Genomic DNA, 72,089 nt, shown 5'->3' on the forward strand with positions numbered 1-72,089 from the left:
TCTGTCTGGTTGAGACTTTGGCTGTTGCGACCTACGCAGGGTAATAGGTTGAGCATTTGCATTGTCGGTTTGACTCTGACCAATGTCAACAGCTGCTTCTAAAGCACTTTGATTGTCAGTTTTGTCATGCTGACTTTGTTGCTCTACCTCTTGAACTTTGTCAAGTTCGATTTTCCTCCCACTTGTCATTTTGGAAAGGTGTTCCTTCTCCAAAAAGACACCATCACGAGCAACAAACACTTTGTTCTCGGATTTATTGTAGAAGTAATATCCCTTGGTTTCTGTTAGGTAGGCCACAAAGAAACACTTGTCTGATTTTGGGTGAAGTTTATCAGAAATTAATCTCTTGACATATGCTTCGCAACCCTAAATCTTAAGAAAGGACAACCTCGAAGGTTTCTTCGTCCATAATTCGTATGGAGTCTTTTCGATAGCTTTTGACGGAGCACGGTTCAGTGTTAGTGTCGCAGTTAGAAGTGCGTGTCCCCAGAAAGAGGTAGGAAGTTCACTAAGACCCATCATTGATCGAACCATGTCTAACAAGGTTCGATTCCTCCATTCGGATACTCCGTTCTATTATGGAGTTCCGGGAGGTGTCAACTCTGAAATAATACCATTTTCTTTCAAGTGATCGTCGAATTCATGGCTCAAATACTCGCCACCTCGATCCGATCGAAGTGCTTTTATTTTCTTGCCAAGTTGATTTTCAACTTCACTCTGAAATTCTTTGAATTTCTCAAAAGATTCAGATTTATTCGACATAAGGTAGACATAACCATATCTACTATAGTCATTAGTCCACATACATCTGTATGTATTAGACCCATTAAGTCACTTGCCCTTTCTCCCAACTTGGAGAATGGTTGCTTTATCATCTTGCCTAATAGACATCCTTCGAAATTTTCAAAAGACTCCAAGTCGAATGAGTCAAGAACACCTTCTTGAAAAAGTTTCTTAATGCGTTTGACGTTAATGTGGCCAAGACGACAATACCACAAGTAGGTTTGATTCGACTAGATGGTCTTAGCCCTTTTGGTGGTATCATTAATGTTATAAACTTGTTTGTCTAGAGAAAGCACATAAAGACCATTTTCTGAATATGCCTTACCATTTAATACATTATCGAAATAAAATGAACAACTATTGTTCGTAATTCAAAATTCAAAACCTTTGGCGTCAAACGCCGAAATTGAAATAATGTTTTTGGTAACTCTAGGAATATGATAGCAATTTTCAAGTTCTAAAACAAGCCCAGAGGGAAAAGACAAACAGAGAGTTCCAACGGATACGGCAAACATCCTTGCTCCATTGCCGACCCGAAGCTCAACCTCTCCCTTCTCTAGCCTCCTATTTATCCTTAGTCCCTGAGCATTGGAACAAAGGTGTGAGCCACATCCGGTATCTAATACCCATGATGTTTTTCTAGCGAAGTTTAAGTCTATAGCAAAAATACCTGATGAAGAAACAACGGTGTCGTTCTTTATATCTTCCTTGAATTTGAGGCAATCGCGCTTCCAATGTCCCTTCTTCTTGTAATAGAAACATTCGGAATCGGATTTAGAAGAGGCTACTGATAAGTGGCATTTATACCACTATTCGGGATCCTTTTTCCTACCATTTCCCTCAATTTAACGCTTGTTTAGCCCTATTTTGCCGCGCTTCTCCGTATATTGCACAACAATGCTCTTTCCCTCGTACTTCCCCTCTACTTTACCTTTTTGTACTGTTTTTGGGTGTTTTCCTGTGTTTTGCAGGTAAACCAATCTATACGTGAAGTAGAAGAAAGTTCGGGATAGTTTCGAGAGCCGGTTTCATGAGCAAATCAAGTGAGGAGCTTCTAATCAGGCTGCGCGCCTAGGAGAGCCCTCTCTCCTGCTCTGCGCGGGCGTGCAACCCAAGGGAGAGGGCGCGCATTCAAGGCCAAATCAAGATGTATACCTCGTAGATGCCTCGTGCCCTGTAGAAGGCGCGCTCATCATCCTGCGCGGGCGCGATGATTCCTGGAGAGGGCGCGCAGATTAGCTTTAACTCTTGAAGATACAAGGCAACTTTATGTAGATGCCAAGCGCGCTCAGTAGAGGGCGCACAGTACACTTTGCGGGCGCGCAGATCTTAGTAGAGGGCGCGCACAATGAAGTTCGCGGGCGCGCAGACCTTAGTAGAGGGCGCGCACATCATCCTGCGCGGGCGCGCAAAGAGCTGTAGCGGGCGCTCACGATGTCAGCCCAACCCGTTTCTTATTTCCCCACTTAAAAGCTGATTTGAAAGGGAATGAAGGCAGCTCTTCCATTTAGGGCAAAATGCTTAGAACATTTCTCTAGAGAGAATAGCCTCCATTAATGCTTGTATAAGTTTCTAGAGAGAGAAAGTTCAGATTATTAGTTTTTTATCATCCAAACTTTAGTCTTTAATATAGATTAGTGCTTTGATCATCCTTGTAATCAATATTGGAGCATTCTATTGGATTTTTGGTGGTTCACCAATGAAGGTTCAAAAACCCACTTTCTTATTTCAATACAAAGTTGAAGCTTTGTAAGCTCTTTCTATCTTAATCTCTTTTATTTTGGTTTATTTACATATTTCAAGTATTATTGATAGTTATGTTTATGATTTTGATTATGGCCAATATTTTGGGTATTGTTGATATGAGTAGTTTCTCTCTCCTAGGCTAGACTTTTAGCTAGGGGAAGGGGAATGGATGACTTGGTTGCTATTTGAATAAATACTTGATTTTTGGGATTTAAACCCTTGTTGTATGAACTTGTGCTTATTGTTATATGGTTGATGTTGTGCACCATTGACTATATTATTACATGTCCTAATTGATGCGCAGGAGTGATCCTGTTAGGATATATCATAGTTTATACATTGCTTAATCAATTGCATGGGAATGAGTTGTGTTAAGTAGGATCTTTGATCCCTTGTTTGTGAATCCTTGATTATCTATGTGTTTAGCTCTTAATCTCCAAGTTTGACGTTCCCCGATCCCCCTAGCGTTTTTAATCTCATAGTTTCCAATACTTGTTAGTCTTTGTTATTTGTTAGAGTAATTTTGTTAGCCTTAGTTTATTTATTGCCTTGTTTTCCACCTCTCTTATTCATATACACCCCTTTTTAATCCTCTACTGTTAGCGCTTAGCTTTGCAATCTCCCGTTTCTCCGTGGATCTCGACCCTTGCTTGCCTCTATACTCATTTAGGTAAACTAGGATTAATTTGATAGGAAGGTGTATTGACGACGACATTTCATTCCTCATCAGCTACCTTCTTGTCCTTGCCACTCTTAGTAGCACTTGACTTAGGCGGAAAGTTCTTCTTTTTCCCTTTAAAGCTTCTCGTCTTGCCCGAGCGCTTAAATGGCTTGCCCTTTCTCACCATGAGCATGTCATGCTTTCCCTCATCTTTGAGGGTTTTCTCGGCCTACTTCAACATACCATGATGCTCGGTGAGAGTTTTCTTCATGCTATGCATATTACAGTTCATCTTGAACTGATCATTGCCTTTGTGCAGCGAGTGGAGAATGATGTCAATTGCCATCTCGGTCGAATACACAGCATCAAGCCTTTCCATGTTCTCAAATAATCCAATCATTTTAAGAACATGCGGGCTGACTGCCTCTCCTTTCTTGAGCTTGCTCCCAAGGATCTGAATGTGGGTTTCTAACCTTTCAGTTCGGGCCTACACTTGAAACATATTCTGAAGTTCAAAAATGATCTCAAAAGTCGTCTCCTTTTCAAAGAAAGTCTTTTGAAGGTTTGGAGACATAGTGGCCAACATGATGCACTTGACATCCCGATTGGCACTTTTCCATCGGTTAAGGGCAGCCTAGGTGACCTCCTCATTGGGAGTGTCGAGAATTTCCTCATCAAGGACGTATTCCTTTTGTTCTTTCTTGAGAACAATACGCAAATTCCTTTGCCAATCAAGAAAATTTGGCCCACTTAACTTCTCCTTATCGAGAATTGAGCGTAATGAAAATTGGTTGTTTGAGTTACCTGCAGACATGTTTCTACAATTGAAAGAATTTGAAATGAAAAACCATTCATAAACCAATAAGTTTGAAATTTAAAGCGTTCATGCAAATTTTCAATCTTATTGAGCATTTTATCCACGCATTAACATTAGTTCCTTTTAGGCAAGAATAAAATGATTCCAAGATCTTAAAAATCAAAAAGTGATTAAGCATGCTTTGGCTTGTCTTAACACTTAATATTTTAGGGTAAGCAATCCAATTGCTAATAGCTCCAAGCTACTCTTGATTTGATAAAACGTCGCATATAATGCTTCCTTGACATTTTATCTCCATTGCCACGACATCTAAGGACTCCTTACCGATATCCTTGAGCTTAACCAAGACAACTTGTATACCTAGTATACCTTACGTTCCTAGGGAAGTAGTGATCCCTCGCTTTGGTGTAGCCCATCACATACGTGCATTAGTTCGGTAAGTGTTGTTCTTGGAATGGCATATTTTAGCTCAATATTTTAGGGACCTAGGGTTTCTATGTTGGTTGATTTAAGTGAACACAATTTATCATTGCAACATTTGAAATCATAAACATGCACCTAACATATCATTCACATATATAAGAACAATTATATATAGAAAACATGAAATAAGATGCATTTGGCAACTACCATGACCCCTTGAAATCTTCAAGAGTCTTCATCTTGGCTCGTCTCCATAGAAACGCCATTTTGAGACGTCTTCGCCAAAATAAAATTACTAGCTACTACGACTAGGATTAATCTAAATATTAAGGTACAAAAATACGCAACGTTAAGCAGACCGTATTTAGATTAACAAAATTACATCACGGATCGCAATCCGTATTTACTATCCTAACCGGGCCCCACTAGTTGCCATTTTCATGAAACCTATGAAATAATATATCTTCCATTCATCCATTCACTATATGTAAATGACCCGTACATTTTACAACGAAAAACAAGTAACAATGCATAACGCGCGCGAACTAGTAACTAACTTAGATGGATAATCCAATTAACGCGCGTAATTAAAACTAGTCAAAGTTGTTTAACATTTTATGTGATTAAGACGCAATTATTTGATGCAATTAACGAAGCTCCTTCTAAATTCCACATATAACTTAATTAATCCAATTAATTAAGCCGATTAACCCAAATTTTGTCAAAATCAAAATTTTGCAAAAACTGATAGCCCAATTCAAGAAAGAAATCGACCAACCCAAAAAAATGGGATGCGCACCATGGCTACCTAGAAGCACTTAGGAGATGCGGCTGTCTGTGGTAGATGCTGGCATGCATGCCCATCAACGCATGCCATACTTGCTGGCACCAGCAGCTTGCTGCGCATGCTATGCATGCTAGCGCTGGCAAGCGAGAGGCTGGCTTGCTGGGGCTTGCTGCCTCGCTGCCCAGCAGCACGCACAAGCATGGCCTGCAGCCATCCGCCACGCACCACACACACAGCATCACACACATGAGCCCAGCCAAACAGCAGCAACATCAATTTTAGGTGGAGCACCCTTGTGCGCACCTAAGGCATCCATATGTCGGCTGCGAGAGCAGCCCGGCTAGCCTTGGTGGCGCTTGTGTGTTTTGCCTCTATTTGCGTGCTTTTTCTCGGGATTTAATCCCGTTATACATGTGACATAAAATTAATTCTAAATTTGTTTTAGAATCAATTTAGGCCAAAAATGAAATTAAAACAAGTCCAACTTAATTAAATTCAATTTTTAATGGTGCACAAGCCTAAATTATTCAAGAACCATTCTTAAAACAATTTAGGTCTTTCTTTATGCTACAAAAAATTGATGGGCTACACTCATAATTAATTTAATCAAAATTAATGATGAGATTTGAAAAAATTAAAGGGGTTGGAAAATTAAACCCTTTCATCCAATGAAAAATTTTCAACAATAACTTGTGTAAAATTGAAAAATTACATCTTCCAATATGAAGATTAATCAAAATTCAATCACAAGTTTTTGAACTTTAAGGACTTTAATCAACACAAAAATAATTAAATCCAAAAATTAGTTCAACATGGAATTTAGCAATCAAAGTTCCAACCAAATAAACAATTAAAGATTGGATCTTTAAAACTTTAGGGGCTTCAAAATTGCAAGTTCACCATAAACATTCACACTTGAAGCAATTTATTTGCAATAATGTGAATAATTCAAGTTTATGTGAAAAGTGAACACACCAAATTAACCACCAATTATGACTTCATAAACATGATTAATGAGGTTTATGATTGTAGTAGATTAGGGATGCAACTATACATTTAATCTACCTTCAACATGCAATAATTAATCAAGGTTAAAGATTTAAAAAATTTCGTTAAAGAACGAAAAAACCCTCGAAAAACATATTTCTGGGTGGATTTTGGCTTCTAGACAACCCTAAAAGTGTCAGAAACGATTTAAAACATCGATTCCACCCCAAAATCACTATTTTTGAGTCAAAATCTGGGTTCGTCAGCCAAATTAGTAAAAAATACGAGATTAAAATTAATTAAAACGAGCTTCTAATCCAATTAAAAAGCATAACCAAAAATTTAAATCCATTTTAAATCACCTTAATTAATTATTAGTCACAATAATTAAAGTGAGCGCAGCTTCGATACCGCTATTGGGTTTCGTAGAGTCCGACTCTACGCGGAAGAAGAAATCCACCCAAGACCTGTCACACTAATTAAAGCGACTAAGCATGCAATCACAAATTAAACAACAATTAAGAGAGAGAAAGAAAAGACATTCTTACCCTTGGCGCGTGCTTCGCACGAATCCCGAGCTCTTACTTCAAAACTCAAACCTCGCAAATGTGAAGGTCACCGACGGCTCGTACCCACAAACCCGACCGGTCCAAGTCCCGAAGGTTAGTCGGGACCCGACCAATAAAAACTAGAGTTTTACGAACTTCATGTTTTCTCACTTTTCTAAGAAGATGCCTTTTTAGTTCCACTCAAGTGTTCTTCCCAAATCCCAAAACCTTGGTATTTATAGGGAAATGAACCTTGAATTCCCATTCTCAATCAATGTGGGAGATTTGCAATTTTCCCATTTTATTTTAATTAAAATAAAAATAAAATTGCAATTCAATCAATAAGTTACAAGTGGCACAAGGAGGATGAGAGATTAGGTGAGGACCATTTCCAAGGGGAGGACCATAGCCTTGCTCCCCAAGGCAAAGCTTACACCCTTGATCCCCACAAGCAAACCGGCTCTCCCCATCCAAGTGGCTGGCTGGCGGCCTGCCTTGGCTGCCAAGGATGCCAGCTGGCGCCTAGCACCAAGGCTAGGCAGCCTGTAAAGCCAGCTAGCACACACGCACACAGCCCGCAGCCAGCACAGCCAGCCAGCAGGCACTGCTTCGCTACTGCTTGGTGCGTTGTGCTGGGCGCTGCTATGTGAGGCACATGCACAATGCATACAGCCAACATGCATGCGCACCCAGCCAGCACAAGGCTAGCTAGCACGCAATGCCTCGCTGCTGCTTGGTGCGTGGTGTTGTGCCATGCTGCTGCTATCAGCGCCTAGCATGCTAGCAAGGCCTGGCCTTGCGATGCTTGCTGGGCTAGCTGTGCGCCAGCGCCTAGCATGCTAGCAAGGCCTAGCCTTGCGATGCTTGCTGGGCTAGCTATGCGCCAGCGCCTAGTATGCTAGCAAGGCCTAGCCTTGCGATGCTTGCTGGGCTAGCTGTGCGCTAGCGCCTAGCATGCTAGCAAGGCCTAGCCTTGCGATGGCTGGGCGCATGGCATGCTAGCACACACGCTAGCTAGCATGCATGGGCCTATCACGCCTAGCATGTTAGGCTTGCGACTAGCATTGCGATGCACATGCTAGCTCGAGATAGCCTAGTCCTTGCATGGCTAGGCCAATGCGAGGCTACGACCTAACTCGAACTTGTAACTTGATTGATTTCACGACTGGCGACGCTAGGTCTCGACACTCTAAGCTCGATATCTAACGTCTTTGTTCATAAACTCTGACGACTCATCAAATATTTTGGACTGATTCGTCGTCTCGGATCGGTTGTTAAATTGGGTTTGACCCGAAGGGTTCAGTCAAGATTAAGCTGTAATATTAATTGTACATTAATATTAGTGATCGGAAGCGGCCTCCACCTAGGCATTCCGATCACTTGACCTTACTGAAGAATCATCTTTCTAATAATTCTGAACCCTCTATCGGAATAATACACTTGTTAGAAGGACATCATTCCTTTCAGAAGGCGCTTGAAAATCTACAACGACTGTAAAAGCAGGCGGTCTATAAAGGCATGCGATCTGGTGCAGTCGGTAGTAGTTCTCTCTCAGAAAAAAGACAAAGTTCTCTCTGGAAATTTTTGGAAATGTCCAAACAAATGATTTGGATATCTATTTAGGGGGGTGAATTCCAAAAAAAAAAAAAAAAAAAAAAAAAGGTAAAATTGTTAGCCAGTCAGAGCGTGACACCTGTCACAGGCGCCACGTGGCAAGCCACGTCACCCCTATGAGGGGCAAATGATTAGGGGATTTCTCTCGCCACGTGGACCAATGAAACCCTGCCATGTGTCATCCACGTGGACCAACCAGAGCCCACTACGTGTCACTTCGTGAGAGGTCCAAGGCCACGACACGTGGTAGGTAGATTGCCAACTGGGAAAATGGCCTTTAAGAGCCCAAATACCTAGGCAAGCCCAGTCAGTCCTAGGTTTTTGAAAACTTAGTACTAGGCCCGCATTTCAAAGACCCTATAAAAGGGAGATGTTCCCTCTAAGGAACCTCATTCAGAAACCATTAACACACGCGTACATTACTTGCTGAGCATTAACTCCAGATTTAATTGCGCTACTTGAGAGCTAAGGCTCGGATATTGAGACTGTCTCAGGCAGTCGGATGATCACTCCCCTTCCGAGAGGAGCCTGATCCCCTTTGCTTTCTGCACTTTTTACATCCGAACACGTTCTAACTTGATCGTCGGAGGCGGAACTCCCTCCCCCAGGAGTCTCCGTTGTTTTGCAGGTACAGGCGTCCAGAGGTCAGTCTTGGTGTTGTAACTCTCCCGCAGGACATCCAAAAAACCCCAAAACAAGGACAGGGTGAAGCTCGGGATGGGAAGGCGCCATGGGAAGGGGTATCTTCTCTTTTTATTCCTTAATAAGCATATTATTAACTTCATCCCAAAATAGAAAAAGACATTTCTTTTCTAGTTCGTCCTACAATAACATATATTAACATTTTAAATTTACCCATACAACACACTTTTTAACACACTATCTGAGTAAGTGATTAAAAAAAGATAAATAGATGGCTTAAGCTAAAATTGAAACCATAACAACTTAATACTTACTTAATATAATATCTTTCTGATGAATGTGTTAAAATGTTTGTGTTAAAAATAAATAAAAACAGAGAGGGTATCATATAGTAAATATTCTAAAGAAAGTATCTTAAAATTGTGAATACATAAAAATTTCTATCAAGGAAGGAAAGTTACAGTATATAAATTCCTTGTGAACGACCCAAAATCAAATTTAACCTATTAATTAGGAGTCTATTTCTGCTTAAGCCACCATCAGCAACGCAATGCATTTTCTTTTCAACCTTGATTATTTTCCACAGGTTAGCGAGAGGTGTCGGAGAGAATGGTCGATGTTCCAAGATAGCATCGCAAATGCTGAACAAGCCTATTTCGAGTCGTTGGGATTTATTGTCAATAACACAGCTCGCTATCCTACCCAAATGTAGATCTGAAATCTCTTTGTTTCTAGCAATAAACAAGTCACTAGAACTGGTATGGTTGGTTGAAGTACGAACATTCGTTGACGGTCTCCCTAGAGGCTAGAGGTGTTCTAAGAGGCTAATGAATTTGCATTGCATTGCGTGGAACTCTTTTGTATAATCCTTTAACAATTAACATTGCTTAGTTGCTTTGAGTAGAGCCCTGCTTATATAACAGCTACTTGTACGTAGTATAATAGATTAAGAGTACTAAGGGGTCGTTTGGTTTACACAGGTAAACGGAATGGAATGAACAAAGGAAATGGAAAAGAATGGAATGAAATTACCTTAAATTTTCTATGTTGTTGGTTTTAAAAACAAAGGGAAACACTGCACCAATCCAACCACCACACCACCACCACATAACTACCTAATTGCTTCACTTCCCACCATTTCCAGCCACCACCCAGCCACCCCACCACTCGACGCACCTCCCTCACCACTCGCCACCCTTCGCCGCACCTCCCCCGCCCCTCGCCACCGCTCCCCGTGTCCGCATAGCTCTCCCCTCCCCTGAAAAAACCTCCCCCAACCCCGCATAGAAACAATTCCTTCTCCCCGTAAAACCGTCCGTCGGCTCTCCCACCACCCTCGAAACCCCGTGTAAACCCAGACGCTTCTTATTCTTCTTCCTCTCCCACCACCACCACCACCACCACCACCGTCTTCCGTAAACCCTCATCAACCCTAAAATACACTCCCAATTTCAAATCTCCACCCAAACCTGTTTTGGTGGTGGGCGAGGGTGAGGCGAGGGGTTTCAGTGGTGGGAAAGGGTAAGGCGAGGGTTTTCGGTGGTGGGCGAGGGTGAGGCGAGGGGTTTGGTGGGGTGGCTAGCTGTTCTGGTGGTGGGGAGGGTGGTGGTATGGTGGTGTGGTGGTATCTAGGGAATGGAATGGAAATACCTTGGGGGGGTGGGGAATCAACTTGGAATGATTTTGGGGAATGGAGAGGGTAAAGGGAATGGGAAAAAAGACCTAACAAACAACAACAAAGGGAATGATTCCTGTTGATTCCCATTCCCTTTGAGGAAGACCCCCAACCAAACGGCTCCTAAATTAATTCTATTTTCTATGGTATACGTAGGTTTAGGTTGTCTATTCAGTTTTCATCTCGAATTTGGGCCCTCCATCAATCCGAAATGACATTCAGTTTCGACATACAGAGTATTAATTCTTAATACCTATACCCCGTCAAGCCTTATCCCCACACTACCCCATTTAGTCATTTACCCCCACTAACTGCATTAACTAGCAAATTAATTTCCACCTACCCCACAAATATATACGTTAAAAAAAAGAAAAAAAAAAAAGCGAAAATAAAAATTCGAAAATCATTTTCTCTCCCTTCAACCCTCCTCATCATTTTCTCAGGATTTTCTCTCTCATCAAAATCTTCATTCTCAAACATTTTCACGCTAACACAGTACAAATTGCTATAAGATACTCCAAATGTCCAGCATTCTCAAGGAAATTTTTCTAATGCAACAACAATCTGTGAAACAGTAAGTATTTTGTTCATTTTTGGAACAATAAAAACTGTGTAAATCCTAATTTTTCTATTTGTTGCTAATTATAGTATTACTATCATTTGTACTTATTTTTCTAGAATTGAGAAGAGTATTTCGGAGAAAAGAATTTTAGAGAGCAAAAAACAAGAATCTGACAATACGTAAGTGTTTATTATGTTAGAGTATGGGATAGCTGGAATTGAAAAATCAATTCTCAATTTAAAATTACGTATTTGTGAATTAAGTTGTTATTTGATGAATTTTGGCTAGTTAATTTAATCTATCGTAAATATTCATTTTAGATTAACTTTTTGTTCATTTGTAGAAGGATTAATGTGCAAATTATAGTACTAATTTTGAAGATACAATATCATTTTCCATTATGGAATTGAAGCATCAATTATCAATTAATATTACTTATTTCATTAATTAAAACTGTAATTTGGCGAGTAAATTTAAACTATTGTAAATGAACATTTCAAATAGAAGTCATGCTCGTTTGTAGAGAAAATATCATTTAAATAATAATTTCAAAATCATGACAAATCATCAATTTAATTTATGGAATTTAAACATCAATTATCAATTAATATTATTATTTTGCTAATTAAAATGTTCTCGAGATAGAATGGTTGCATATAAGCAAAAAGTCAACAAATTTTACAACAGAAGAGTCCATGCAAGAGTTCTCAAAATTGGGGATCTTGTTCTTCGGAATGCTGCTGTTGTGCAAAAAGGTCGCATTCATGAGAAACTCTCAGCCACTTGGGAGGGATCCTATGAAATATATGATGAGTTCCAGCTAGGAACATACCGACTTCGACAGTTGGATGGAATTGAGCTAAAAAACCACTGGAATGCCGATGTACTTAAGAAGTATATGTGTAAAGCCTATTATTTATAAATGTGTATTTTTTTTTTAAATAAAAAATTACAATACAATAAACACTTAAACAGTCGTGCATCGCACGGGTTTAATATAGTTTTTATTTATATATAGAAAATTTTAAAAATATATAACTTGAAAATATATTAATTTGAACAAAAAACTCCTTGTTATAAAAATGAACATCTAATGATACAAAAATGAACATATAATGATACAGAAATGAACATGTTATAAAAATTTACAGGAAATTCATAATTGAAAAGGGAAGGGAGTGGGGCACTCGTGGAGGATTGAGAGGGGGGGGGGGTGCAGGTAATGTTCCTTACCATGGGGTGTAGGTAAAAATTTATATCGGAGTATTGAATGAATATAATCCTGATACCAACATGATTCGATCAAATCAAATCCCAAGTGGAAAAAAATATGTTATAATCGGTCGAAATTTGGCCTACAACCTCGATATATGACAATCAGCCAGGACACCAATCTTGTCCTTGTTTCGTCCAGAAAGCTGTTACTAATAAAATTGTAATTTTTGCTTAAAATGCAAATTTGCGTATATATTATGTGCATGAGTTTGTCACAACATAGTGGTGAAGGTAGGAAAGATTTTACATTGCTACTTTCACCGTTAACAGAGAATCAAACAAGCATTGAAAATAAAATTGATGCAAAATACAGGCTTCCAAATGTGCCTAAGGGCAGGACATCTGATATATAAATGTTTGTTTCAATGTACTCGATCTAATATTTATGTACTAATCTAATATCCCAAATTAACAATGTAATGTGGCACGGATTTACTATTGGTTGCATTTTTACAAAAAATAGTATTCTTTCCAAAAGTATAATCTAAAAAAGAAAAACAAAAAAGCTGCTCCAAAAGTATAATCAGAACATGGATTTGTGCAGCTAGAGGTACCGTTTTGTAATTTGCTCCTCTAGTTCTTGAAATTCATAGGCATCATCAGCAGTGTATTCCCCTGCATCAATGAAAGAGTTTACAAAACCAAGGCCATTAGTTCAGAGCATCAAGAATCATACATTAAAATACGATCTCAGATTCAAAACGCAGTACAAAGTGCAACATCCAGAATGAAAGTAAATATTTAAGGTGCATTATTTATTAATATGCCCCATGTCCAAACTAATAATATATAAGAAAAAAATTGAGAGACTTTACCAATTGAGTCTCTCCGCAGGGCAGTTAAATGAGCACAGCTGCAACACCAAAAAAAAATGTGTGAAAAATTAAACGACAAATGTCATCAAAGTAAATCAGATGTGCAGAAACATTCATTGGGAGGTGCAGAAGAAATAAGAGTGCTGCAGTTCACAGGCACATAACCGAAGATACTATGACTTTGTCGTTGAGAGGCTTGATACTAGTAAATCAACCATAATATTGCTATTTCTCTGATATGTAGTAATTAAGGAGTAATTAAAGTATTAAATATTTTAACTCTAGTTTTATCGATTTTATCCTCAATATATCTCTAAAATTATTTCTAGTGTTTTTTAAGTGTTTTCAATCTTAATTATCTGGCGAAGAAAACCCCTTTTTCCAGATTTTTTTTCTCTAGCTGCAACTCTTCTAGCTCCCCCAGCACCTCCAGTCAATCACCTGCCATAGCTGGGATTAATTCAATTAGATAGTAAATGGATATCACTAAATGTTCTGGATCAACTATCTTGTAAGTTTTTGTATCTTCTTTTTGCATTCCTATATCCTCAATTCTTTTATTTGTTTCCAATTATAATCAGCCTAGTAACGCAGCTACAATATTGACTAGTGTTATACCAAGGCTAAAAAAACAAGCATAAATATTACAGATTATTCTAGGAGGTAATAATTAACTTAATGTTACAAAATAAAATATAGCAAATGTGCACATGCACACACACTCTCTACCTTCAATAGACCTAACCTTGCCACACACACACAGTGATTTAATGCCTCCATTCCTTTTGAGTGGTTACACTTTTTACATTCGTTCATTCCTTTTTGTTGGTTACACTTTCTATATTCATTCATTTCCTTTTGTTGATTACACTTCTTTTTTTCCTGTATTGGAAAAAGTTTTCTTAACACGAAGCCACTTAAAACAATGTGTCTTTATCTCCTACTTTTTCTTACACAATCATGTACCCCACTTCTTATACTCTCTCCTACTCTCCTTGGTCTCTACAGCTACAGTTAGTGTAGCTACAAAAAAAAAAAAAAAAACAGAGGTAGTGCTAGGATGTTTATCTGTCTACAACTTAAGAAGAAAAATAATGTCAAATTAAAAGGAATTACACAATAATTTAAATACCATTACTGTATAAACATACATTACCTTACTTTTGCAATCAAGGGGTAAATAAATATATAAAAGAGAGTAGCCTAGGAAGAAGATATGTTAAAGCATCATGATAAAAGCAAAGTACCAAGCCATTCTAATAGAACGGAGCTTTACAAGATTACAACAAATATAAATTACCTTCCAAGAGCCTTCCCCAAGTCTGCGCAGAGGGATCGAATGTATGTGCCTTTTGAACAGGTAACTCGAAATATCAAATTTTGCCTGCAAACATATTGATAATGTAAATATGTGGATAGACTCCTTGCTAGCATCTTTTAGCTAACCCTAGAATTGGTCAAATTAATATTAACCCCGTTTTTGAAAGTTCGGAACACTTTGACTTTTGTTACCATTTACAACTCCACTTTGACTACCAATCACCATTTGGATTTATATGTAAGAAAATTATATATACATGCAAGTTCTTGTTAGATAGTTAGATTCGTCTCGGAACACTGGCTATTTATAATTTTACAAATACATAATTAGAGATATTGTTGGTCAAACTTTTACAATGGCAGCTGTGAATATGTAATGTGTAAAGAACTTTTAGAAATAGAGGTGGTAATAAATTGTCAAAGTTATGTAGATCCCAAAACAAAGAACAATGGCAAGGGCACATGGTACTAGATTTTGGATATCATATGCATAATATTTTGCTGTAACTACATTTTTTTCGCCTAATTTAGTGGTATTGATCATGTTATGAATCTTATGATTGGCATGTGTCCTAGTAATATTTTACAAATTATTCAAAATATAGGATTCTCATTAAAGGTAAACAGAAGTGAATTGGATATGGGCCCTCAATTTAGGACAAAATTAAGGCAAGATTAGTGATGGCAACCTAAAGCAATTGTAAGAGATTACGGATCACACCCAAGGTCACTCTTGCCCTAGTGCAAACATACGAACACCAGTATGCCAAAGATTTATAGAGTTGTGTGAGTCAAGTTAGAGTTCCTCCGACCATTTCTCTCCGTAAATTTTTCTTTCTCAATAACTTTATTAATTTAACTTCTATTTACATTTAACTTAACTCAGAAGGAATTTTTGAAGTATACTTCGTCAAATAATTTTATTTAAGGACCTTGTGGCCAAAATTGTAGTTTCAGGGTTTAGCTCATCTCTAGGGTTTTCAACTTTGCTTAAACTTTTGAAAATTTCTTTAGCCGACATTTTGATAATTAAAATGGTTTAAATGGGTAAAAGACAAACATATACAGATCTATAAGTTGTTGTATTACTTAACATGCCCAAGACATTCATTGCGTACTAAATATACTTCACCGATATTCATAACGTACTAAATATACTTCATTCACCAAATTCTATTTCCAATACCATGAAAACTCATCCAAGTAGTGAAACCCCTGCTCATATACAGCCAAATACTAAATGAAACTAAGCATATTAAGGTGCAAGGTGCAACAAGTAAATGTCTTAAGCATTAGATGACAGACATGTAATCAGATGGGAATAAATAAGACACATGGAAAAATGGAGGTGCTGAGATACATATATGCATCAAAACAATAGCCATCAAGTGCACCTCCAGCATGCAAAGAGATAGGCAACCTATTAACAAAGAGATAGGCAAGTATCAGAATTCTTAAGTTCTAACTGACCTGTCTTCTAGGCTGCGCTCAATGTCAAACTGAAATATTGAAATTCGTCGAGGCGAAAGTTCAATGCTTTCTCCTCTCCTGGCTTTCTCATACATTTTTTCACCACCAACCTATACATTGGAATACATCAAACAATATCAGCAATAAAAATTCACCAGCAACAATTATAATACAATGTTCTTAAACAAAGTCCTAAGATAGTAAAGGAGGCATACATGTGCATTTCATAATTCATATACAACAAACCACAAACAATTCAAGAAATAAACTTAATCAAAACTCAATTTAAATGACAGGCAAAATGTTAAATTGCTTTATAGGATCCGGTGAAAATTATACTTAATGTGAGAAGGTGAGAAAGATCTAGATACAATAAGTATATACTGCAAGTACATTGACTATAAACAGTAGGTACAGTGGTACACCATAGATACAATTAATATACTTATATACACAATAATAATTACGAGTACAGACAAGCAATGCATTAGAATGATTAGACTAACAGCAACCTGTGCACAGTATATCAAGAGTTCTTAGTACATAGTATGGGTAGACCATAGATTAAGCAGATAAATTAAAGGGTCGTTTGGTAGGGGGCTTTAGGAAAGAGCAAGGGAATGAACACTTTTGATTCCCCTGTTGTTTGTGGGATCATTTTTTCCATTCCCTTTAACCTCTTGTTTACCCCACTTTCCCTTACCATGATTCTCTCCCCCACCCCACCTCTCCACCCAACCCAACAAGTGGTTCATCCAAGGGATTAATTTGTTTACTTTCACCTACTTTCATCACTAGTCAACCACCAATATTACCCAATCATCCATGCCAACCACCTGCACCCAACCCAAACCATCCTACCACTAACAGACCCACTCCTCACCTCAACAAATGCCCGAAAAACTCTCCCTCCACCCGCAATTCTCCAGCCACCCATTAAAAACCTTGCACTCACTGAAAACTGCCCAAAAACCTTTGCTCCATTCTCCCAAAATGCACCAACCTTTAAATCTGCCCAAAATATACCTAAGTTTGTATTTTTTTCTCCCATATTAAACCAAGCAGGTAAGTTGAACTATACCAGGTTGTAATCCACGTGTCATTTCTTCATTGGTTAAATTTTTTTTTAAAAAAATTCTAATAATTTAAATAAATTATTTATTTTCATTTTTAAAATTTTAACTTGATAGTAAAAAAAAAAAAAAAAAAAAATCCTCCCTTTCCCCACCACTGCCAGCCCCTCCTCCCCACCGCCACCCCCTTCCCCGCCGCCGTACGGTACCCAACCCATTTTCCCGGCGCCGGCAACCACCACCTCTCTCTCTCTCCCACCCAAGACACCCCAGCCTTCCTCTTTCCCCATTCCCCAAAAAACCTCCATCATCCACCATAGGAGAACAACTTCAACTCCGCGGCACCATGTGTGCTCACACCGACATGGTCACCGCCATCGCAACCCCTTTCTCTTTCCCCCACCCACGGCAGCCCAACCCTCCCCTCTCCCCAACTCTCGCGAACCCTCGTTCACCCACTTTTCAGTAAAGGCTTTTGTTTGAAGGATGACTTTCTTTATCCATGGTGTTCTTCAATACATTGGCTTTGTTTGATTTCATATTACAAAAAGGTGAAAATCTAAGCTTTTGGCAAATGTTATTACTTGTTTAGTTTGAAAAAATATACAAGTTTGTTTTCTAGTGGGCTAAAGTGGGTGAGTTGTAGGCTTTCAGTATAGTATTTCCAGGGTAAATCCAGAAGCAATGATTCCCAAAAATTGTCTTTCTTATAATCAAACATAATGAATATTATCTTTTGCAAATTCATTCATTGGGGTTGCTGGTCTCGGGTTAGGGGTTTCATAGGGAGCGGGGTGTGGTCAGAAAATGCAGTGGAAAGGGAGGGGATGATCGAATGGGTGGTGAAGGGGGAGGGGGAGTGGTGGCCGGAAAGGAAGGAGGAAGGGTAGCCGGAAGTTGGTATGAATGGAGGTGAGGAGGGGGCGGCAGTTGTTTCGGGGTTTTTTTAGTGTCATGCGGGAGAGTTACAATTCCAAGTCTAACCTCGGGAACGGAGACTCCGGTGGGTGGGAGTTCCGCCTCCGACGATCAAGTTTGAACGTGTTTGAGGAGTAAAGTGCGGAAAGTAAAAGGTCTCTCTTGGATTCCAAGAGAGTATCTGCAATGTGTAATTGCCCAGTTCGAGTTCGAGGTGTTTATCTGATTGTGAGTTAATGCGAATTAAATGTTCCTGAACGATGTTCCTCAAAGGGAACATCTCCCTTTTATAGGGTGTCGGAAAACGTGCCTAGCACTAGGTTTCAGAAACCTAGGGCTGACTGGGCTTTGCCTAGGAAATTGGGTCGTAGGAGGCCATTTTCCTGATGGGCTATATGTCTGCCACATGTCGTGGCCTGATTGATCCACCTTGGACCTCTCACGAGGTGACATGTGGCGGACTCTGGTTGGTCCACGTGGATAACACGTGACAGGACTTGAGTGGTCCACGTGGCGGGGGAAAATCCCCTAATCAACAGTGGGTGGTGATAGGTCTGATTTTTTTTTTCATTTTTTTAATTTTGTTAATTAAAAAAGATAATTAAAGAAAAAAAAATGACTTGTTGTTCAGGTCATTCACTTGGGTTTACTAAGAAAGAAAAAATACAAACTTAGATTTATTTTGGGCAGATTTAAAGGTTGGAACATTTTGGAGAATGGAGCAAAGGTTGGTTTGTTCTTGTTCAATTTTCCAAACTAAAAAGAATCACTCTTTGCTATCAGTTAATTCCATATGCATGAACAACTATACACAGTATTTTCATTTCTTCTTTTGTTATCACTCTCACAAAACCCAACCCTCCTATTGCCTTCAGACAACACACCAAATTACATTTCACAGGGTAATATGATCACACCTCCCTATCCCCCAACTATAAGTATTCCCTCATCAGCCTATAGAAGTTGGCGTAATAGCTGACACCAATACTGTTGGTCTAGTTCAGTGGTTTTTACAGCCTCACCGGAACCACTAGAGAGAGAAGTTGCGTGAAAGAAAACTTGTCTGCTTGTCGTAGATCTGTCCAAGAGACCTTTTCTTGAAGGGGGAAGGGGGGATGAAATTTCAAAGTTATGATGGGGGACGGCAATAGAGTTGTCTTGCCGTCATAGAATAAAAATGCGGTATCGGTCGCGATAGCGGAAACAGTCGCAGTGTTGCGGTAACGGAAATGATGCGTTCATCGCGGACCGGAGCGCGGCCGTCGCGGCAAAAAAAAAATTTTTACATCTTATGGAGCATTATTTATTTTTAAAAATGTATATTTATTTACTCAATAATTTTCTATGAATATATAAAATAAGAATCTAATATCTTTCATATGAGTACAATAGTGTAATAATAATAATTATATAAAGAATTCAAAATCACTTATATTAGCGAATGAAGATTTTAATTTGTGAGAAAACTAAAGTATCATTATAACATACTCCTATCACGTGAGTTGTACAGTTTCTTTCCGAAGAAAAAGAGAGAATATGTGGAGTCAACCAGTCAAAAGAAAATCTATAAATATTACTAAAGTAACAACCGCTAACATCATCGCTTTTTTCAAATTGTACACGTGTCAGCTTTTCCTTCATTTCTTTCCCGCCTAAACTTTTTTTTTCCCTTTCATATTTTTTTTAAAAAAATCTAAATACTAATTGCAAAGTAGTTTAATACACTACATTAAACTTTTTAGTTTTCATTATTTTTTCTTTTAAAAACCTTTTAAAAATCTTAAGGAAAACAAATATCAACTTTTTATAAATGTCAATATGTGATTACTCTATCCAATTACAAAGTTCGCTAAATTTTATCGTAGACGTGAATTTTCTTTTGTTTATATTATTTTAATTTTTGTAGTTTGGTTTATGTTAATAATATCGTATGTAATACAAAGATTTTTCATAATTTGACAATATGTCTTTAAAGTTTACACAATTGTAAATTCTTTCATTATATCCGTGCATCGCATGGGAGTTAATCTAGTAAACAAATAAAAGAAACACCAAATATTTGCTAGCTTTCTCCCACTACCATCAATTTTCACCTACCCCCACTCACTCATTCTCATCTGCCTTCCCCTTTCTACCTTTCAATTTCGATAGTGTAGTTGCAGCAAGCTACAACAAAGGTGTTTTAGATGAAAAATCCACAAACTTGCGAATTCAAGTAATTTCAAGGGCGTTATAGACGTGTATCGTCCGATACGGCCGAGAATGCGGCGATTTATAAAAGCCCTTTACAAAACGGGAAATATCGTAACGGTGCCTTCGAAATCCGTTACAACTAGGCCGATTCGCGACGTAACGGCCGAGTTTTTATTCTATGCTTGCCGTACTCAAGATATCCTCAAAGAACAATGACGTCATATCCATCAAAGTAATCCATGACCATTTTTGGCAAGATGTTCCGGTTACGTATTTTTGGTGTATCCGACTTATACCCATCCCCGGTAGGCCAATACTTTCTATGTTTTACAACCTCCACCTTCGGAGACCTTCACCATTTGCAGAAATTTGTAAAAAAAAATGCACAAAGTCTAATACTTTAGAATGCTCTTTTGACGGTTCAACTGAATATTTTGGCTAAATGAAGGGTTCTTACAGAATAGAGATATAGAACTATGTCAACAATTGTTTCCAATGTTTGTAGCTTCATCATGCACTCTTGATATCTTACCTACAATTTCAAGGTAAATTTAAAGATATAGAATAACTAGACTTACTTTGATTGCAGAAAACATAGGAGGAACTTGCCAAATTTCACCGGTAAAGGATGCAACAGCCTTTCTTATGTCATCATCCTTGATATTTTCCCATGGTTCCCGTTGAATTACCTGGGAAAAAAACATGTTACAGTCTAATGGGATAGCAGCTACAAATTTAGATGAAAATAAATATCTACAATGCGTATATAAATTTTATTTCCATCATGCAATAGATCGCAATGCACAAATATATATGATACTATCAATTAAAAAATCAGGTACTCTTCTAATGATACAAATTGCAAATGAGCAATAACATCACCCATAAATACTGCATTAGGAGCCTTCTTATTACAATAACGCAAACAAACATAGGCTTAAGAAACTAACCAGCTATGTGAACAAAAAGCTTGAGAAGTACACTTTTCTGTCTTATACAATATGAAAGACTATCACAGTCCTAAGACACAATTGAAGCTACAAACTCAGGACTCATATACATTTCATCTATAAAAACACAAAAAGTACACGTCATTTTTACTTTTTACTCCCATTTTTCTTGGAAAATATATGACAAGGATTGATCATTAATGATTGTTCATTTTACATTCTTTCTCCTATTTATCTCTTTTTCACTAAAGTTACTTTTGTCCTTCCCTTTCCTCTCTCATTTTTATCATCTTTCTCCACTCCTTCTAGATTACACATCATGCGTTGCACAGACTAGAAGAGTGGTTTGAATAAATTATTAATAAGTGATAGCAACAATAAAGACTCAGGCAGTCATCTTACTAGTTTAGAATGATCAAAGTGATATTGCATACATTTAGCATTATCAAGACTCATCATTAGGTGCAATTTATACTGAATCACAGTGGTGATGGTAATTTTGAAATTTTCTCTCAATTAGTTGAATTGGTTATAGCCTTATACTTCCTCCGTTATCCTTAGTTCTATTCATTCTGTTTTCATTCGTTTTTCTAAGTTTTACTCATTTCAACTTTATTCCTTTTTATGACAACCTTTTATTCATTTTTTATCATAACAACCCCACGTTGTGGGGCCCAATTATATTTAATAAAACCCTACTCTCTATATCTCTCCTCTTTAAAGCAAAAGTTCCCACATGCATGTTCCCTCTTTTCCATTTTCTTGGGTTTGCATAGCTACACTAACTGAGAACTCGATAAAATGGAGGGAGTATTGATAAGGCTGCAACTATCTGGGCAATCATCAAATCTTGCATAAGGTGATTCACACAGGTGAAGGTTGTTGTTGTTGTTGATGTTGTAGTAACAGCACGGAATTTATAAATATCAGTCACTCTTTCTATAAAGAATTGCCTCTATACACTAGGGGGGGAAAAAAGAAATAAATTTCTCAAATAATGCCTAGCAAGCGTATCGAGGTGAGTAGTAATATAGATAGGTTAGGTAAGTCCAAAACTGGTGAATAAAGCCACAAATCAACAACCCCAATTCTCAGTGGCACTCATTTTGGGGTAGGAAGTAATAGTGATACTCAGCTTGTTTTTCTTTTTTCCTTTTTATTTTTCCTTTTGTGGTTTTAGTTGAATAAAAAAAAAACTATAACCAATTAAGTGAAATAGTGTAGCTAAAAGAATTGTGTTTCAAGAAACACAGTCGGTACCAAGGAGCATCAGACAGACCGGTGAATCTGCATCCCAAGTGGAAGTTGCCTCCCCCAGACGGAAAACTCCACTGTAGCCCTTAACCATACCCTGATACCTGCAGCAATAGTATTAAATTCAGGAATCTGATGTCTATGATAGGATGTAGCTCAGATGACCAAAAAAGGACTGTAGAAAAGTCATTTTTATGCTTGAAAACTAACTTGTCAGCCAATTTAGTAGCTTTCCCAACACAAACAATCAACAGGCCAGTAGCCATAGGGTCTAGTGTACCGGCATGTCCTACCTGTATCACAATAATTATTTGAGGATAATACATCGCAAAGGAAAGAAGCAATCGAAGTAGCATGAAATATAGAAAACAAGCAGCATACCTTTTTTACTTTAGTCAGACGACGCAGCTTGCCACAGACTGTGAATGAGGTCCAACCTGTACAGTACAGGAGTCAATTTAGCTTACAGATTCATGGCCCATATGATCATCAATTTTGTTGGTTAATCAGCAAGCCAGCATTTATTTGGCCACATCACCACATTTTACATATTAAACTTACCACAGGCATGATATTGGGCCATGACAGCCACAAAATCCACAATGCCAGCATAATTTGTTCTGCGGCAGTTAATAAACCCATCCATTTCAAACCCAGCCTGAGTTATATAACTAATTATAATCTCAAGGTCATGCTTTTGTAAGCAAATACATAGGCTAATATTAACTACCACTATTTCAAAAGGTTCTCAATTTCTCACAGATCGTGTAACAACCTTTTGTGGCATCTTATCACAAAGTCCATAGACAACAGTGTGAACGACTAGAATTTGTATTTCAATAAGAAGTAATGCATAGTGCAGTAGTTATAGTACTTCTGTAAAAGCCATATAAATAAGCATATCCCAGCAGAATACTACTGCCATAGAAGCATGGTTATTAAAAAAAACCTTACTGACCCATAATTAACAAGAATCATTGAATATTTCATAATGACTACACAACTTCGCACTACTAAGGGTCAGTTGGTTAGAGCTTTCCTCCCAATTTCAAGAGATCCTGAATCGATTTTCATATTATGGCAATTTCTTTGGGGGGGGGGGGGGGTTCATCCAGTGTACAAAAGCATCGAGGGTAGAGCGCTTTTTTGCTCTATGCAAGGCACATTCAAAGAGGCACACCAATAGCGCATGAGGCGCACTTCAGTACATTTTTTTATAGTTGCTTATATTGTACGCATCACTTCAAGGAGGCAAACCGAAGCGTGCCCAAGGCAAACCTAGGCGCAGCACGCCTTGAGCTATTTTATACATTGATTTCATCCACAAACGCAAAGTTTATGACTAGCTGATATTGCTCATCATCATTCAGCTATTGCATTAATATTCTTGTTGCTAGTCATACATATATAACAAACCTTGCTTTTAGTTTGAAGATTAAATCTAAACTTTGCTTCATTCAAGAATGATCTCAATTAGAAAATTACCCTAATAGGAAAACAAGCTTTGCTCTTCTAGGAACTAGGCATTCTCGTGGTTCGCAAGAAGAAAGCTTGACTCATCCTTTGTCGTGTTTAGAAAGAGATGATGATGATGATGAGTTTTCCCCCTACCTTTCAATCGATACAAATTTGATAGAGCTGGGCAAGTGACGTAGGGAGATTAGTTGCTCGGTTCGACGAAGAAGTTCAACGTTGAAGAGCTTGTTAAGGTAATGATTTCTACTAGTCGGATTGTTAATAAAAATATATTTTCAGAAATGGAAACGGGCCAACGAGTGCAACACACCGCTTCGCCGCGATCGACAGGCTTTTTAAGCCATTGCTGTCATCTGATTAGTCAAAGCAGTAAGGGCCTTGGTAAAAGCCAAGCTTTGGTTGCTGGTCGAAAAAGCCTGTCGAATAGGGTTCCTAGACTGGCAGATTGATGTTGATAGGTTTTTCGAAGTGATAGAAGTTCCCGAATGCAAGCAAGTTAAGATGGTGGCGCTTAGGTTGAAAAGCACCGCTGCTGTTTGGTGGGATAAACTAGTTGTACAGAGGCAAAGACAAAGGAAGGGGCCAGTTAAGACTTGGCGAAGGATGAAGCAATTGATGTTGGAGCGGTTTTTGCCAGAAGATTATGAGCAAATTTTGTGCAAGATGTATATTGAGTGTGTTCAAGGAAAACGAACTGTGACAGAATACACTATGGAGTTTTTGCGTTATTCCGAACGCAATGACTTGGGAGAGTCCGAAAATCAGAAAGTAGCTCGGTACATTAGTGGCTTGGAGAGTTCCTTGCAGGATAAGATGGGATTGCAGACCGTGTGGACTGTTGCAGAGGCATCCAGTTTGGCTTTGAAGGCCGAATTAATGGAGAAGTCCCCTAGAAACTTCTCGTCCTTCAGAAGGTACTCACCCCAATGACACCGTAGCAGCTGATAATGAAAAGAGTGCAGCAACTAAAGACAACCCTAGCAATAAGGGTAGTTCTAGCAGTGCACAGCAGGGTAAAGCAACAGTTCAGAAGCAGAGCAATCCCTATGCCAAACCTAGCGGTGATACATGTTATCGCTGTAATGGCAAAGGTCACAGATCGAATGTTTGTCCAACCCGGAGAGTAGCTGCTGTGTTAGAGGGGGATGGAGAAAAGGAGGATGATGAGTATGCTGATGTTGAATTTGCGGAGGAGGAATCTGGTGAGAGAGTTAATTTTGTGCTGCAAAGGGTTCTGTTAACTTCAAAAGATGAAGGGCAGCACAAAAATTTATTCAAGACACACTCAGTCCAGAATACAGTGTGTAATCTGATTGTGGATAACGGGAGCACGGAGAATCTCGTGTCATAGAAGTTATTAGACTACCTGAAATTGCCCACCGAACCTCATGATAAGCCGTACACCCTCGGTTGGGTTAGCAAGGTTCTCAAGTTCAAGTGATATTGACTTGCAGAGTTCCGATTTCCATTGGGAAGCACTACCAGGAATATATGATATGGATGTTTGTCATATTTTGCTTGGTAGACCTTGGCAATTTGATATTGATGTTACTTATCAGGGTCAGGATAATGTGATGATGTTTACGAGGGGAACACATAAGATTGCTATGGCTCCTGTCCTGCATTTTGAACATAAACCAGTAGGGGGAAGGAAATCAAACTTCTTAGTGATGACTTATAAGGACAAAGAACTTGATGAAGCTATAAAAGAAACGGATTATTTTGTTCCATAGTAATTAAAGGGTTATTGAGTGTTGGGAAGGAAGAGTCATCTATTCCTGTAGAAGTGTTGGAAATCCTTGAGGGGTTCACAGACCTGATTGCTGATGAGTTACCGAATGAATTGCCTCCCATGCGAGATATACAACATCAGATTGATTTGATTCCTGGTTGTAGCCTACCTAACCTCCCTACTACCGTATGAGTCCTAAGGAGAATGAGATTTTAAGGGAGCAGATTGAAGACTTGCTTAAAAAAGGGTTCATTCGAGAGAGTATGAGCCCATGTGCCATTCCGGTCCTCCTAGTCCCTAAGAAAGGAAATTAGTGGCGGATGTGTGTTGACAGCAGAGCCATCAATAAAATAACTATCAAGTATCGTTTTCCAATTCCTCGATTAGAAGACATGCTTGATGAGTTGTCGGGTTCTAAGGTGTTTTCGAAAATAGATCTGCATAGTGGGTACTATCAGAATCAGACCGGGAGATGAGTGGAAGACAACTTTCAAGATTAAGGATGGCCTGTATCAGTGGTTAGTGATGCCTTTCGGATTGTCAAATGCTCCTAGTACCTTTATGAGGTTGATGAATCAGGTTCTCCGCCCTTTTACTGGATCTTTTGTTGTGGTTTATTTTGACGATATTTTGATTTATAGCAAAACTCTGAAAGAACACCTCGAGCATGTGAAACGAGTGTTGCAAGTATTACAGGAGAACCAAATCTGAAAAAATGAACATTCTGTACCAACAAATTGCTCTTCTTAGGTTTTGTCGTTGGTGAAGATGGAATTCAGGTGGATGAAGAGAAGGTGACCGCAATCCGAGATTGGCCCACACAAACGTCGGTGACTGAAGTTCGTAGTTTTCATGGGCTGGCCACTTTTTACAGGAGGTTCATCAGAGATTTCAGCACCATTACTGCACCCATCACCGAGTGTTTAAAGAAAGGGAAGTTTAAGTGGGGAGTTGAGCAAGAACGAAGTTTTGCATTGATTAAAGAGAAGTTGTGTTGTTGCTCCGGTATTAGCCCTTCCTGATTTTGATAAGGTGTTCCAAGTGGAGTGTGATGCCAGTGGGGTAGGAATTGGGGCTGTTCTATCCCAAGAGCAGAGGCTCGTAGCTTACTTCAGTGAGAAGTTGAGTGATGCTCGACAGAAACGGAGCACTTATGACCAAGAATTTTATGCTGTATTTCGAGCTCTGCGACAGTGGGAATTTGGTTCAAAGAGAATTCATTCTCTTCACTGACCATCAAGCTTTATAGTTTCTTCACAGTCGGAAGGTGATAAATAAAATGCACGCACAGTGGGTGAGTTTTCTGCAGAAATTCCCTTTCATTATACAGCATAAGTCTGGTGTTTCGAACAAGGTGGCTGACGCATTAAGTAGGAGAGCTTCCCTGCTCATTACCTTAGCACAGGAAATTGTGGGTTTTGAGTACTTGAAGGAGTTGTATGAGGAGGATGCTGACTTCAAGGAATTATGGATCAAGTGCTGTAAAGGGCAGCCTAGTGCAGACTTCCATATCTGAGATGGTTATCTTTTCAAGGGTGACTGGCTGTGCGTTCCTTGTTCTTCCTTAAGGGAGAAGTTGATTAGAGATCTTCATGGTGGTGGACTCGGCGGTCATTTGGGCAGAGATAAAACAATTGCAGGCTTGGAGGAGAGGTACATCTGGCCTCACTTAAGAAGAGATGCTGGTGCAATAGTCCATCGATGTCGTGCTTGTCAAGTATCAAAAGGTCAGTCCCAAAACACTGGTCTTTATATGCCACTACCTATTCCTGATGATATTTGGCAAGATTTAGCAATGGATTTGTGTTGGGGTTACCTCGTACTCAACGAGGCGTGGATTCTGTTTTTGTGGTGGTTGATCGTTTCTCCAAGATGACACACTTTATTGCTTGTAAGAAGACTGCTGATGCATCAAATGTAGCAAAATTATTTTTCAGAGAGGTAGTACGCCTTCATGGAGTTCCTACTTCTATCACCTCGGATAGGGACACCAAGTTTCTCAGCCATTTTTGGATCACTCTTTGGAGATTATTTGGGACAGCACTGAATAGGAGCTCTACTGCTCATCCACAGACAAACGGCCAGAAGTGACTAACAGGACCCTAGGGAATATGATTCGTAGTGTTTGTGGAGAGAAACTGAAGCAATGGGACTTGGCATTACCTCAGGTGGAATTTGCATATAATAGTGCTGTACATTCGGCTACAGGGAAGTCACCTTTTTCCTTGGTTTACACTTCTGTTCCTAGGCATGTGGTTGATCTGATTAAGTTGCCTAAAGCCTCTGGAGTTAGCCAAGCAGCAGGAAAAATGGATGAGGAGATCATTGCTGTCAAAGAAACTGTCAAGGCTAAGCTACAGGCCACTGGTCAGAAAAATAAGGATGCTGCTGATAAACGCAGGAGATCCAAGGTTTTCAATGTGGGAGATGAAGTAATGGTGTTTCTGCTTAAGGAGAGGTTCCCAGTAGGCACTTACAGTAAGCTGAAGCCACGAAAATATGGTCCATTCAGGGTGACGAGGAAGATCAATGACAATGCATATGTGGTAGCTCTTCCGGATGATATGAACATATCCAACACTTTCAATGTGGCTCACATTTATGAGTACCACGCCGATGAGAGTCTTTATGAAGATAAGAACTCGGGGTCGAGTTCTTTGGAGGTGGAGGAGACTGGCGTAAGGAGATTAGCTGCTCAGTTCGACGAAGAAGTTCAACGTCGAAGAGGTTGATTTTCAGTTTTTAAGGGTAATGATTTCTACTAGTCGGGCTCCCGGAGTCAGATTGTTTAATAAAATATATTTTTGGAAATGAAAACGGGCCAACAAGTCCAACACACCGCTACGCCGTGACCGACAGGCTTTTTAAGCCATCCGAGTTCGTTTAAGGCCCGAAAATAGCGTTTAAACATTTTCCGAATTTTAATTTTGCTTTATTTTCGTATTAGGGCTTTGTTTAGACTATTTAAACGCTTTAGCCGTCTTTAATATTCAGTTTTTGACATTTTAATAATATTCTCAAGAGTTTTACTCTTTTCAGTGGATTCCGGAGTTTTTTTTTTACAAATTTATCGCTTGTAAATCTGTTTGATCGTGTAAGGAATTGAGCTTGCTTTTCCTCCTATCTTTCCGACTGCATCAGTAAGGTAATATTAATAGTTATCTTCGGAAAGAAGCAAAATAGGTTATTGGATACTTAGCAAAAGATGGTTATTCTCTAACTTTCTTGATAGTGACACTTGAATGACCCCTAAAAGGACCTTGTGTCAATCAACAAGATTTTAGTAGGAAAATTGAATTAAGCTCAACCACTCCACAAGTATCTTATAATATCATAATCCATAGGAACACAACTGCCAATCCTTCGACCTTTTCAATATCCGGCATCAACCAAACATATGACTGTCCTCCATAAGAACAAGAAGAACAATAACATACTTTTATGTAATTGTCTTTCCCCTTGAAATGTTAGGACTCTTGGGAGTTCCTTCCATCTCCTCTCGGATCTCTTATATTGCTATCCTCACCTTCTAAATTCATGAGAGACTTCCACATCCATCCCCTAGCCAGCTCATCAACCCACTCGTGCCTTGCAAACAGTTCAACCACTCGTTCATTCTACGAACAACAGACAAGTTCGGGACAGGGCAGGCCATGCCCTTTTCCCATTTATTGATTTTTTGCCTGCTTTCCTTGCTTATTGTGTTCATCAATAGGAGGCTAAAACAGCTACGGCTGTAAACAAAATTGTCCCTATTCAAAAGATTTTATACAATTTCCTTTATAGCTCACATTAAACAAACAAACTTCTTGTGTCTTAGAATGGTATAGATGTGCAAGAGTTGACACATGGAATTTCTCCCCTCTTCAGTCCTCAAAGTTGACATAAGATTTTTCCACTGCCACCAAGATATGCATCAATGGTCTCCCCACATGGTTCAGAAAGCAGGTTTTTATATTCATTGGGGCACTTTATTTCCATCTATTTTCAAAGCTAGTTAGTTCAACAAGTGAGTTGTTACAAAATCCTAACTATATTAATTCTATGACAAACAGTCCTTTTGTTTAGTAGACCAAAACCCTCAATGGGAGGACTTTCACTTCATCCTGAATTGACAATTCGCTTACCAGGAATGAACTACTTGAACCAAGCAAGTATTCAATGCCTATTTGCTTAGCCACAGATTTCATGAATCAGCTCCACTCTACTAAGACTCTAAGAGTGTATCTCTTCTCTTGAATTTAATTATCTGAATTAATAAACCCTCAACTCACCTTACATGAACTTATCAACTGATTGCCTGTGAAGTTTCATTTTGAGCTTATCTGATGAGTTTATTATAGTTGTGAATTGAACTCCTGGTAATATTTGAACAAAATGGAAAACTAGATTAAAAATAAATAAAAAATATATATGTAATAAAAAATATATATATAATAAAAATAATAAAAAATAAAAAAAACCAAATTTGAAAGACATTTGATAAGAGCTTTATTTGACTCCTGGATCATTTAAAGATCCTAAACTACAGCTCCTACAGCAAGAAACTTTAGAAAAGCACTTTCCCTTGTTAAAAAGCCAATACATGTGTTATGCAATCAATAGACTCATAGATTATTATAGAAAGCTAAATTAGGATTCAAGAAGCCCAAGAATTTGTGAAGCATTATTGCTTGGGCACTAAGCAATGCAAGTGTAACAGCTGCTCACAGCATAATCTTTCAAGTGGCCTGTCAAATCTGCCTTCTGTGCTCAATTGCAATCCATGCACATGATTTTGCATATTTTTTTTTTAACTAATGCTAACAAGTTATTCTCACATATTTTTATTTTCATAACATTCCAAGTAAACAGTATTAAACAAACATTGTTGTCAAAATTTGGATTTGAGTTGTATATTGTATAAGAAAATTTAACAAGAATAATCCAACTTTTACCTCATTCTCCCAAAATAATCCAACCTTTCAATTAACCCTGTATAATCCTAAGTTTAGTATTTGTTTTCTCCTAATGAACCTATTTGACTGGTTACCTGAACCCTGAACTTCAGGTTACTTTTTAATTAATTTTTTTTTTTTCTTATTTCGTTTTATTTTTTTTAATTTTTTACAAGCTTCTCTTTCTTTTTCTTTACCCAGCCATCAACAATGCTCTTGCTCCACCCAATTCTCCTTCACCCACCATCAACTCCATTTCCCTTCCACAACACAACATAAACAACAGCAATTACACCCCTCCCTCACCTAATCGCACCGCAGCAGCGCATAACCTGCCGACCACCCACCTACGGACCACCAATCCAAAGCACCACAATACACCCTCATCTCCACATCAGCACCGACCATTTGTATGGAATTAGTGATTTTGGATGGCTTGGTTTATTTCATCTGAATCTAATTAATGGGCACGATTTGTTTCATGATTGATGATGGCATTAGATTGATGATGATTGATGAAACAAATCGTGCCCCATTGATTGATGAAACAAACTGTGCCCCATTGATTGATGAAACATATTGTGCCCCATTGATGATGATTGATGAAACAAATCTAATGGGCATTAGTTGGATGGCATGATTGATAATGATTAAAGAAGTCCGAGAAGCATGGGATTAAAGCCCCATTGAAAGCAGCCACAGAAAACGGAAATGGAGATGAAAGTGGAGGGATCCGATTGTTTTGGGATTTGATTGTAGGGTCGTGGATGAGGGTAGGTCATGGTTGGGGGTCAAGTAATGTTGGTTGTCAAGTTGTGGCCTTGTGGGGGGTTTGAGGTTTGTGGTGATGGTGGTGAGAGTGGCGCAGGGATGTTGCCTAGGTGATGGTAGGGGTGGGAAGACGGTCATGGAAGGGAGATAGAATGAAAGAAGGGTTTTTTAGAAATATTGACTATTAGAGTTCAAAAAATAAATAAATAAAAATTAACAATGAGGAAGTGACATGTGGATTGAAACCGGCTATAACGGGTAAGGTGACCTGCTAGGGTTGCTAGGAGAAAATAAATATTAAACTTAGGATTATTCAGGGTTAATTGAAAGGTTGGATTATTTTGGGAGAACGGTGCAAAAAGGTTGGATTATTCTTGTTAAATTTTCCTATTGTAGATACAAATTCGACGACATGAAATGGTGTAACATGAAATGAAAACAATACTACTTTCGTCTTCCAATAGCTCAAAAGGTGCAAAATGTTCTAGGCTACATGGATCAGTTAATCATGTTATCATGTTGCATCAGGATTTTAACCCATTTTCATCCATTTCAAGATCAAATCATCAATGTACCATGATCAACTAGCCAAGCAAATCAACACGAAAGCAGCATACACAAGACACAGATAATCAATCATAATTGCAGAGAAATTGATACTATAAGCACTAAACTAATTCTAAGTTAATATACATTAGCAAGACTATTAAACAAAATGTATAATTCGAAACGATAAATAAGAACAAACTCTCACCTTTAGGCTTGTTCACTAAAACAACAGTTCCAGCGGGACTATCCCATTTATGAGGTAATCCAGAAGTTCTAGAAGCCAAAAAGGGCTGATCAACACCACAAACATCATCATTCTTATTAGTGACTTTCTTCAAACACTTGAAAAACTCCTCTACCTTCTTCTCAGATACATCCTTAACACCACCCTCATTAACCTTCCCACCATCACTTCCTTCCTCAAAGAAAACCAACCCTTTATCCTCCTCACCCTTCCCCACACTATCAACCCTCTTCTTCTTCGCCCGCCCTTTCGAATCACTCGAATTCGACTGCCCGGGTTCTAAAAAAGCCTTATCTAAACACTGATCAGGAAAATACTTCTTCTCCAATTGATACACCATCTTATAATGCTTATTTTTTTCCCAAGGAAAAGCCAAAGCATCATAGAAATACAACTCTTCTTCTCTCTTATGCAATGTTCTTGGCTCAACAACTTCAGGCCTCAATTCGACAAATTCGCCTTTTTCCCTAATCTTCTTCCTCTCATCATCAGAATCATCACCAAACATCCTTTTTTCCCTTTTCTTGTAAAATTTCCTTTTAGCCTTATCCAACCCCTCCAAACTATTGGTGCTATTTACTTTACTGAATCTTACATTATCATTCTGGGTTAGTTTCCTGTCAACCCAATCCTCGAAACTGGAAGATGAGTCGGACTCTGCCGAATTAGAATCGGATGAATTTGTGGGTTTTGAGCGAGGAGGAGAAGGGAGTTTGGTGGGGGAAACTCGGGGAGAAGGGTGGGAGATAATCATGTCGTATTGAAGAGGGAAAGGGGTTGAAGGAGAAGAGAAGGGTCGAGTTTGAGGGAGGAAACATTTTGTGGGTTGAAAATATAGGACTGGAAGACGCTTTGAAGAGTGGAGAAGGAGGAGAGAGAAAGGGGAAAATTGAAGTGATTTACAGGCGGCCGCCATTGTTGTTCTGGTTGTGGTGTTACAGTTAAGCGATATGTTAGCATTGTACTAATAAAAAATAAGTGTGAAAAAGTAAGGGTATGTTGGGTATTTGCAGTGTGAACATAGATATTTTTTATCCTATAAAGGAAATGATGTAATAATAAGTAAACTTCCTAAAGTAGTAAGTGATGCGATAAAAAAAGAACGGAGGAAGTATTACATTTTATCATTTTTCTCTCTTACTTTAAACCCAATCAAATCAATAATAACTCAATAATAAAATAGACATCGAGAATGACACATGTCACTTCATGGTGCTGTTTTTTCCCTCCAAATCCTTCCTTCCTCTTTTTGTTTTTTTTTATGCCACCTACTATATATAATTTATACACAAAATATTCACCAAATATAATTGTACTAATTTATATTCACACACTTTTCATATCAATACTAAAATATTTTCCAGATCTATTATTTTAATCATCAATAACCTTAATACTAAAACAGACACCGAGAATGACACATGTCACTTTCTGGTGCTGTTTTTTCCCTCCAAAATCCCTCCTTCCTCTTTTTGTTTTTTTTTTTAAATAACTTTTCTTTATGCCACCTACTATAATTTATACACAAAATATTCACCTAATTGTGGTAATTTTGATCCACACACTTTTCATATCTATAATAAAATATTTTCCATATCTCTGTATGTTAAATAATGTTTTTAAATAGCACAATCAATCATCAATCAATCATCAATAACTATATACTAGAACACACACTAAAAATAACATGTGTCATTTTCTAGAGTGTCCCTTAGTTTTTTTTTTAAAAAAAAAAAATCTATTTAGGAAACAAATCTTACACATAAATAAAAGAATAAAAAAGATATAATGTATCCTTCCACTATATATATATTGATCCATAAACTAAAAAAAAATCTAATTTCTAACATGATTTGTGACATAAATAGTATTATGTACTACTCTACCATTATTACAAGGATTTTTTTTAAAGATTTTTGTATTTAATTATGTATGAAAAGTTTGCTAGAAAAGATATGAAAAAATATTTTAAGTCAATTGATTATTGAAAAAAAAAAATACTGCTTAAGAGAGAATGAATAATAATGTGTAAAAAAAATCTATTTGCGTACAAATACATATTGTTAAGATATTCATTTGGTTAACAAGAAGAAAATGATAAAATTTGTTAGTAAAATATACTGTATATAAATGTACATATATGCGTATTTTAAAATATCTATTTTGCTAATAATAGACTCTTTCATAATAAATTCATTTTACGAAGTAATAACTTAGACAGATTTATTTTTTTTATAATTAAATGTAGTATTAATTATGTACAGAGTAATAGTTATTGAAAATTATCGTGTATGACACGGGACCTAACCTAGTTATTTTATCATTTCTCTCTCTTTTATAGTCCCCACTTAAATAATAATAAAAATATCTATCTTCTCTCACATACTATCTCTTGCATGGTCTCCATCTTATTTTTACTAATAATAATTTATTTACCCACTCACAGTATTATATTACTCCCCTAAAAACTTCGTGCATTCCCAAGTGATGCAAATAAAAAAAAAATGGAGGGAGTAATATATTAGTGGAAACTCACTTTGTGACTTTGAGGTCACGAATTCGAGCCCCTCCAACTATATTGTTTGGGATTAGGGGGATTCCCTTACCTCCCCCTCTACTCTCAAGCGTTGACCTGCGGAGCTGGACTGATTTGACCTATGGGAGGTGCTAATTCAGTAGGGTCCTTTTTCTTACCTTACCAAAAAAATTAAAAAAAAAAAAGATAATTTATTAGTGGTGTTTCGAGGTGTTTTAGAATCCCTCGGGATACATGTTGTGAATATAACCAGACGGCCGCAGACACCAGCAAAACAACAAATATTCCATTTAATGGAATATTCGCCTCCGACGGTCAAGTTAGTGATCGGAAAACAAAAGTATTTTAGAGAGAGAGACAGTAGACAGAACTTAGAGCAATTTAATATACCTTGAATGAGATGTCTCTATCCCCCCCTGATGTGAATCAAGAGGCTAATTCTTTGGAGGATCTAATACACTTTTAGAAGGTCCAAATAACTTCATTATAGGCTACCCAAGCAAGGAAATAAACAAGCTAAGGAAAGGTCTAATAGATCAATTGGGAAAGAAGGAAGCTTGATCACCCAGGAAGAAGGTTTGCAACAGTCCACTTCCGACGAGGGTAACGAGTGCCACACTCCGAGTTGGGTTCCACGCGCCCGCTTCCTAACACCGGATTGAGCCCAGCTACACATTGGTCAGGCGCGTGTCACTTGGGGTGGCTCGTGTGGTGGTGTGTCGATGGCGAGTTGAAATAAAAGATTTTCCATACTTAGTTTTTTTTCTAGAGTTTTTGCTTGCAAGTTTTTACTTTTCACTTGAAAGGGTTTTTCTTAGTTTAAGCACTTAGGATAGACTTTAATTTCTATTATTTAGTTGCTAATAAACTTCCTAAGGCTATTAGGAAAGGTTTTAATTAAATAGAGTTTGTTAGAATTAGTTTTCTTATTCTAATTAGAAGTAGTTATTCTTTTCTAATTAGGATGCTTGGAGCACAAGGTTAGGGGTTTGTCCTAATCCTTGTAGGAGTAGAATTAGTTGCCTCTTATGCCTATAAATAGGAGGTATTTTTGTGGCTTTTAGGGAGATAGAAATCAGATTAATTTTAATACAAATTGTTTAGCTTTGCTTAAACGTGTTCTTGTTAGTATTCAATTCAAGGAGTTGTTTGAAGATTAGAACATTCAATTCTTAGTTCTAGGAGGTAGTATAAGATTTGATCATCAAAATACTTAGTTCCAAGAGGTGGTCTAGGTAGTTTGAGGAGGCATTGAATTTGTTCTAGGAGGTGGTCGTTTTCAAAGTCATATCCGATTACTTTATGTTTTGGTTCGAATTTCTTATCAAGAAGGGGATGTTTATTCTACTTGTGTGATTTTAGATTCTTTATTAAGTTAAGGAGTTTAAATCCACATCACCCCCTCCCATTATAAATGATTGGGGTATTTATAGGGGTGGGAATGTGTGCATTCTAGGGTTGGTGCACTAAAAAGGAGTGCACTGATTGGCGGCGCAATCAGGTAGAGACACGTGTCTCTAGGGGGCGCCGTTATGGCGCCTTTCTCGGGATTTGGACCTCCCGATGTAAGGAGGCCTCCTCTCTTTTCAGGTGCCCTTATGTTTTGCCATGTGTCATCTTTCTATTGGGATATGTGTCGCCCTTTTTATTGGGCCACATGTCACTATAGGATTGGGCCACGTGTCGGGGTAATTTTTGCCCTAAACATTTGCCCCTCAGAGGGGATGGTTCGTACTATACGTGCCTCCTCCTCTGATTTTATTCGTCCGGAGACATCTGGGTACTGAGCTTTCTGAGCAACTTGTTGGAAGGGGCGGACTTTTCTGTCCGCCTAAGTTTGGGATGCATCCTCTGTTAATGCTCTAGACTGTACGCCTGATTTTCATCTTGGGGCTTAAATCTTGAAATTAGACGGGCGAATGGTGCCGCCTGATTTCTGGTGAGACACCTGTCTTCCGTATTTTCGGACCAACGGTTTAAATTTGTTGATGTGGTCGTTTATTTTGACATGTCGTTTGGGTAACTGTACGCCTTCCTCGTCTATATTGATAGAACGGTTTGATGACCGTTTGAGTTTCTAGGTTAACTTTATTAAAAAAGAGACATTTAATCTCCTAGGCGAGAAAAGTAAATTTACCATTTTGCCCCATAAATTTGCCTATAAATAAGGCTGGTTTGCATTTTGTGTTTTCTAGAGAGAAGTCAGAGCTTTTAGAGAGAGAAAGTGATTTTCTTCCCTAAACTTCGAGAGCTCCATCGAGTAATTGAGTTTTTCGTTCGTGTTCTTGAGTTTGCCGGTTAACTGGTGGTGTTGCAACTTGACTACTTCAAGATCTTTAAACTTTTCAAGGTTTTCTATTCGTACAGAGGTAACCGTCTTTTTTCCCTTTGATTTTTACCTTTTCATATACTTGTTTTATTTCTAAACACAAACTGGCACAAAATTCGGATTCGTCCGTCTCTCCTCATGAGGTCGAACGTTCGCTTGGGACTGAGGAGTCTAGAATGGATGAAGCCAACTCTTCTTCTCTTTGAGTGGGTGTAGGGTTTTGTAGTGACCCGACACTACGCGAAAGAAAATCCCCCAAGACCCGCCCCTTAATTAAAGCAATTGACAAGCATAATAAACATAATTAAGCAAGACTAAGAACAAGAATTATACCTTTGTTGCGTGCTTCGATCCCGAAGAGCTCTTACTTCAAAATCCCGAAACTACGAGATCTCCGACGGATCGTACCCTCGACCCGACTTGAGCGTCCCAAGTCTTAAAGGTTAGTCAAGACCCGGACAAAACAAAACTATGAGTTTTACGAATCAAAGGTTTACTCTAATTACAAGAGTTTCCTTTTTAATTCCACTCAAGGTGGTGTATTTCCCAATACCATACCTTTGGTATTTATAGGGAAATGCACCCTTGAACTTCATTCCCCAACTAATGTGGGAGAATGAATAATTTGATAATTAATTTATTTCCAAAATAAATTAATAATTAAATTCAATCACAATGCAACAAGTGTCAAGGGGAGAGAGAGGGTTAGGTGAGGACCATGAAGAGGTGGGGGGGACCATTGCCTTGCTCCCCAAGGCTTTGCCCAAGCCTTGGTCCCCACCCCTCACAAAACCGCCACAATGCACTTGGGTGAGCTGGCTGCTCGCCTTGCTGGCAAGCAAGCACAACCACCCTAGTATGCCTAGCTGGCACAGCAGGCATCACCCAGCCCAGCACTTGCGTGCTGCTAGCGAGCCACGCCTTGTGCTGGGCGCTGCTGCCTTGCTATTGCAGACACACGCACATGCATGTGTGGTGCTGCTGCCTACCCGTCTCGCACATGCTCGCATAGCAAGCATGCGTGCTGCTAGCGAGCCACGCATGCTGGCCCCTTGCCTAGCACCATACGCATTAGCCTCGCAGCAACTCTCGCACACGCACATGCACTAGCATCTCACGCACACCCACGCATCCCCTAGCAGCCTGGGTGCGTAGCGATGCTGGGCTGCTGTGCGTGGCCTAGCAATGTGTTGGCGCCTAGGCCCTCGCATACGCATGGTGCGCTGCTTGGTGCTGCCATGCGAAGGCAAGCACGCAAGCCAGCACGCATGCTGCGATGGGCTGCCTGGTGCCCTTGGTGCGCCTGTTGCTTGCGATAGGCTGCCAGGTGCTCCTGGTGCGCCTAGTGCTTGCGATAGATTAGCGATGGTGCGCCTAGCACACCTAGTGTGCTTAGGCTTGCGCCTAGCCATGCTAGGTGCATGCTAGCTCGAACTAGCCTAGCATCCACATGGCTAGGCCAGTGTGGTGCTAGGGCTATGTTCATACTTGTCTCTTTGTGATTTTGCGACGCTCGGTCTCGACACCCTAGGCTCGATATCCGACGTCAGTATTAGTAAAACTCTGTCGACTCATTAAATCCTTTCGAATTAATTCGTCGTCTCGGATCGGTGATTCAATTGGGTTCGACCCGAAGGGTTCAGTTAAGCTTAAGCTGTAATATCAATTGTACCTCGATATTACTGATCGGAAGCGGCCTCCACTTAGGCATTCCGATCACTTGATCTTACTGAAGAATTAACTCTATAATAATTCTGAACCTTCTATCGGAAGAATACACTTGTTGGAAGGACACCATTCCTTTCAATCTCCCACTTGTCCTTCCGGACAAGTATGCATACAGTGTATAGCCCATTTCCTATGTCTCTTAATGTTTCTTCGTGAACTATTAGGTAAGATTCATCGTCATCCTTATTACGTTCAGAAGTGTTTCTCGATCTCCGAGTTCGACTGTCAATAAGCAGATGATTTCTAAAATCCATCTGAGCACGACCATGCATTTTCACAGTCTCGCTCTTCGAGCAGCCTTGTAAACAACAAAACATTTTCCCTATTATTAATAGGGGGACAATCCCAGTCTTGCATTGTAAGTTCCTCTTACTGAGAGGACTTAGTCTCCCGAGTGTTCCCGTTATGATCCCCAGTTACGGCAGACGTTAGGAAACATCAAAGAGTCTAGTTCTCAAACAAGAAAACTTCACAATACTCATGGTAGAAGGAAACAGGTTCCGATAGTCATAATGAGAAATGTACTTATGACAATTTTGAAATTTCTTAAAGTACTCTCATAGGTCTTATCCAGTACATTTCCAAACTGTACCTGTGCAAATGATTTATGACTGTCACGTCCTCGCAGCACAAGAAACGGTGCTGTAAATCATTCAACACACTAATCTGAGTCGGTCATCAATCGTCCATCCGTTAGATGACCTCGATTAGGGACAATTTTCGATTTAAATATTCAATGTTCACTTAACAGGTGTTTCTTTATCCAAGACATGGTCTTGATACCCTGTTTTGAATATTTCCGTAAATCGAATGGACTCATTATTTAATTCTAAACCACAATTAAATAGTAATGGAGTGAATGATAATTTTGCACAAAAAATAATTACTCCATAAATGAATGGTTTCATTACAGTGTCTTACATTAAACATCGTATTTAATTAAAACACATGTACAGGGAATTTTCAAAGCCAGTCTCCAACATGCTTGATTCCCATCGCCTCAATGTGCTTGTTGTGTTTCACCAGAGGCAGCGGTTTAGTCAAAGGATCGGCCACATTATCATCTATGCCAATCTTACAAATTCTGATTTCACCTTCGGATTTCCATTCCCTTATCATGTGAAATCGCCTTTGCACGTGTTTGACCTTCTGGTGTTCTCTTGGCTTTCTGGCCTGAGCGATAGCTCCATTGTTATCACAATAGAGGTCTATCGGTCCCTTGATTGAGGGTACAACACCAAGTTCACTGATGAACTTGCGAATCCAAACAACTTCCTTGGCATCTTCTAAAGAAGCCAAGTACTCGGCTTCAGTTGTAGAGTCTGTAGTGGTGCTCTACTTGGCACTCTTCCAGCTAAACGCTCCTCCATTCAAACAGAATACGTATCCTGACTGTGTCTTCGAGTCGTCTCTGTCAGTCTGGAAGCTAGCGTCGGTGTAACCTTCAACAACCAGTTCTTTGTGGCCTCCATACACCAGGAATTTATCCTTGTTCCTTTTCAGGTACTTTAGGATATTCTTAGCCGCAGTCCAATGCGCCTCTCCTGGGTTCGATTGGTATCAACTCGTTGCACTCAGGGTATACGATACATCTGGCCTTGTACATATCATGGCGTACATGATCGATCCGATTAGCGAAGCATATGGGAACTGATTCATTCTTTCTCGCTCAACAAGTGTCTGTGGACACTGTTTCTTGCTGAGAGTTATACCATGGGACATGGGTAAATGCCCTCTCTTGGCATTCTCCATGTTGAATCGAGCCAGTACCTTATCAATGTAAGTACTCTGGCTTAATCCAATCATCCTTTTAGATCTATCTCTGTAGATCTTGATGCCCAATATGTACTGTGCCTCTCCTAAGTCCTTCATTGAAAAGCATTTTCCCAACCAGCCCTTTACGGACTCCAGTAATTTTGTGCTGTTTCCAATGAGAAGTATGTCATCGACATACAGGATTAGGAATGCAATATCACTCCCACTGACCTTCTTGTATACACAAGATTAATCTGGATTCTTGATAAAACGAAACTTGTTGATGGCTTCATCAAATCGCATATTCCAACTTCTGCTGGCTTGCTTTAGTCCATAAATGGACTTCTTCAGCTTGCAAACCTTTCCAGCGTTGCTTGGATCGACAAAACCTTCTGGCTGTGTCTTATACACAGTTTCTTCCAAAATCCCATTAAGGAAGGCGGTTTTGACATCCATTTGCCATATTTCGTAATCGTAATATGCAGCAATCGCTAGGATGATCCGGACGGATTTTAGCATTGCAACTGGTGAAAAAGTTTCGTCATAGTCAATCCCGTGGACTTGTCTATAACCTTTTGCCACCAGTCTAGCTTTGTATATCGAGACATTTCCATCCTTGTCTGTCTTCACTTTGAAGATCCATTTGCAACCAATGGGTGTATAACCCTCGGGCAAATTCACCAAGTCCCAGACTTGATTTTCAGACATGGAGTCCATCTCGGATTTCATGGCCTCTTGCCATTTTGCAGAGTCGAGGCTCGTCATAGCTTGCTTGTATGTCGCCGGCTCATCACCATCCATTACTAGGATGTCCTGATCATTGGTTAAGACGATACCGAGGTATCTGTCTAGTTGAGACCTACGTAGGGTAATCGGTTGAGCATTTACATTGTCTGTTTGATTCTGACCAATCTTCTTAGATGCTTCCAAAGTATCTAGATTGTCAGTTTTGTCAGGTTGACATTATTGCTCGTCCTCTCGAACTTCGTCGAGTTTGATTTTCCTCCCACTTGTCATTTTGGAAAAGTGATCCTTCTCCAAAAAGACACCATCACGAGCAACAAAGACTTTGTTCTCGGATTTATTTTAGAAGTAATACCCTTTGGTTTCTTTTGGGTATCCCACAAAGAAACACTTATCCGATTTGGGGTGAAGTTTTTCCGAAATTAATCGCTTGACACATGCTTCGCATCCCCAAATCTTGAGAAAAGACAACCTAGGAGGTTTCTTAGTCCATAATTCATATGGAGTCTTTTCAACAGCTTTTGACGGAGCTCTGTTTAGTGTTAGTGCTGCGGTTTGTAGCGCATGTCCCTAGAAAGATATAGGGAGTTCACTAAGAACCATCATTGATCGAACCATGTCTAACAAGGTTCGATTCCTCCGTTCGGACACTCCGTTCCATTGAAGAGTTCCGGGAGGTGTCAACTCTGAAAGAATACCATTTTCTTTCAAGTGATCGTCGAATTCATGGCTCAAATATTCGCCACCCTGATCCGATCGAAGTGCTTTAATTTTCTTTGCCAAGTTGATTTTCAACTTCTTTCTGAAATTCTTTGAATTTCTCAAAAGGATTCAGATTTATTCGACATTAAGTAGATATAACCATATCTACTAAAATCGTCGGTGAAAGTGATGAAATATTGGTAACCTTGTTTTGCGGGTGTACTCATTGGTCCACATACATCTGTGTGTATTAGACCTAATAAGTCACTTGCCCTTTCTCCCAACTTGGAGAATGGCTTTTTTTATCATCTTGCCTAATAAGCATCCTTCGCAATTTTCAAACGACTCTAAGTCGAATGAGTCAAGAAAACCTTCTTGAAGAAGTTTCTTGATGCGTTCGATGTTAATATGGCCAAGACGACAATGCCACAAGTAGGTTTGATTCGACTCGATGGTCTTAGTTCATTTGGTATCAATCCTATTGTCTTTTTGTAAAGCATGAAATTTAATTTGAACATATGTTTGCAAGACAATTTTGAACCAACTATTGTCAAAATTTTATAAGCAAAATAACTAGGTGTCCAACACCATGGATCAAAATATTGTTTAAAAGGCATGACAAAACTAGGATTAGTTTTAATTACATCTCAAAGACAAAATAGTGCATGTAAGCATGACCGAAAAACCATCTTCGTCATCTTCTTGCTCTTGCACCGACACTTGATAAGCTTCCCACTTGGTCCCTGAAAAGGTAACATAAAGTGAGTCATACTTGGTATCCAATACCTATGATAAGCTTAATTCACAAGTGTTTAGGAAGATACCTGAGGCAGATGCTCCATTCCTCTTTTCCTCTTCTCGAAAGAGCTTGCATTCTCTCTTGAAGTGGCCTTGCCCATCACAATAGAAGCAACACATCTTTGCCTTAACCTTGAAATCCCTCCTTCTTGACGGTCTTTTGGTTGCCCCAAATGAGTTGGCTCGGTGAAGTAGCTCCACCACATTCTTCAAGGAATGTGTCTCCGTTGTTTCGGAAATGTATGCCCTTAGTGCATCATATCCCGAGTGGAGTGAAGTGAGCATAATATGACCAGCCATTCCATCTTCTAATGGAATTCCGAGGAGTTCCATGTGCTTGAAGAGCTTAGTCATTCTTGCCACAAGGGGTCGGAGGGGCATACCCGGTCTCAACTTGGTGTTGCAGACTGTAGACCAAAGATGGTACCTCTCTTTCGCAAGACAACCTTGATCCGATGGCTTCACATTCATGTGTGTAAGTGACCTAGTCACTTCAAACAAGAGTCCATCATTTTTGTCGTTGAAACTCTTAGAGAATCTCACACCGACAACATCCCTTAGTCCTCCAAGGAACAAGTCCGGAAAAGAGAATGGAAGTTTTTCTTTCCATTCTTCCGGGATGGAATTAGCCATGAGTTGTGACACCAATTTGCAATCTTTTGACCATGCACAATAAGTTTCGTCACTCAAGTGTTTCTTGGTACAGAGGGTTGGGAGGGAAGTGTCCAAAACATACTCCTTGGAACAACTCCGGAGAGTTTTCCTGAGTTCTTCTTCCCATTCTTCAAGGTTTGTTAAGTTAAGCTTGATAGCTAACTTTTCGGGGAGTTCCGGGCACACATGGTTGTTGTTTGAGTTACTTGCAGACATTGTTCTACAATTGAAAGAATTTGAAATGAAAAACCATTCATATAACCAATAAGTTGAAATTTGAAAGCGTTCATGCATATATTCAATCTTATTGAGCATTTTATCCACGCATTTATAAAATTGTCCCTTTTAGGCGAGAATAAAATGATTCCGAGATCCCAAAGATCAAGAAATGGTTAAGCATGCTTTGGCTTGTCTTAATCATAAAATATCTTAAGGTAAGCAATCCAATTGCTAATAGCTCCAAGCTACTCTCGGTTTGATAAAATGTTGCATCCAATGCATCCTTGACATTTTATCTCTTTTGCCACGACATCTAAGGACTCCTTACTGATATCGTTGAGCTTAATCAAGACAACTTGTATACTTAGTATACCTTACGTTCCTAGGGAAGTAGTGATGTCTCGCTTTGGCGTAGTCCATCACGTATGCGCATTAGTTCGGTAAGTGTTGTTCTTGGAACGGCAAATTTTAGCTCAATATTATTAAGGGACCTAGGGTTTCTATGTTGGTTGATTTAAGTGAACTTAACTAATCGTCGCAACATAATAGAAATCCTAGACATGCATCTAGAAATCATATATAATAACAATATATAAGGTAAAATAGATGCATTTGGAAACTAGCATGACCCCTTGAAATCTTCAATTTCCATGGGTCTTCATCTTGGCTCGTCTTCGTCGAAACGCCGTCTTGAGACATCTTGGCCAAAATGAAATAAAAGAAGCTAGCTAGAACGACTAAGATTAATCTAATAGTACAAAAATACTTAACGATTCGCAGACCGTATTTAGATTTACAAAAATACATAACGGAACGCAGTCCGAATTTTCTATCCTAGTCGGGCTCCACTAGTTGCCATTTTCAATAACTTGTTTTGAAAACAATCTTCCATTCATCCATTCACTATTTGTGAATGGCCCATGCAATTTTACGAAATACACAATTAAACACGCAAAACTAGTAACTAACTTAGGTGGTTAATCCGATTAACGCGCCTAATTAAAACTAGTCAAAGTTGTTTAATTCATTATTTCTAAACGCAAAATGCTCACGTAATTAATTAAGCTCCCACTAAATTCCGCATCCATACTTAATTAATCCAATTAATTAAGTTGGCATAACCCAAAATTTGTTAAAATTTTGCAAAACCGAAAATCGAGGTTTTTAACCTCATTAAAATAATTACTTAAAATATTTTAAAGACGAGATAATGCAAAAATCATAGCCCAAGTTTTAAGCAAAACCTCCCACTAAAACCCTTAGTGGGTGCGCACCATGGCTGCTAAGCAGCCCATGGCCCTGCGCCATGGTGTGTGGTGCTGCTATGTTGTGCCCAGCAAGCCTCGCTACTTAGCATCAGCAGCCTGCTAGCATGCTGCGCATGCTTGCTAGCGTGCTGGTGCCTTCCAGCATATGGCACGCTGGGTTGGCCCTTGCTAGAAATGCTGCCAGCGTCCACAGGTAGCCCATCCCAGCCACACCCCACGCAATGCTGCGCCCACCCCTTCCCTGCCACACAGCCACGCGCATTGGTGCAATGCCCTTGCGTGCACCATAGGCAGCCTACATGCGGGCTACTGGGAAGCCCGGCTGGCCTTGGTGACGCTTGCGGTTTTGCATCGATTTGCGTGCATTTCCTCGGAATTTTAATTCCGATTTGTGTGTGACAAAATTAATCCTAAATTGCATTTTAGAATCAATTTAAGGGAAATTAAAATTTAAACTAAGTCCAACTAAATAAATTTAATTTTTAATGGTGCACAAGCCTAAATTATCCAAAAAATTTATTTTGAACAAAATTAGGTCTTTCTTTATGCTTAAAATAAAATGAGCTATGTCCATAATTAATCTTGCCAATATGCAAATTAATAATGGATTTGACAAATGGGAGTTGGAAAAATAAACTAATCATCTAATGAAAAATTTTCCAACTTTCATACTTGTGTGAAATATCAAGATTACATCTTCCAATATGAAGATTAATCAAATTATACTCACAAGTATTTGAACTTGATGGATTTTAATCAACCAAACATGAAAAATCCAAACTTTGTTCAATATGGAATTTAGGGTTAGGGTTCCAATCATTTAAACCTTTAAAGATTAGAACTTTAACAATATAGGAACTTAAAATTACAAGTTCACAACAAGCTTTCACATTTTATTGCAATTTATTTGCAAAATTTGTGAAAAACAAGTTTATGTGAAAAATGGTATATCAACTTAAGCACTAATAAAAACTCCATTATTATGCTTAAGGATATTTTTAAAACCAGTAGATTAGTGATGCAAATGTGCATTTAATCTAACCTTGTAATGCTTGCATTAATCAAGGCTTAAAAATAATTAAAATTTTCGTTGAAAAACGAAAAAACCCCAGAAAAATGGGTTTCTGGTTCGAATTTGGCTTCTGGACAGCTCTCGAAAAGGGTTGAATCTGTTCCGGAATGTCGATTCCACCCAAAAATCACTATTTTTGAGCCAAAATCTGGGTTCGACAGCCAAATCGAGAATAAAACTAAGTTTTAAAATTAATTAAAACGAGCATCTAATCTAATTAGAAGAACATGAACCAGAAAAATAAATTCTTTTAAAACACCTTAATTAAAAAATTAATTGCAAAAATTAAAAGGAGTGTGGCTCTGATACCACTGTAGTGTTTCGTAGTGACCCGACACTACGCGGAAGGAAACCCCCCAAGACCCGCCTCTTAATTAAAGCAATTAACAAAAAATAATAAACATAATTAAGCAAGACTAAGAACAAGAATTATACCTTTGTTGAGTGCTTCGCTCCTGAAGAGCTCTTACTTCAAAATCCCGAAACTACGAGATCTCCGACGGATCGTACCCTCGACCCGACCCGAGCGTCCCTAGTCTTGAAGGTTAGTCAAGACCCGGACAAAACAAAACTATGAGTTTTATGAATCAAAGGTTTACTCTAATTACAAGAGTTGCCGTTTTAATTCCACTCAAGGTGGTGTATTTCCCAAGAACCATCATTGATCGAACCATGTCTAACAAGGTTCGATTCCTCCGTTCGGACACTCCGTTCCATTGAAGAGTTCCGGGAGGTGTCAACTCTGAAAGAATACCATTTTCTTTCAAGTGATCGTCGAATTCATGGCTCAAATATTCGCCACCCTGATCCGATCGAAGTGCTTTAATTTTCTTTGCCAAGTTGATTTTCAACTTCTTTCTGAAATTCTTTGAATTTCTCAAAAGGATTCAGATTTATTCGACATTAAGTAGATATAACCATATCTACTAAAATCGTCGGTGAAAGTGATGAAATATTGGTAACCTTGTTTTGCGGGTGTACTCATTGGTCCACATACATCTGTGTGTATTAGACCTAATAAGTCACTTGCCCTTTCTCCCAACTTGGAGAATGGCTTTTTTTATCATCTTGCCTAATAAGCATCCTTCGCAATTTTCAAACGACTCTAAGTCGAATGAGTCAAGAAAACCTTCTTGAAGAAGTTTCTTGATGCGTTCGATGTTAATATGGCCAAGACGACAATGCCACAAGTAGGTTTGATTCGACTCGATGGTCTTAGTTCATTTGGTATCAATCCTATTGTCTTTTTGTAAAGCATGAAATTTAATTTGAACATATGTTTGCAAGACAATTTTGAACCAACTATTGTCAAAATTTTATAAGCAAAATAACTAGGTGTCCAACACCATGGATCAAAATATTGTTTAAAAGGCATGACAAAACTAGGATTAGTTTTAATTACATCTCAAAGACAAAATAGTGCATGCAAGCATGACCGAAAAACCATCTTCGTCATCTTCTTGCTCTTGCACCGACACTTGATAAGCTTCCCACTTGGTCCCTGAAAAGGTAACATAAAGTGAGTCATACTTGGTATCCAATACCTATGATAAGCTTAATTCACAAGTGTTTAGGAAGATACCTGAGGCAGATGCTCCATTCCTCTTTTCCTCTTCTCGAAAGAGCTTGCATTCTCTCTTGAAGTGGCCTTGCCCATCACAATAGAAGCAACACATCTTTGCCTTAACCTTGAAATCCCTCCTTCTTGACGGTCTTTTGGTTGCCCCAAATGAGTTGGCTCGGTGAAGTAGCTCCACCACATTCTTCAAGGAATGTGTCTCCGTTGTTTCGGAAATGTATGCCCTTAGTGCATCATATCCCGAGTGGAGTGAAGTGAGCATAATATGACCAGCCATTCCATCTTCTAATGGAATTCCGAGGAGTTCCATGTGCTTGAAGAGCTTAGTCATTCTTGCCACAAGGGGTCGGAGGGGCATACCCGGTCTCAACTTGGTGTTGCAGACTGTAGACCAAAGATGGTACCTCTCTTTCGCAAGACAACCTTGATCCGATGGCTTCACATTCATGTGTGTAAGTGACCTAGTCACTTCAAACAAGAGTCCATCATTTTTGTCGTTGAAACTCTTAGAGAATCTCACACCGACAACATCCCTTAGTCCTCCAAGGAACAAGTCCGGAAAAGAGAATGGAAGTTTTTCTTTCCATTCTTCCGGGATGGAATTAGCCATGAGTTGTGACACCAATTTGCAATCTTTTGACCATGCACAATAAGTTTCGTCACTCAAGTGTTTCTTGGTACAGAGGGTTGGGAGGGAAGTGTCCAAAACATACTCCTTGGAACAACTCCGGAGAGTTTTCCTGAGTTCTTCTTCCCATTCTTCAAGGTTTGTTAAGTTAAGCTTGATAGCTAACTTTTCGGGGAGTTCCGGGCACACATGGTTGTTGTTTGAGTTACTTGCAGACATTGTTCTACAATTGAAAGAATTTGAAATGAAAAACCATTCATATAACCAATAAGTTGAAATTTGAAAGCGTTCATGCATATATTCAATCTTATTGAGCATTTTATCCACGCATTTATAAAATTGTCCCTTTTAGGCGAGAATAAAATGATTCCGAGGTCCCAAAGATCAAGAAATGGTTAAGCATGCTATGGCTTGTCTTAATCATAAAATATCTTAAGGTAAGCAATCCAATTGCTAATAGCTCCAAGCTACTCTCGGTTTGATAAAATGTTGCATCCAATGCATCCTTGACATTTTATCTCTTTTGCCACGACATCTAAGGACTCCTTACTGATATCGTTGAGCTTAATCAAGACAACTTGTATACTTAGTATACCTTACGTTCCTAGGGAAGTAGTGATGTCTTGCTTTGGCGTAGTCCATCACGTATGCGCATTAGTTCGGTAAGTGTTGTTCTTGGAACGGCAAATTTTAGCTCAATATTATTAAGGGACCTAGGGTTTCTATGTTGGTTGATTTAAGTGAACTTAACTAATCGTCGCAACATAATAGAAATCCTAGACATGCATCTAGAAATCATATATAATAACAATATATAAGGTAAAATAGATGCATTTGGAAACTAGCATGACCCCTTGAAATCTTCAATTTCCATGGGTCTTCATCTTGGCTCGTCTTCGTCGAAACGCCGTCTTGAGACATCTTGGCCAAAATGAAATAAAAGAAGCTAGCTAGAACGACTAAGATTAATCTAATAGTACAAAAATACTTAACGATTCGCAGACCGTATTTAGATTTACAAAAATACATAACGGAACGCAGTCCGAATTTTCTATCCTAGTCGGGCTCCACTAGTTGCCATTTTCAATAACTTGTTTTGAAAACAATCTTCCATTCATCCATTCACTATTTGTGAATGGCCCATGCAATTTTACGAAATACACAATTAAACACGCAAAACTAGTAACTAACTTAGGTGGTTAATCCGATTAACGCGCCTAATTAAAACTAGTCAAAGTTGTTTAATTCATTATTTCTAAACGCAAAATTCTCACGTAATTAATTAAGCTCCCACTAAATTCCGCATCCATACTTAATTAATCCAATTAATTAAGTTGGCATAACCCAAAATTTGTTAAAATTTTGCAAAACCGAAAATCGAGGTTTTTAACCTCATTAAAATAATTACTTAAAATATTTTAAAGACGAGATAATGCAAAAATCATAGCCCAAGTTTTAAGCAAAACCTCCCACTAAAACCCTTAGTGGGTGCGCACCATGGCTGCTAAGCAGCCCATGGCCCTGCGCCATGGTGTGTGGTGCTGCTATGTTGTGCCCAGCAAGCCTCGCTACTTAGCATCAGCAGCCTGCTAGCATGCTGCGCATGCTTGCTAGCGTGCTGGTGCCTTCCAGCATATGGCACGCTGGGTTGGCCCTTGCTAGAAATGCTGCCAGCGTCCACAGGTAGCCCATCCCAGCCACACCCCACGCAATGCTGCGCCCACCCCTTCCCTGCCACACAGCCACGCGCATTGGTGCAATGCCCTTGCGTGCACCATAGGCAGCCTACATGCGGGCTACTGGGAAGCCCGGCTGGCCTTGGTGACGCTTGCGGTTTTGCATCGATTTGCGTGCATTTCCTCGGAATTTTAATTCCGATTTGTGTGTGACAAAATTAATCCTAAATTGCATTTTAGAATCAATTTAAGGGAAATTAAAATTTAAACTAAGTCCAACTAAATAAATTTAATTTTTAATGGTGCACAAGCCTAAATTATCCAAAAAATTTATTTTGAACAAAATTAGGTCTTTCTTTATGCTTAAAATAAAATGAGCTATGTCCATAATTAATCTTGCCAATATGCAAATTAATAATGGATTTGACAAATGGGAGTTGGAAAAATAAACTAATCATCTAATGAAAAATTTTCCAACTTTCATACTTGTGTGAAATATCAAGATTACATCTTCCAATATGAAGATTAATCAAATTATACTCACAAGTATTTGAACTTGATGGATTTTAATCAACCAAACATGAAAAATCCAAACTTTGTTCAATATGGAATTTAGGGTTAGGGTTCCAATCATTTAAACCTTTAAAGATTAGAACTTTAACAATATAGGAACTTAAAATTACAAGTTCACAACAAGCTTTCACATTTTATTGCAATTTATTTGCAAAATTTGTGAAAAACAAGTTTATGTGAAAAATGGTATATCAACTTAAGCACTAATAAAAACTCCATTATTATGCTTAAGGATATTTTTAAAACCAGTAGATTAGTGATGCAAATGTGCATTTAATCTAACCTTGTAATGCTTGCATTAATCAAGGCTTAAAAATAATTAAAATTTTCGTTGAAAAACGAAAAAACCCCAGAAAAATGGGTTTCTGATTCGAATTTGGCTTCTGGACAGCTCTCGAAAAGGGTTGAATCTGTTCCGGAATGTCGATTCCACCCAAAAATCACTATTTTTGAGCCAAAATCTGGGTTCGACAGCCAAATCGAGAATAAAACTAAGTTTTAAAATTAATTAAAACGAGCATCTAATCTAATTAGAAGAACATGAACCAGAAAAATAAATTCTTTTAAAACACCTTAATTAAAAAATTAATTGCAAAAATTAAAAGGAGTGTGGCTCTGATACCACTGTAGTGTTTCGTAGTGACCCGACACTACGCGGAAGGAAACCCCCCAAGACCCGCCTCTTAATTAAAGCAATTAACAAGAATAATAAACATAATTAAGCAAGACTAAGAACAAGAATTATACCTTTGTTGAGTGCTTCGCTCCTGAAGAGCTCTTACTTCAAAATCCCGAAACTACGAGATCTCCGACGGATCGTACCCTCGACCCGACCCGAGCGTCCCTAGTCTTGAAGGTTAGTCAAGACCCGGACAAAACAAAACTATGAGTTTTATGAATCAAAGGTTTACTCTAATTACAAGAGTTGCCGTTTTAATTCCACTCAAGGTGGTGTATTTCCCAATACCATACCTTTGGTATTTATAGGGAAATGCACCCTTGAACTTCATTCCCCAACCAATGTGGGAGAATGAATAATTTGAAAGGCAAGCACGCATGCTGCGATGGGCTGCCTGGTGCCCCTGGTGCGCCTGTTGCTTGCGATAGGCTGCCAGGTGCTCTTGGTGCGCTTAGTGCTTGCGATAGATTAGCGATGGTGCGCCTAGCACACCTAGTGTGGTTAGGCTTGCGCCTAGCCATGCTAGGTGCATGCTAGCTCGAACTAGCCTAGCATCCACATGGCTAGGCCAGTGTGGTGCTAGGGCTATGTTCATACTTGTCGCTTTGTGATTTTGCGATGCTCGGTCTTGACGCCCTAGGCTCGATATCTGACGTCTGTATTCGTAAAACTCTGTCGACTTATTACATCCTTTCGGATTAATTCGTCGTCTCGGATCGGTGATTCGATTGGGTTCGACCCGAAGGGTTCAGTTAAGATTAAGCTGTAATATCAATTGTACCTCGATATTACTGATCGGAAGCGGCCTCCACCTAGGCATTTCGATCACTTGATCTTACTGAAGAATTAACTCTGTAATAATTTTGAACCCTCTATAGGAAGAATACACTTGTTGGAAGGACACCATTCCTTTTAGTGGGTTCATTTCTAGTGCGTACCAACTCACCCTCACCTATTCTTCTCTATCCCTGTTATCGAACATGGACATACGAGAGGTACGTATGACCGGGTGGCGGCGAGAAACCGAGGCGGTCGCCAAATTAATCCCTTAATTCCCCATAATCTAAATGGCATAGACGTGGATGACACGGACGCTACAGTCAGTGGTAGTGCCTGCTCAGTAGTGGAGGTAACAACCTCCTCGTCCGGGCAAAATGTTCAACAAAATACATCTTCTCGGTCTTCTTCCAGACGGACCAGGGAAGGAGAAACTAAGGTGTTCGACCAGAATCCGAAACAATGCCTTCCTTAATACACCAGCTCGGTCTTGATGTTGTCCGAGCTACTATCTTCTAAGAGGCCTCCTTCTACAATTTAGGCGGACGCTAGGTCTGGCCGAAGGGGGTCGTTCGACCAAAATCCCCAGCACAACGCAACCCAAAACACCAACTCAGACAGGCCGTCTGGGCTACGTATATCTCATAGGCCTTCTTCTGACATTCGGGCGGACGTTGCTGCTACTGCGGCCGCCCTAAACATTGTCAGGGGGCCTTCCCTTCATGGCAGTTCTCTGGCTGCGGGCGAGCTTCTATCTTATGATGGTCTTTCTTTGGGAATTCAGGCGGACCCAAAGAAGAGAAGAAGAGAGAAGACAAAAAGTCCCTTGGTGCTTGAAGGCATCGTTCTTATTATTGAAGTCGGCCAAGGCTCCAAGGGAGGGAGCTTGGTCGAGGCCGCTGCTTTGGACACAGTGCTTTCCTCTGAGTTCGGTTCGGCCAACATCCCCGAAACTCAAGCTCCTGAACAAGGAGCGGAGAACTCGGACGCTGATCAAGCAGCCGAAGAGCCCCATGCCATCAATTTCAAGGACCCGTACGCCTGTATTGTTGGCGATGTTGCCGTGGGTTTTTTGAACCATAAATTCAAGGAGTTCAAGGAATTCCTCATGTTTGGGCCAGACTACCATATCCAGGCGCCGAGGCGTTGCTACTCGGTGGCCGACTAGGAAGGTGAGTCACAGAGGAGAAAGTGCTTCAACGTTTATCGCTAACTTGGAGGTGGGACTCCGCTTCCCTTTGCATCCATGCGTCCAAGTGTTGTTGGACAAATATGACATTGACCTCTTATAGCTAGTGCCGAACAGCTGGGTGAACATATTTGGCTATTTGGTGACGTGCCTGAGACAAGGCTTCACCCCCAACTTCCCAGTATTTTGTGAGATGCACTCCATGGTGCGGGTGGACGCAGAGACGGATGGCTGGCTCATCCTTAACACTTTGAAATATTACTTGGTCTTCATGCACAAGCCTTCTAAGTGGCGTGATTGGAAGCACCGATTCTACCATGTGAAAACTAGTAACCTGGAGTTCAATTTGCGGATGAACCGCTTCAATGTCGAGCTCATTCAGCTCGGACGTGGGAATCATAAACCCACCACGCCGCCCATTCACCCTGACAATGAGTTCCAGCTTGATTACTTCAAGGTCATGAAGGTGAATAGGAATGGAAAGTTGGTGTCTGATCCGTCTAATTAGATTCCACTGGCCGACTGGCTTAGGGATCCAGTGTTCATATCGGCCTATGGCCTGTACCGGAATTACCCTCAAGGTGGAATCTGTGACTTGAGCGTTCGAGTATTGTTTTAACTCGAAAATATTCTAACACTTGACTTTTGTTTTCTTATCAGACGAGGCTTTCTTGAAGTTGGACGCCGAGCAGAAGGAAGAAACCAGCATGTTTGACTTTCGTCAGCAACAGTACGAGCATGCTAAGGAGGTAATGATAACACTTATTTTTTTTTTGCCGAGCTGGTATGTTCGAAAGGGTATTCTTTCCATTTTCGCTCAGATGAAATTCCTTTTAGTATATTGCTGAGGTGGTATGTTGGGAAGGGTATCCTTTCAATTTTGCTTGGACGCAGTTTCTCACTTAGCTTTATTCTGCTTTCTCGGGCGTCAACTCCCTAGCCAAGAAGAAGCAACCGATCTCTGCTTCCAAGGACGGTCAGACGTCCAAATCTCGAAAGGCTGTAACTTCAAAGGCTAAGTCTTCCCCTCAGGCAGCCATGACCACACCGCAAACTGTTTCGAAGCAGTCTAAAGGAGACTAACCCCAGCTGACACCTAGTGGGGACTCCAAGTCCTTGGAACCGTGATAAGTGACTTTTGTGTCACTTTTAGGGGTGTTTTTAGAGTAGTTTTATAGTTATTTTACGATCTATGTCTCTCTTTTTAGTCTTTATTAGTTATTTTACGATATATGTCTCTCTTTTTAGTCTTTATTTTTCTTATTTGCTTGTTCTCTTCTTTTGCCTCTTAATTTGAGTATTTTCGTTGTTTTTTTAATAGTTTTTAGTTTAATTTTGTAGTTTTAGTAAATAATTGATCACTTCTCTCATTTTCTTATTTATTTTAGTTTAGCATTTTATTTTATTTCGTTTTGTTTTATTTTATATGTCGATCTACCCTCGTGTTTGAGTTTGGTTGTGTAGGATCGTGTTCTGAGGTCTGAAATTCGAGTCAAATGCACAATTCTCCATGCTGCTAATTGCACTTTGCTGCCACTTTAACCTACACCACTCCCTCACCTATCCTCCACCACACCAAAACAGCAGCATCTCCCTGTTAACTCCCCTGCTCCACCCACAAAGAAACAACACTACCACACCTCCCCTGCTCCATCTCCTTACCTCACGCTCACCAATTGCAACCACCATCCAACCAGCCGCGTCACCTGCTTCAACCAATTAACAGCCATCAGCCTCAAATCGCACAGCAGCATCAAGCCGCACCTCCCACCACTTCGCACCACCTGAGACCACCAAATCCGCAACTGCAGCAACAATTCAACCTCACACGACCACAACCACCACTAAAGCTGCGCAACAACAACAGCAATTCCCTCCCGAAACACCGTCAACAACTGCCCAAACCACCAATTGAAATCGGCAGCCCCAAAAATCGCAGCAGCGCGCATAAATTCAGCCAACGAATCATTATTCTTCGAGCGGGCACTTCGATTGTTTGAAGCGATCGCTCCAAGTTTCTTCAAAAATCAAAATTGAGGCAGCGGACGCTCTGGAATCTCGAGCTGCAGCTCCATTTTCACGCGGAAATCTGTACGGAATTAATGATCTTCAACGGCTGCGATTTGTTCTATCAATCCAAAGGGCCGAAATTTGTTGCTGCTTGATTGGATGGTGATGATGAAATCAGAGGAGTCAAATGAATGAGCAGAGGGGGTTTTGATTGTTTTCGATTTTGGGGGTTTCTTTTATTTTTCCTTTAGTTCCCTTTTCTTTTTTTATTTTATTTTATTTTATTTTATTTTATTTTGTTTCTTTGTTTATTTTCCTTTTATTTTTCTTTTGTTTTTAGCTTGTATTATAAATACCCTCTTTTGGGTTAATACTCTAAAAAACAACATTCACCCAAGATTAGTTCTCTCTCTTTTATTTTCTCTCTCTTAGGTTTTAGGTTTAGTTTTAGTTTAGGGTTTTTAGAGAGAAAAAGTGAGGAAAATCAAAGAAAGGTGGAAGCTTTGAACAATTGTTTGGTCACAAAATCAATTGGAAGAATCATCCATTAATCAATGAGCATTTCTTATTATCTTTTCTCTATTTATTGTTTTATATATTGGCTTATTGCTTTTAGTTATTTGTTTTTATTGGTTTAGTATTTGTGTCTGGTTGTTTATTGTTTTGTTGGTTAGTTGTTAATCTTAGTTTAATAATTGTTTATTTGTTTTAAAGTTTAATTTAGTTGTCTATTTTCCTAGTTTCTTCATGTTTTCCATAGTTATTATGTTTTTATCTCTCTTCTTAGGCTAGGTTTTTAATCTAGGGAAGGGGATGAGAGAATATTGATGTTATTAATTGATTAATTGTGTTTAGATTGTGATTGAGGCTTAATTTTTAGATATGGATGATGACTTTATTGCTTAGGGTCAATCTAGCTAATTACCCCTTTGATGTTTGTCATGCTCTTAATTAATTGTGCGGGAGTGAGTTAATTGAGGGTATAAATTCATCCATATTTAGTCTACTTTAATTGCGCGGGAGTGAATTAATTTAGTCGAGTTAATTAGCATGTTTGATTGTACGAAAGTGAGTTAAATGTGTTAATTTCTCCTATCCCTAGTGCTTTTATTGCTTGATTTTATTCGTCTATGTTATTGCTTTAATTGCTTTTATTGCATGTGTTAAGCTCTTGATAATTTATGCACATTTGGTTGTTTGAACTCATCAATATGCCTCGATTCCCCTATCCCTAGTGCTTTTATTGCTTGATTTTATTCGTCTATGTTATTTAATTATTTCTTCCAATTTTACATGTGACCTAGTTGTTTAATTGACCCTTAGTCCTTGTGGTTCGACTCCGAAACTTGCCTCTATACTCGTTTAGAGGTTATTTTAGGAATTATAAACATTATTTGATAAGGAGGAGATAGTTAGAGACTTATCTCCCAACCTATTATCAAACCGCAAACTGAAGCGGTCCAAGCTGAAATCGTCCGACTAGGCGAAGAGGGTGAGTCGTCCCTTCACCAAACGCTGGAAATAATGCCTCGACTTCGCATGTCGAGGATTTAACCGAGTATGAGGAGCAGAAGCAGCGAGCTTCTCAAGCAGCCGATGAGCAACAGGGTCAACCCCAAAAAATTGGAGCAGCCGCAGCCTACTCGTTCGGCAGAATTTCGACTACCATCTCCTATCTTTTTCAATAGGTATTATTATGGGTACGAATCTTGGAAGTTTGGGCTGGAGCAAGTTGGGTCCAGCTGGATAACCTGCACAGGGTGACAAACGTAACTGCCCTCGGGGGTGGCTCGAGGAACCCCCCTCCGATGCTTAAGTTAGAATGTGTTCAGAGATAGAAAGTGTACTTAGATATAGAGAGAGAGTGTAATGACTTGTGTGTCTAACCTCTTTTCCGTTGTACTTGGCTCCCTATTTATAGGTGTATGATCTGCTTTGGGCGGAGTCATACTTGGTCAGGCTGTAAGCCGACTCTAACGGGCTAGTGAGCCCCTCTAGTTATTCTTCCAGCGGTGAGTGCGCACCCCATGAACAAGGCTTGGAGCGTGGTGATAGCTCAGCAGGAGCTATCCCATACAACTAGCCCCTCAAGAGGTGGTATGAGGTCACTCATGCTAGCTCTTGACTGATTGGTGCACCTCCTCAGGACGAGCCCGACTGAAAGGGAATAGCTCAGCAGGAGCTATCCCATACAACTAGTCCCTCAAGAGGTGGTGAGAGATATCTCATGCCAGCTGTTTTGAGCATGTAACCTTATTTGTAATTGTTCAACAAGTCGTTCGGCAGAGATTTCCTCCCTACAACTAGCCCCTCAAGTCTCAGGAGTGCATATGCTGTTCTGAGACTTAAGAGAAAATGTTGCGAATTGCTGAAGATGTTATTGATTGCAGTATGTTGATGGTAGTAACCCCTTAAGATTTGAATAAATGACTAGCTCGCAGCGGGGAATTTCGATTACTCCCGTTGAAGTTTAAGAAATGAGGAGCTTATGGCGAGGAATTTCGATTACTCCCGTTGAAGTCTGAGAAATGAAGAGCTTGCGGCGAGGAATTTCAATTACTCTCGCTGAAGTCTGAGAAATGACAAGCTTGCGGCGAGGAATTTCAATTAATCCCGCTGAAGTAGAGGAATTTTATTATATTATTTTTTTGGCGGGAATAGTGTCTTGCATGTGTGGGACACGTGTCGGTCATCCAAGGTGCAGTTATTTTTACTGAAGAGACATGTCGATTGAACTCTAGGGATTAGGTAAAACCGCCCATTAATTTCTCATTTAATTTCAATGTCCCCCTTTTTACTTCTCATTCTTATTTCCTTTCTCTTCATCTTTCTCTTTTCAAATTTTTTTCCCTCTCTCCTCCTTTGCCATTGCTCTCCTGTGAACGGTTGCTGCTCGTTGTCGTTGTAAGTGTTTCTTCCTTGCTCCTTACCTTTTGCTTTTGTGTGATTAGTTTCTCCTCTTTTGACTGTTCATTTTCTTCGATTTTGTCCTGCATTGGGATTATTTTTCCCTCGATTACAGTCCGAAATCTTCACTTGATCTTCATTTTTCGGGGTTGCAATTGTTGCTGTGTGCCATCATCTGTGCAATATTTCTCCGAAAAGGTAATTTCTTTGTACCTTCTTTTTCAAACTTTCCTCCCATTTCTAATTTTTGTTTGCGCAATTACATTCCCCATTTGTTTTTTTTTTCAAGATTGGATCTTTATTTTTGAGTTTTACTATTCATATGAATTCTTTCTTTTTCGCTCGCTGTTGGTTGTGCTTTTTTGCTTCCATTTTTCCTTTTCTCTTCTTTTCTTTTCTTGTTTTTCTAGGATTTGCTCTTGGAGCACACCTGATTCTGCTTTACTCCCCATTTTTCCTACCTTTGGGGTTTTCTTGTTGTTTGTAGATTCTAAAATGTCTAACGCTTTAACTATCAAAATCCAAGTACTCCCTCTGTTCGCACTAAGTCTATTTCTTCCCCTGAGCCGTCTCGCTCTGGTGAGCGTTTTGAACGAACTTCTTTTGTTTCTTCTGCTTCACCCCAATTCCCCTACAAGTTGTTATGTCAGGGTGACACTTTTCCTGCTAGGAGCGGGGTGAGTACTGCTGCGACCTCTCTAGTTGGATCCGGGTCAGGTGGTAGCCATCCCGCTGCCGGCAGTGCTTTTCGCCCTTTTCGATCTCAGACTCGCCTTGGCATCTTTGACCCTTACTACGAGCGAGAACTCACTTATAATGGGGTTTCCATCTCGCATGTCATACGTTTGGGAATGCATGCTATGCGCCACAAACGCTTGGCAGATGAGGCTAAAGCTAATCCCCCCGATGTGTCCTTGTTAGCCCTATTCCTCATGTTCAGCCTTTAAACAGTTTTGCTTGGCTTGATGATATGGCTGATGTAAATCGGTTTGATCACAATGTCGTGCGAGGTGGTCATTCTCCAACTCCTTCGCCTTCTCCTTCTCCTACGAAGAATATGGGTAAAGCTGCTGAGTCCCCTAGTGAGTGTGCTTTTTAAGATTGCTAGCCTTTCTATGTGGTTGAGCCTGTGGAAGAGGGTAAGTCTAATTTTTACTTGGACGAGAGATGTGTTGACCCCAAGAATTGTACGCTTGATTCCAATTGGCGAAAAGATGTTGAGAGGCTGAAATTGGCAAAAGTGGGTCAGGATTTCTATAGGTTTGGGTCAGACTACCAGCTGATCCTTCCCGCAGAGGGCTCAAAGTTGTCTGCCCATCCCGATGGGCACATTGCTGTATTTGCCTCGCAGCTAGATTTGGGTCTACGCTTTCCTTTGGACCCTACTTTGGACAAGGTTTTTCATGCCTTCAACCTCTACATTACCCTACTCCACCCTGCTTCTCTTCACAAACTAATCTGCCTATTGTGGTTCTAGCGCTTTAGGCGCTACCCTGAATCGTTGAACCTGTTCAAGTCCTTGATGAGCTTGAAGCGTACCTTATCCAGCTCCCCTGAGTCAGGCTGGTACTATGTGGCTCCCAAAGATGGCAGGGGGTTGTCTTACCCGAAGCTTGGCCGTTTTCGAGATTGGACTGGCAAGTTCTTCTGGGTGTCTGTTTTTGCCTCTTTCGCAGTTCCTCGTAACTTCAGGGTGGTTCGTACGAACATCATTGTTGTTACCGTTGCCCCATCTTAGACTGCCAAGGAGACGCAGGCTTACGATTCGCTGCAGGGAGCTGAACCTGGTGACTCTAGATTTCCCAAGGTCCGGCTACCCAATTCACTTTATATTGTTTTCAATGTGTAACTTTTTGCCATTCGCTTGTGCTCTACCCATGAATCTGGTATGTGTTCCCCTTCTTTGCTTTTAGAGTTTTTTTTCTCACCTTTGCTTGCCCTTGTATTATAATTTTTGTTGCCTTTCACTACTATCACAGGTTATGACAAGTTGGATAGGCGACTTCTTGGTCTGTAGGTGATCCGGAATTGGACCTTGTTCAAAACGAAGTGCAACCTAGTGAGCCTAATGGTTTAAAGGGTCCAACTACACGGTCCATGGTACAGAAAAATAAAGTTCCATTGGTTCACGGTTTGTTCATTCATGGGTCCAAGTTAAACAAAGTGCCACGCATGGGCTTTGATATTGCTTCGTCATTATACAAGTCATGCTTGACTTGGATTGATGATTAGGCGTGGAGTATTCTTGCTTGGATGCCTTGGATTCTTTCCTTACTTTGGGGAAAGAATCTTCTTGGATACTTGCTGTTTAGAAGGCAGCCAAGACAAGAGAATCAAGGGGAGGTTACATTCGGTTTTTATGAGCATTTAAAGGGGCGTTACACACCTCTTTGGACGCCACTTTGGGAGTGTAACTCCCTTAGCTTAATTGCATGTTATTACTACTTATTTTTATGTTTAAATTTCAGTTTATTAGTAGTTAAATAGCTAAGTTAAATGCTGTAATAAAAGGGTGTAACCGCAAGCGCTGAACTGGGAAAGCAGGGGAACAAGAAGTGGTTTCCGCCAGAACCGCTACCTGTTCAATGCATTTGCAGCAGTTCTCCTTAAAAAACCGCTGCCTATTAATTGCAGCAAACGTTCAGTTTTTGTGCCTGGTTGAAGTCTTCAATTGGCAACAGCTTTCAAGGGGCCGTTATAGCTAGAAGATTGATCATTTGGACGTTTTTTAATGTACTACTTAGCTAGTTTAATTAATTAAAGTCTACTTAGTTTCTTATTGTAAGTAACTTCCTAAGCCTATAAAAGTAAGTTTTATTCTAGTTGTGATCATTCAACTTTTAAAACAATTTGAGATATACTTTGAGTATTTTTTCTTTATTTTTTAACTTGTGGACTCAAGTTAGCTTGAACTCGTGGACTCGAGTTTGTGAGTTTCACTCGGAGTGTTCGAGGTGAACTTATTTCTCATGGCTAGTAGAGTGAGTGTTCAACTCTAGCCATACCTAACTAACCTAGTTCATTCACGTGAGCTAGGAACTACATCAAAACACATATCCAAACACTGAACCACCTAAACCCCTAGCCTAAACACTTGACCTAACCAAAAACCACCTAACCCAGACTTAGTTTCCTCATAAGTTGGTATCAGAGCCACGGTCTAGGCCAGGGTGTGACCATGACTTTGAACCAGAACCAACATGATTTCATACGTGAGATGCAACAAAAACTCATGGCTGTATTGCAAGCTGTGCGTGAGGAGATACGTGATGTGCGTACTCAAATGAGTGTGATTGGTGAAACCACCAATCAACACAACTGTAGGCTTTATGAATTGGAGGAAGGAGAACCAACCCCCAAGAGTATTTATAATCGGTTCAACCCTGAAAAGGAGGACCGTTTCCTAAAACTCGACATTCCTGCGTTTGATGGTTCTAGTGACCCTGAGGTGTTTAATGATTGGGTTCGAAGGATTGAATCAATCTTCGAATACAAGGAGTATAATGATGAAAAGTGTTGTAAACTGGCAACACTAAAGCTCACGAAATTTGCTGGATTGTGGTATGAAAACCTCAAATCCAAGAGAAGACGTGCTGACAAGGAGAAAATTTCTTCTTGGGTTGCATTAAAAAGGAAAATGATGCAAAGATGGATTCCCAGGGAATACGTGAAAGATCAGTATGTCAAACTGACTCGTCTAAATCAAGACACTTTGACTGTAGATGAGTACATAAAGGAGTTTGAAAGACTTAGTCTCCTGTGTGACTTGGATGAAACGGAACCATTGAAAATGGCTCGTTTCACTAGAGGCCTTGCAAAAAGCATATAATAAGGTGGACCTCTTACCTTATACCACCTATGACGATGTAGTGAAGGCAGCTCACAAGGTAGAGGCGCAACAGAAGGACAATTAAGTAAAGAATACATCTCGTATTCCTTACAAGTCCCATACGTCTACCAGTCGATTTGACAAAGGGAAAACTCCTATGTTTCCCAAGAAAACGGAGATTAAGGTGGATGAAAGGGGTGAGCACACCTGTTTCAAGTGTGGACAAAAGGGACACATAGCTACAAATTGTCCTAAACGAAACACACTAACCATTCAAGAGGGTGGTTATGTGATAAATGAAGAAGAGGAGGAGGATAGTGAATGTGATGAATGTGAACCAGCGGAGGGTGAGAATTCCTTCTGTGGCGTGGTGATAAGGGTCTTGTACACTTAGCCAGTACAGGATTTACAACAACGGGAAAATCTGTTCAATACCCGTTGTAAGGTGAAAGATCGCATTTGTAGCATGATCATTGACAGTGGATGTACGGATGTGGTGGCTTTCGAATTGGTGAACAAGCTAAAATTGCGTACTAGAGAACACGCCAAACCATACAAGCTTAACTGGCTTGACAATGATTAGGGTGTACGTGTGAGAAAACAAGCCTTAGTTGCTTTTACTGTGGGAAATTTTTGTGATGAAAGATGGTGTGATGTGCTTCCTATGACGACATTATATCAAATTTTGCTAGGTCGTCCATGGAAATTTGATCGTAAAGCTATGCAAAATGGTGTGACCAATGTGTATACGGTCAAATCTAGTGAAGGCAAGAAAGTGAAGCTACTACCTTTACCACCTAAGGTAGAGAAGGAGAAAGAAGAAAAGCCTAATTTTCTCATTTCTAAAATGGAATTTGAGAAAGTACATGAACAAGAAGGGATAGTATTTGTATTGGTTGTTAAGCCAATGTCAAAAAAATTGGTGGAAGGAAATTATCCTCCTATCATACGGCCCTTATTGGAAGAGTTCCAAGATGTTTTTCCTTATGATTTGCCCAATGAGTTACCACCAATTCGAGGCATTGAACATGCTATAGACTTGGTTCCAGGTGTGGCATTGCCTAATAAAGCAGCTTACTGATGCAATCCTGAGCAAGCAAATGAATTGCAAAGGCAAGTAGAAGAACTTGTGGCTAATTAAGGGCTTTGTGCGTGAAAGCTTGAGTCCATGTGCAGTTCCAGCATTGTTGGTGCCAAAGAAAGAGGGAACTTGGAGAATGTTTATTGATAGTCGTGCCATCAACAATATTACTATCAAATACAGATTTCCCATGCCTAGACTGCAAGACATGTTATATGAACTGTGTGGTTCCATGGTGTTCAGTAAGATAGATTTGCGCAGTGGCTATCACCAAATGAGGATTTGTGAAGGTGACGAGTGGAAGACCGCTTTCAAGACCAAGCAAGGTCTTTACGAGTGGTTAGTCATGCCTTTTGGTTTGTGCAATGCTCCTAGTTCGTTCATGCGCTTGATGAATGAGGTACTATGACCATTTTTAAACAAATTCATTGTTATATATTTAGATGACATTTTAGTGTATAGCAAAGATAAAAATGAGCATGTAGGCCATCTTAGATTATTATTTGACGCATTGCGTAGACATAAATTGTATGGCAAACTAGAGAAGTGTGATTTCTTTTGTGATAGTATTACTTTTCTAGGATAAATTGTTTCTAGTAAAGGAATACAGGTTGATCCCAAGAAGGTGAAGGCCATTTCCACTTGGGAGGTGCCACGGAATCTCCATGAAGTCCGAAATTTTCATGGGTTGGCTTCGTTCTATAGGGTCTTCATCAAGAACTTCTCTACTATCACTGCTCCCTTGACCGAATTATTGAAAGATAAGGTGGTCAAGTGGAACGAAGCTGCGCAAAGGGCCTTTGAAGACATCAAAGCTAAACTGTGTTCTGCTCCAGTTTTAGCTTTGCCGGATTTTGATAAGCTTTTTGAGGTTGAATGTGACGCAAGTGGTGTGGGAATAGGTACCATTTTGGTGCAAGACATAAGACCCGTTTCTTACTTTAGTGAGAAGTTGAACGGTGCAAAGCTTAATTATTCAACCTAAGATCGGGAGTTCTATGCTATAGTTCGTGCTCTTGATCATTGGTCCCATTACTTGAGACCGAAACCTTTTGTTCTACATTCGGACCATGAGGCTCTCCAATTCATAAATGGTCAACAAATGTAGGGTTTCGTAGTGACCCGACACTACGCGGAAGGAAACCCATCAAGACCCGCCCCTTAATTAAAGCAATTAAACAAGTATAATAAACTCAATCAAACAAGATTAAGGACAAGAATTATACCTTTGACGCGTGCTTCGCTCCCAAGGAGCTCTTATTTCAAAATCCCGAAAAGACGAGATCTCCGACGGATCGTACCCTCGACCCGACCCGAGCGTCCTAAGTCTTGAAGGTTAGTCAAGACCCGGACAAAATAACAATGAGTTTTACGAATCAAAGGTTTACTCTTTTCTTAGAGTTGCCTTTTTAATTCCACTCAAGGTTGTATCAATTCCCAATACCAAGCTTGGTATTTATAGGGAAATGATCCCTTGATTCTCATTCCCCAACCAATGTGGGAGAATGTTTTATTTGCTAATTAATTTATTTATAAAATAAATCAATAAATAAATGCAATCACAATTCGACAAGTGTCAAAGGGAGAGAGAGTATTAGGTGAGGACCATGGAGAGGTGGGGGGACCAATGCCTTGCTCCCCAAGGCTTTCCAAAAGCCTTGGTTCCCACTCTCCTCACAAACCGCCTCACCCAAGGCTGCTGGCCAGCTGCCAGCTAGCACGCCAGCTGGTTGTGTCAGCTAGCCCAGCATGCTAGCACAAGCCCAGCAGTAGCGCTGATACTTGCTGGTGCGTGCTGGCGCTGGTGCTGGCTGGTGCGTGCTGGCGCTGGTGCTGGCTGGTGCGTGCTGGCGCTGGTGCCAGCATCCCACGCATCATCTCTACTCGCATGGCCCAGCATACGTGCTGCTAGCGAGCCACGCATGCTACCCTCTCGCTTCGCACCACACTCGCACATCATGCGCGCCACGCATCTCTCTCGCACGCAATGCCTAGCATGCGTGCTGCTAGCGAGCCACACATTCTTGGCTTGCCGTTGCTAGCTCGCCAGCCCCTCGCACACACTCTCGCAAAGCCACACGCATCAGCCTCGGCCATGCACCGTGCACCATGCACGCACATGCCTCGCCCAAGCACCACGCACCACGCATGCGCCAGTGCCTAGCACTAGCTGTGCTTGTTGCGTGTGGTCCTGCCATGCGCCCAGCATTATGCTAGGGCTGCTACGGCACCATGCCATCCTAGGGCACGCATGGTGCGCCTAGTGATGCTGCCTGGGCTGCGATGGTGCCCAGCCATCCTTGGCCACGCATGGTGCGCCTAGTGATGCGCATAGGCTTGCGATGGGCTGCGATGGCGCCCAACCATCCTAGGCCACACATGGTGCGCTTAGTAATGCTGTTGGCTTGCGATGGCGCCCAGCATCATGCTAGGGCTGCGATAGCGCCTAGGCATGATGCCAGGGCTGTGTTGGCGCGCCTGGTGCTAGCGATAGCCAGCCATGGTGCCTAGCCATCAAGCTAGGGCTGCGACAGCGCCTAGGCATGATGCTAGGGCTGCTATGGCGCGCCTAGTGCCTATGATGAGCTAGCCTAGCCTAGCTATGGCTACGCTCATACTTGTCGATTTTGATTTTGCGACGCTCCGTCTCGACGCCCTAGGCTCGATGTCCGACGTCTGTATTCGTAAAACACTGTCGACTCATTAAATCCTTTCGGGTTAATTCGTCCTCTCGGATCGGTGATTCGATTGGGTTCGACCCAAAGGGTTCAGTTAAGATTAAGCTGTAATATCAATTGTACCTTGATATTACTGATCGGAAGCGGCCTCCACCTAGGCATTCCGATCACTTGACCTTACTGAAGAATTAGCTCTGTAATAATTCCGAACCCTCTATCGGAAGAATACACTTGTTGGAAGGACACCATTCCTTTCAACAAAAACTTAATCACGTCATGCAAAGTGGGTCGAGTTCTTACAGTCATTCACTTTCAGTTCCAAGTACAAGGAAGGGAAGAAGAATGTTATTGCTAATGCTCTATCAAGGAGGAACTTTTTATTGTCCATGGCTCAAACTCAAATCTTAGGTTTTGAAATTTAAAAAGTTTATCTGTTGATGATGATGATTTTGCTAACATGTTTAACAATCCTTCTAGAGATTTTGTGAAACAGGAAGGATTTTTGTTCAAAGGCAACAAGCTATGTGTGCCTATATGTGGGGCGCGTGAACTCTTGGTGCGTGAGGTTCATAGTGGCAGCTTCGCTGGTCACTTTGGAGTCCACAAGACGGTGGACATTCTCTAAGAGCACTTCTATTGGCCTCACATGACTAGAGACGTGAGCCAAGTGGTGGAACGATGTGCAACATGCCAAAAGTCCAAGAGTACCTTTCACAAAGGACTCTATGTTCCTTTTCCGGTTCCTAATATTCCTTGGGAAGCCGTGAGTATGGACTTTGTTGTGGGGTTGCCTAGAACTCAAAGAGGCAATGATAGCATCATGGTGGTTGTGGACTGTTTCTCAAAGATGGCCCATTTCATTCCATGTCACAAAACAGATGATGCCTCAAAGGTTGCTGATTTGTATTTCAAAGAAGTGGTTCGTTTACATGGAGTGCCAAGGTCTATTGTTTCGGACTGTGACACTAAATTCCTTAGCCATTTCTGAAGAATGTTGCGGAAACTAGTGGGCACTTAGCTCTTGTTTAGTACCTCCCACCATCCTCAAACAGATGGACAAACCGAGGTTACAAACCGTACCTTGGGTGTGCTATTGTGTGGGCTTGTGAACAAGACTCAAAGGGATTGGGACGTGAAGTTGGCTCATGCTGAGTTTGCTTACAATAGGTCTCCCTCCTATTCTACGAGCCAAGGTCCATTTGAGGTGGTCTATGGTGTGAATCCATTGTTACCAGTTGAGCTCATTCCATTGCCTAAAAGTGAGCTAGTGCATGGTGATACTAAGAAAAGATGGAAATCTTTTCAACAAGATTGCAAGAAGGTTCGTGAGAAGATTGAAGATATGAATGAAAGGTACAAAACTAAGGCCAACAAGAACCGGTCTCAACCACGGTTCAATGAGGGTGACTTAGTTTGGCTCCATCTTCGAAAAGAACGCTTTCCTAACCTACGCAAAAACAAACTTATGCCTAGGTGGGATGGTCTTTTTCGTGTGCTACAAAGGGTGGGTGAAAGTGCCTAAAAAATTGAACTTCCTAGTGACTATGGTGATGTGAATTCAACCTTCAATGTGGGTGACCTTGCTCCTTACTTAGATGATGAAAGCTTGAGGACAAGCTTTTTCGAGGAAGGATGGAATGATCCGGAATTGGACCTTGTTCAAAACAAAGTGCAACCTAGTGAGCCTAATGGTTCAAAGGGTCCAACTACACGGTCCATGGTACAGAAAAATCAAGTTGCATTGGTTCAAGGTTTGTTCATTCATGGGTCCAAGTTAAACAAAGTGCCATGCGTGGGCTTTGATATTGCTTCGTCATTATACAAGTCATGCTTGACTTGAATTGATGATTAGGTGTGGAGTATGCTTGCTTGGATGCCTTGGATTCTTTCCTTACTTTGGGGAAAGAATCTTCTTGGATACTTGCTTTTTAGAAGGCAGCCAAGACAAGAGAATCAAGGGGAGGTTACATTCGGTTTTTATGAGCATTTAAAGGGGCGTTACACACCTCTTTGGACGCCACTTTGGGAGTGTAACTCCCTTAGCTTAATTTCATGTTGTTGCTACTTATTTTTATATATGTTTAAATTTCAGTTTATTAGTAGTTAAATAGCTAAGTTTACTGCTGTAATAAAAGGGTGTAACCGCAAGCGCTGAACTGGGAAAGCAGGGGAACAAGCAGTGGTTTTCGCTAGAACCGCTGCCTATTCAATGCATTTGCAGCGGTTCTCCTTAAAAAACCTCTACCTATTAATTGTAGCAAACGTTCAGTTTTTGTGCCTGGTTGAAGTCTTCAATTGGCAGCAGCTTTTAAGGGGCCGTTATAGTTGGAAGATTGATCATTTGGACGGTTTTTGATGTACTACTTAGCTAGTTTAATTAATTAAAGTCTACTTAGTTTCTTATTGTAAGTAACTTCCTAAGCCTATAAAAGGAAGTTTTATTCTAGTTGTAATCATTCAACTTTTAATAAAACTACAACAATTTGAGATATAATTTGAGTATTTTTCTTTATTTTTTAACTTGTGGACTCAAGTTAGCTTGAACTCGTGGACTCGAGTTTGTGAGTTTCACTTGGAGTGTTCGGGGTGAACTTATTTCTCGTGGCTAGTAGAGTGAGCGTTCAACTCTAGTCATACCTAACTAACCTAGTTCATTCACGTGAGCTAGGAACTACACCGAAACACATATCCAAACACTGAATCACCTAAACCCCTAGCCTAAACACTTGATCCTAACCAAAAACCACCTAACCCAGACTTAGTTTCTGCATTAGAAGGATAATTGGAAGGATCCTATTACCACCACTCCTGATAACCTCCCTGAGGTTTTTGATACTTTGGAGGTTCGTGCTGGCGCGTTGAAGGGTGAAATTCATTTTACTCCGGCTGAGCTGAGATCTGTCTTTGGAACCGTAACTCCCACAGATCTTGCTGGGCCAAGCAGGGCTGAAGCTAAGCCTTCTTATTCCACCGTGGGAAGCCAGCGGGTACCTCGGAACAGGCCGAGGGACGTTACTTCGGTATCTAAGGCGTTAGTGGCGCAGGGAAATTCGTCTACTGTGAAGGGTCCTGCTGCGGCTTTCGGCCAGGTGGCACGTCAGTCCTCCCATGTAAATCAGCCAGAGAAACAAGCTTCTATTAGTGGTAAAGATGATAATGTTGATGATTTTGCTGACAGTGTTCTTAACTTCCCACCTGACACGAGGGTTGAGATTGACGCTGCGGCGGTTGAGAAACCCTTATCTTTAGTTGAGCATGTTCTGCACTCTACTACTAGTATTGACACTTCCATTGCTGCCAAAGAATCTATTGTTCCTTCTGCTCAAGCTCTCGGGTTTGAGCTTCCTAGTGATGTTATTATGGATCTTCCTAGAATTGCTCCTCGTTCTCTTGGGCTTCTAGGTCGTCTCCGAAGCACCAGTAGGGGTGGTCATTCTCAGTCCGCTGAACACAGCAGCCAGCTGATGAGTAGCATTTATGCCACTATTTTACCTCTCTTTAGGGAGGATTTACCCTCATTTATCACTTGTTTGTGCCCTCTCTAGTTGTTTTTATCATTTTGGTTATATTTGCTTCCTCTCGTGTTTTTTCTTCTTTTATCTCTTCTTGTGTTTTCTAGCATTTTTGCCCTTGTTTTGTAGGTTTTTAGTGCTCTTAAAAGAAAGAAGATGAGCTACCATGGTCAAGGAGAGGGAGAGATGGCATTTTGGAAAGGGCGCGCAGTTGTCCCTTGAGCCGCGGGAGCGGACGTCTAGGCCGCGGGCGCGGAGAGCAGCTTTGGCAAACTTTCGAGCAATCTGGATATGGCGTGGAGAGGGTGCGGCTCCAGCCACCACGGGCATGGCCCTGCTGCTCTATTCTACACCCCCTTGTTCACCGTGGCGCGACAACTTTTGCCATGGCACGACAACTTCTACCATGGCGCGGCAGAGCACTGTTCACCGTGGCACGGTAGTAGCACCATGGCGCGGCAGAGCACTGTTCACCGCGGGCGCGACCATGTCATGCGCGGGCGTGTTTGTTTAGGATTTTATCGTGCTTTATTTTCGGTTTTCTTCCTTTTTCTTCTTAGACTATAATTAGACCTCGATTTTCCTATTTGAGGCAGAGCTTATTTTCTATACTTTCATCCCAAAATTAGATTAGGCATTTTCTCTCTCTAGATTGGGGTTAGTTTAGGAGTAATTTAGAGAGAGAAAATAGTGTAGATTGTGATTTTCTCCATATTAGTACTTAGATCTTGTTCAAGAAATGTCAATTCAAGCTCTCCATTAGTAATCTCTTCTTCCCTATCTCTTACTTTAGTTTATTGCTTTCAATTGGTTTACATTTTGTCTTGTTGATTCTTTACTTGCTTATGAAAGGATGGTGTCTTTCGAACAAGTGTATTATTCTGATAGAGGGTTCAGAATCAATTACGGAGTTAATTATTCAGTGAATTCAATTGATCAGAAAGTCGGATTAGAGGCCATCTCTGATCAGTGAGATTAATTATATTAATCTCACAGTTTTCCTTTAACTGAACCCAACGGGTCACACCCAAGCGTGCAACCAAACTAAGGCGACAAATTAAGCTGAAGACCTTAATACGTCAAACAAGAGGATACGTACTCCGACATCGGATTATGGCTTAGAGCGTCGAAGCCGAACATCGAACGTCGAGTTAAATTCTAATTGACGAGACGTACAAATAAGTCAAACAACAATAAATGTATAGCCCTAGCCATATGAGGGCTAGGCTAGCAATCATCGCCGCAAGGCAAGCACTGGCCGCAAGCCAAGCTTGATGCACGCACGCACAAGCTAGTGCTGTTGGCCGTGTGCGTGGCGTAAGCGCTAGGCCACCAACATCCATGCAAGGCGCAGCGTGCTAGGCAGCCTAGTGCTATCGCAAGCTGGCAGCTGCTAGCACATGCCCGCATGGCCTGCTAGCAGGACGCAGCAGCCCACTAGCAAGTGAGGCTTGCTGGTGCTTGCGGGCAAGGCCAGTGGGCTTGCGGCAAGGCAGACAGCAGCGCATAGCAGCCCAGCAAGCTTGCGGTGTGTGCTGGCCGGCCCAACCAAAGCCACAAGGCCATGACCGGACATTCCTTGTTGCCCAAGGATGTTGACCAGTCTTTCCTTATTGTGATTAATGGGTTTGGTGGCTTGAGGAGCAAGGAGGGCCTTCTGGTCCTCCCTTGTGGTCCTCACCTAACCCTCCCATGTTTGTGCCACTTGTTATTTGATTATTTGTTATTTGCATTTTAATTTATTTTAGAATTAAATTAAATGTATTTATTTCTCAACTTTGCAAAGTCCTACATTAATTGAAAATCAAGGGGATGGAGATGCTTCTCCTATAAATACCCAAGGCCTCTCTTTGGAATTGTTGTAAGAGTTAACTCTATACAAGGCATCTCCATTGAGAAAACCTTAAAAAGAGATCCTCTTGTTAGTAGTGTTAATATTATCCTAGCCGGTAATATTAGTCAAGTTTGGGCGCGTGGGTGGAGTACGTTGGAGGGGTCGCGTTTGAGGCTCTTTCTCCGTTTGTGAGTTTGTGTTCGTGCTAAGTGGAAAACACGCATCAAGGGTATGATCGTCTTTTCGTCTTTCTCTCTCTCTCTCTATTATTATGTGTTTATTGTTTAATTAATTTTATGTATGTTTAGTTTCTTTAAATTATGCACAGATCTTTGGGCTGGTTTTGTTTCCACGTGGTGTTGGACACCACAAAACCCAACAGCGGTATCCGAGCTGCACACATCTAATTATTGTGACTAATCATTAATTAAGGTGATTTAAATGGATTTAAATTTTTGGTCTAGCAACCTAATTAGATTAGGACCTCGTTTTAATTAGATTAAAAATCGTATATTTGCTAATTTTGGCCTACGAACCCATATTTTGACTCAAAAATAGTGAATTTTAGGTGGAATCGATGTTCTAAATTATTCTTTATCCACAAAGTTTTTAAAAATGACCCTCCGAAAGCCGAAATCTACCTAGAAAGTGTTTTTTCAAGGGGTTTTTCGTTTGAAACGAAATTTTTTAAATCTTTAAACCTTGATTAATTATAGCATACAATTGTTGGATTATGTGTTTGGTTATACCATTAATCTTCTGCAATTTTACTTCTAATTAAGCATGTTTATGTTGTAAATTGGTTGCTTAATTTGGATAGCTATTAATTTCACATAAACTTGGATTTTCTCATTCTTGCAAATAAATTGCTTGTAGTGTGAAAGTTTATGGTGAATATATATGATTTTGAAGCCCTTAAAAATGTTAAAGATTGAATCTTTAATGGTATAAATGGTGGAATCTTAACTTGCTAAAATCCATAATGAACAAATTTTAGCTTTTAATCATTTTGGAAGTTGATTAAAATCTTAAATGTTCATACTTGTGCTTGAAATATTATTACTCTTCATATTGGAAGGCTGTAATGTTCGTATGTGCATAAGTAAGTGT

At 40.0% G+C, this 72,089-nt stretch overlaps 1 protein-coding gene across 1 annotated transcript; it reads right to left on the reverse strand.

Moving 5' to 3' along the window:
* Positions 1-12,832: 12,832 nt before the first annotated feature.
* Positions 12,833-33,179, reverse strand: LOC110695609. The gene is made up of 9 exons (XM_021872821.1): positions 32,184-33,179; positions 22,895-22,950; positions 22,724-22,806; positions 22,539-22,617; positions 20,888-20,998; positions 16,126-16,235; positions 14,636-14,719; positions 13,336-13,373; positions 12,833-13,135 (listed from the first exon to the last, which is right to left on the reverse strand). Exons 1-9 carry the CDS (start codon positions 33,136-33,138, stop codon positions 13,065-13,067), a joined length of 1,587 nt encoding a protein of 528 aa, XP_021728513.1. The 5' UTR covers positions 33,139-33,179; the 3' UTR covers positions 12,833-13,064.
* Positions 33,180-72,089: the final 38,910 nt, after the last annotated feature.

This window comes from Chenopodium quinoa, unplaced genomic scaffold (genome assembly GCF_001683475.1).
Source record: "Chenopodium quinoa cultivar QQ74 unplaced genomic scaffold, ASM168347v1, whole genome shotgun sequence".
NCBI classification, from domain to species: domain Eukaryota; kingdom Viridiplantae; phylum Streptophyta; class Magnoliopsida; order Caryophyllales; family Amaranthaceae; genus Chenopodium; species Chenopodium quinoa.

Excerpts from the sequence above, each read along its gene's own strand:
- LOC110695609 (XM_021872821.1), bottom strand. The coding sequence starts at position 33,138 with ATGGCGGCCGCCTGTAAATCACTTCAATTTTCCCCTTTCTCTCTCCTC. Across the intron at positions 13,374-14,635 it reads TTGGGGAAGGCTCTTGGAAG|CTGTGCTCATTTAACTGCCC; the intron begins GTAATTTATATT and ends TTGGTGTTGCAG. Across the intron at positions 13,136-13,335 it reads CCTGCGGAGAGACTCAATTG|GGGAATACACTGCTGATGAT; the intron begins GTAAAGTCTCTC and ends TCATTGATGCAG.